The 72,089-nt window shown below is 45.2% G+C and overlaps 1 protein-coding gene across 2 annotated transcripts; it reads left to right on the plus strand.

Moving 5' to 3' along the window:
• The first annotated feature begins 4,987 nt into the window (after nucleotides 1–4,987).
• LOC120948722 (polycomb group protein Psc) lies at nucleotides 4,988–37,774 on the plus strand. 2 transcript variants are annotated; one of them, XM_040365371.2, is made up of 5 exons: nucleotides 4,989–8,016; nucleotides 9,302–9,392; nucleotides 28,585–28,785; nucleotides 31,535–31,748; nucleotides 31,879–37,774. In XM_040365371.2, exons 1-5 carry the CDS (start codon nucleotides 7,662–7,664, stop codon nucleotides 36,124–36,126), a joined length of 5,109 nt encoding a protein of 1,702 aa, XP_040221305.2. In that variant the 5' UTR covers nucleotides 4,989–7,661; the 3' UTR covers nucleotides 36,127–37,774. The 2 variants fall into 2 exon arrangements, with proteins under 2 accessions (XP_040221306.2, XP_040221305.2); XM_040365372.2 differs by lacking the exon at nucleotides 28,585–28,785 and having other exon boundaries at nucleotides 4,988–8,016.
• The last annotated feature ends 34,315 nt before the right edge of the window (nucleotides 37,775–72,089 follow it).

The following is a 72,089-nucleotide window of genomic DNA, read 5'->3' on the forward strand; positions in this document are numbered from 1 at the left end:
ACTCTCACGATAAGCTCTTCAGTCAATTTGCTTTCAAAATAATAGCGCGCGAGTGTGTGTCCTCTGCCGGTGCTTGTGCCCGGCTCTTAGGCGACCTGGGAAGGCAACTGCCCGCTAGTACTCGTGCGTGTCTACTACGTCCTTCCTAGCTAGAGCCTCTCTGCCAAGGGCACACTTTATCAAAAAAGAAGCTCAACTTCAACTCGGAACTCGGAAGCTCTCTGTCGGTACCAAAACCCGGGAAAGGGTTTGAGTTTTGATGCAATCGCTCCCGATCTCGTATTGACGGTTGCCGGCGGCTATAGCTGCGATGGACAGACATACAGCACACACAGAGCAATGCAGACGCTTGATGGTCTTTATCGAGCGCCATCGATGACGACGCACGGAACGGACTCTCTCTGGCTTGGTTCAAGTCTGGCCCGGTGCATTCGGCGGCAGTGACGCTTGGATTGCCATTGTTAAACACCTGCAGTGCAGTTGGCGCAAAATTGACACAAAAGCTAAAGCCCGGCAAGTGCAGCGTAGTGGGAATTGCGTGGCAAGCGAGAAGGAACCTTCCGGGTTTTCCGCGGTCCGTCCCCAAAATAATCGTCCCAAAAGGGGGGTCCAGCCTTTAAGCCCGGGTGCCCCCCATCCTCAAAACCAGGGATCATGAATAGTGTGAGCCCCGGGTACGGGTTGGCCACCGGCAATCGATCCATCCCAGCGCGATGCGCGCGAACGGTCGACCACGGTTGCACCTGTGACGGTGATTGGTGTGTGTGTGTGTGTGTGTGTGTGTGTGTGTGTGTGTACCCCAGTCGGACGGTGCAGTTTTGGCCGGAGCGAAACAATTGCCTGCCATCGTGGTGCCATGTTCCGCGTGCACTGTGACGTAGATGCACTCTGCGATCAAAGGAGGCTGTGTGCGCGCGTGTCTGGGAAACGAGCGAGCTGGGGGGGGGGGGGGCGTACTATGTTTTTGGTGTTTTCTTTTTTTTAGGGTCCTCACGTCTCCCTCTTGTTGTTGTTGTTATTTTGGGGGGACAACCCCCTTGACCCGTTCCCCACATCGCGCGAAACCGCTTCGCAGACGGGCGACTTTTATTCAACCTTTTCGCTCGGACTGGCATTAGTTGTCGCGCGCGCGCTCGTGTGGTGGCGACAAAACCTCCCCCCCCCCCCCTCTCCCTTTTCGGGCGGACATTTGTGGTTTTCGGTGCCATCGGGGCATGTTTGGCCCAGTGTGGCCCTCGTGAATAGATTTAGACATGTTTCCGCACCGTTTAGTTGTGCCAGGGCCAAGCTCCAACCCAAAAAGGACGCAGCCCCCGGTGGAACTGGGGGCACGTGGTGTCAAACGGTTTTTCGATTCCGGCACGTAGAAAGGGACCCTTTTGTTTCGGAGGGGGCCTACACATCCTACCGGTTGAAGGACAGGGCAGCGCAGTGCCTGCCTTCCCAGCCCCATAAAGCATGTCATCGGGTGAGAAACCGCGCGCGAACGCCACCGGGTGTGCGCTACGTTCCAACCGAAGCGCAACGGGCCGCCGACGCGCGTGTTTTCTCGCGCGCGTGGTTTGGCGCGATAGTTTGGGATGGTTTTTTTCTCCCCCCAATGACTTTCACCTTTTGCACGAAGGTCTTCTGGTGAAGAGCGGTGTTCACGCACACTCGCTCGGGTGGGTGGGAAAGGTTTTTTGCACTTGTGGGGGCCGTTATTTATGTTTTGGTTTTATTTTATCTATAAGCTAAATGTATTTTCCGGCACATTTTGCGACGGGCGAGATGCGCAGAGACGCAGCAGCAAAACGATGAAATAAATTAAATTAAAAGAGCAAATCCTAACGTTTCGATCAATTTGAACCCAGAGCGCTTTAGGGCAGGTTTTTTTTTATTTATTTATTTCCTAAGCTTTAGGGCAAACCCTCAATAAAAGCCTTTCTACGGCTGTGTTTTAGTGAGTGTGTGTGTGTGTGCCCACGCGTTTTTATCCTTCCATTTCCATTCGTTCACGTTTTGCGTTTGACAGTTCTAGAGAATTTTTACATCCGGCACTGTACGCCTGCGAAGAGAGAGGGCAGGCAGTATGAATGTGTGTGTGTGTGTGTGTGTGTGTGTGTGTGTGTGTGTGTATGAGGGTGAGGAATTGTGAATATCTACGATGCCTGAAAGAGAGTGATGGTTGTAGGGCGGAGGACAGACTAAGCAGCACTAAGTATTGGAACCCCTCGAGAAATCAGCCTTACTTTGACGATTGAAATTGAACGATCCGAGGGTAAAAAGGAAGGAAAGGCAACGTAATGGTGTAGTGGCGGCGGTACGCAAGAAAATCGGTCACCCATCGGTAAATACATTGCCGCCGCGCTCCTGCAACTTCAACGTAAAATGACAAATCGAGATGGTAAATACCTTCCTCTTCATCTTATTTTGTGTGTTTTGTTTGTTGCTAAAACTTGCGCCCTGCCTCTCCCTGCTGATGCTACATTTCCAAAACCGTCTTGGCGGTGTACGGCACCCGCTTTCGGTCCCAAAAACGTTATATGTTTTGCGGAGCGCTATTTTATTGGTGTGTGAGTGTCTGCTTCTTTTTTTTTTTGGTTTAAATTCTACTCTTGCTTGCTTTCCCTCACTTGCTCGGCTTATTTACTTTCCAAATGTGGGTCCACCAACACACGCACAGAGACGTGCGCGCGCCCGAACTCACCATCGCACCGTTTGAGTGACACTCAACCACGGCACTCACCTTAAATTGTACGCACATTTTGATATAAGCAGCTGGATCTTGGACGAGGGGTTGGTTTTTTTTTGCTTTGGTTTGGTTTGTTAATGTCAGTGTGGAAAGAGGCCAGCGAACGAAGGAAGGGGGAATAATGCCCGATGAAAGGTTGAGTGAGTGGCGAGTGGTTCTGTGAATGTTGGTGAGTGGATTTTAGAGCAGGGTGTGGGACAGGGAAGAGCGAAAGAAGCTGCAGGTTTCTAATTTCTTATTTTAGCTCCTTAAATTAAGTAGAAGTGTTGTTTTTCTTATTCATACACAACATATTACATAAAAGGGGGAAAATGAGAATGATTGTTGCTGTTATAAAATTTCTATAAATTGTCTTACAAAATAAAAATTTCAAACTATTTAACAAAATCTACCAAAATACCTCCAAAACAGATGTTTGATTCAAAATTTCCTCTCCCGCTTATGTAGGTTTCCGATTGCAAACGAACCCGCCGCAAGCCGCTCAGTGGGAGCTCGCCTATTTGTGTCAGTGGTGAATAAGGAGCTGAGTGTCGCTGCGAGTGTCGAGAAATTCACCAAAGCTCCTTTCAACGCGGCCGCGCTCGGTGTTGCTTTGATTGTATTTTTCTCGCTTGCCTTCGCTGTGCCTCAAACGGAGATTTTCTTCTCTCTCTCTTTCGCTCTCTTTTTGCACACTAGTTGTCTTATCTCTTTCCCACTCTTATAAGAGTTCCTCACATCGCACATCGAAGGAATAATTGAAAGAGGAGTAAAAAAAAAGCCAACCGCTCACCAGATATGTTATTATGTACCACCGTTTCTTCTACCGCGCACACACAATCACACGCACCGACGAACACACGGGGGGAAGTGTGTGTGTAATGATGAAGATTTTTTTTTGTTCGCCTGCATAACGGGGATCGCGTAAACAAGGGGGCTTCGATGTTTTTTTGCGCGCGATTCCCATTGCTATTTTTTGCATTTTTGTTTGCTGAGCGGCATTGGTTGGTGAGGCTGAATTTTTGATTTCAGCAGCTGATGACAGGATGGCTCGCCTTGGCGTTGAATGGGGAGACGAGTGGGTACGTGGAGCGAAAACATTTCACGTTAATAGGGCGCCAAAAGTCCCGACTGTCCCGGTGTCCCGTATAAAACCGTTTCAACCAATATTATTGAACACAGAGGGACGGGGAGCGGGGCCACGTAGGGTGGTGGTGGCCAAACTGACGGTTACGGGTGACTTGTTATGTAAAGCGTACCGTACCGTGTGTTTGATTTGTAGCGCGTCAGTGTGTGTGTGTGAGTGTGTGCAACAAAATAAGGAACACAGCAGCAACAACAACAACACGAAAAAAGGAAGATGAAAGCCAAACAACAGACACGGAGCAGCTGTGGCCCGCGTGGCGTTTGCCAGGCCTAGCGACGAATTGGGATTGCGAGTGTGGTTGTAGCGCTGATGATGATGATGTTGTCGAGTGGTGGCAGTGGTGGTGGTGGTGAATACGGAATGAGAGTAAACTGACGTACATGAGCCTCTCAATACTATGTTGATTAATTTATCGAATTCCAGCAACTGTGCCGCCCGCTACGTTCATTGCTAATGAGCGAACGAATCAAATTACATTACAAAGTGCAGTAGGATGGAGTAGCAGGGCAAGGAGTAGCTGAGTAGCGGCGTGTGGGTATTATCTATCGGTACACTCGATTAAACAAATAGCAAACTGTTTACAATACAATGTAGCATGTGCCCTGCCCCCGGGGGAGGTAGCAGCAGCAAGATAACAGCGCTAACGAGTACATAGACTTAAAATAAATGATCCAAATGACAAGCTTATCGATACTGCGCGCACGGGGTGCCGACAAAGAAGAGAGAGAAAAAAAATAAAATAAACACATACAAACACACAAACAAACGAGTCATAAATATGCTTGAAACAGTTCGGCCCCAAAATGCGGAGCGAACCAACACGCAGCAAGTGAAAAAAGAAAATCGTACCCAACATTTAAAGCCGTACCGACCCGGTGGCCCATGTGCCACCGTCACTCAGCTCAGCTCGCCCGTCCGCACGCTCAGTTCCTCGTTTCTCGGCTGCCGTGTGGAAGCAAAAGCGAATTTACAAAAAAAATGCTATTCCAACTGTTTCTAATTTATTATAATGTTGAACCCCTCTTTCTCTCTCTCTCTCTCTCTAACTCACTCCCTCTCACACATACGGATACACATTTGCTATATAGAGACAACCGGCGGGCACTCGCGGGAGCCTTTTGCGTTTGCCACTGGTGGTTGTAGCTACATATTTACACTGAAAACTGCTGAGTGAGATGCTTCCATTTATGTATCCGAAATGCGAGCACAAATGCGAGTACCACGCGTGGCTGTACATAAAGCTGTGCACGGTGAGTGCGTATGTCATATGAGTTCGTTTTTAAGGGAATGAAAACGGGAAGACGAAAGGGAAGATGGAAGGGCCAGCAAGGGGTAAGCATCCCCAAGAGAGCACTTATATTTGCCCGTACCATTATATACTCGGGTGCTGGAGTGCAGCAACACAGCGGCACATGCTAGAGAGTGTGTGTCGGAGAGAGAGCAAGGAAGCTCTCTTTTTCTTTCACTCTCACACGTGGAGCGCGGCTTGAACTCGCACTGCTGATGGAATAATAAATATGAACGTTTTAGAAAACGTGAGCACTGGCGAGTGAGTGCAGGCCGAGCCGGCGTGTGAAAGAAGGGAAGGTGATGACGCGTGCAGTGCACTGACGATAGCTGTATATGTGTGTATTTGCTGGAGTTACGTTCCCGGTGCGATGTACATAGTTTGCTAAAAACGTATCAGTTTTCCTGGTTGCTTCGATCGAGTCGGTCGCACACGGAGCTCTCCAACTGTCTTTGAAGCAGAAGCAAAGGAATAATTAGACCTAAAAGGAGCATAGTTTCGTTGTTGCAAGCATACATAACCAGTGCAAAAGACCGCTCTAAGTAGAGTGAACAAATTTCAGTGACAAAATAGAAAAAGAGTACTTTTAGTAGAAAGCTATCACATCGTAAGCAGGAAAGGTCAGTTCAATGTGATCACTGCCAGTGCGTAAATACATCCCGACACCGTAAAGCAGTTGCAAGCAGTGGGCCCTCTTGTTGCGTCGTTCCAATTCGTGCGCCGTCCGTTCGCGGCTTGTCCGCTGGGTAACCGAAACTCACCGAACATAGAGCGCCCAGCGCGGTAAATAGTGGTGAGTACCGGCCGAGCTGCCAGCGTGAGCGCTGTATGTGCTATATACTTGCGCGCGACACGGTACACCCATACATCGATGGGCCCAAATTCGACGGCTTGGCAGCGAGCAAACGAATAAGAACCGGTCAGAGTTACGGGAACTGCCGTGCTGTTCGGATGTACGTTGTTCGGTGAGCTAAGTGAGAGCTTCTACCCGCAGCTCAACAGTGTATTGGCAAATTCGCGCAAACTTAACTGTATGTGTGTGTGCGTGTGCCAGAGAGAGAAAGAATGTGCGCTTCCTAACACAATATCGGTATAACAGCTAGCGCCCTCTACAGTGTGTGCGGCAAACAGCGGCAGAGCAAAACAACAAGAAGCAGCAACTCCACACGATCAGAAGTGAGCTTGTGTTGGTGCGTGTTGTTTTTTCCTACACAACCCTACCTTGAGCCGGTTGTGTGGTTCCGTGTACGATCTTACACGCTGGTGTAAGTGAGCGGCAGTGTGCGACAAATGCGCGCGCGCAATCGGCGTGTGTTTTAAGTAAAACGTAAGGTAGTGTGTGCAGAATAAAGCGATCAAATAGTGAACGTGAATTTACAAAGAAAAGCAATATAAAAAGCAAGTGTCTTGTAAGCTGATTTCGCACACAGAAAGGAATAAGTGAAATTGTGCTGGTGAGGTGAATATTCCAATTTTAAAGTGTTTTCACTACACACACACACATAGCTACCTTGCCCTGTGCGCCTGTGTGCTTAAGTTTGGGCGTGTGTGTATGTGCGCGCACAGTTCAACCAAAGTCGGCGCTGCACACACATAGCAACGGTGGTTTTTGCGTCCCCGAGAGTCGGTGTGTGCGTGCGTGTGCGTGGCCTTCGCAAACCTCAGTACGTTGTGCGTGTGTGTGAGTGCGTGTTGGCGCGCATGTAGTTAAGTGCAAAAAGGTGATAAATTGCATTCGAGAAAGAAGAAATGTGTGCCTGCATTTTAAGCTTGTGCAGCAGCAGCAGCAGCAGCAGCGAAGGAAACGTGCTGTGGGAAAGTGAAGTGTAAATACACTCACTCGCACACACAAAGATGTATGTGTAAGCAAAGAAAAGAAGCAAAAGTGGAAGGGAAAAAAGAATAACAAAAATGCTGTATTGTTCCCGCTAAGGCTGGGAAAAGAAAAGGCATATTAAGTGTACGGCGCACACGAAGCAAGCTCTGTGGAGTGAGCTGTTTAAAAGCACCATTGGAAATGTGCTAAAGAAGGTGTGTGTGTGTCAGTTTGAGTGTGTGGTGAAAAAAGGAAGAAGATAGCTGTAAACAGCTAATGCAAAAAAAGAAAACAAAAATTGTGAGAAGAAGTGATTGTTTTCTGTCTTCCGCTTCTTCTTGCACTGCAATTTCTGCTGGGCTCCTCAAACGAGGGCAAACAGTGCCCAGCGTGTAAGTGTGTGTGTATGGAAAATCGAGTGAAATCTCACCACCGTTGACGTCGTCGTCATCGCTGTCGTGTTTTGGATTAAAAGTTCAAGAAGCGAGTGAGAGTGTGAGTAGTGTGAAAACGGAGGGAGAAAAACCAACCCCCCTCCATTCAACATGCTGCCAGCGACCATCGACGTTCGTTGTCAATTTCGAAAGGATTAAAAAGCAATATCATACCCCCATCCCCCCCATACACACCATATCACACAATTTCCCGTTAACCTAACTACACACACACACACACATAACTCACCCCACTGTCACCAATGGTACTCCTGCCGCACAACGACGTCCTGTCGGGCGCCAGCACGGAAATGGCCAGCGAGGGAACGCCGGCGAAGGTGTCCTCCGTGCCACCACCACCACCCGCGGTGGCCGATACCACCAACACCACCGATACGACGGCACCACCGCCACCCTCACTGACAATCAGCATCTCCACGGCGACGGCAGCGAACGCCGATGACGTCACAGCGAAGGCAATGTTTGGCAGCGCGGGGCCACTGTCGCCGTACCGGCCGAGCCGGGTCAAGCTCGGTTCGGTCCACCCGTGCATCACCTGCCACCTGTGCAAGGGCTATCTGATCGATGCGACCACGATCGTCGAGTGTTTGCATTCCTGTAAGTATGCTGTGCAGTTCCACTCTTTCCAATTAGATACGCTTGAGCGGGATTTGATTTCCGCGCGCGCTACCGTAATAAACAACCTATCGAGCCACACACACACGCAGCTACACAAGAGCAAAATCAGTTCAAACGTCCCACACCATCACCGCACACCACCAAGGTACACAACCAACAGTCGAGCAGACACAAAGTAAGCGAGCGTTGTGAGCGCGGTCTCTGTCTGTCTGTGTGTGTGTTTGTGTTCCAACCGGCAACTGTCAGCGGAATCGAGTTGACAGCTCGAGCGCGCGTTTGTTTACAATACAGCAGCGGCAGCAGCAGCAGCGGGAAGCGAACTCACGTCATGTCACACAAACCGCTAACACACGCACTGAATAGAAACGTGGAAGGTGTGTGGATGGAGAGAGAGAGAGAGCACGAGAAACGCATTTTGGGCTTAGAAGTTCCGCTCTGCCCATCACCATCGCACTCATACCCATACAGAGTGCAACAAAGAGACATAAAACACACACATACACAAACACACAACCAAAACAAAAGTAATAGAAACCTTTCCTGGAATGGGTCGACGGGCTTTGCACGGGTAACCACACAACTAAAACACTATCAACTACCAACCAACCAACAACATCCGAGTGGAGAGCGAGAGAGAGGGACAGGGGAACGGTCCCGGAATAGACGAAAAATGATGACGGCTCTCCCTACTCCCTTTTTCGACCTTCATCCACCACCATCTGTCATTTTACGGGATGACACATTTTTCGGCATGACAGCTGGGCTAGGTGAATGATGACGATGACGACGACGATGATGATAGGTTTTATGAAGATGGACCTCTCTCTCTCTCTCTCTCTCTCTCTCTCTCCCTCACCATTCACAGCGTAATTGGTAGGCTTCTAATTAGGATGACGTAGAAAACCATCATAAAGGTGGAGCAGCAGGGGAGGGGCATGAAACGGCATCATTGCACTGCCGAATGAATTAATGGAAGGAATGTGTTGCACCGCAGTCTCTGTACGTGTGTGTGTGTGTGTGTTTTGGAGCAAAATAAACTCGGTGCGTTATTAATGTTTACAGTGTTGTGTGGAGCTGCTGCAGTGTGTGTGCTTCGCCATACTTTGGTTCCTTCGATTACTCTTCCCCACGTCCATCTCTCTATTTCTCTCAGTACACTAACGCTAATCAACTCTGTCTGTGTTTTTTTTTTGCTTCTCTTCCCTGCTCCTTGGGGTATGCTACTCCTCGCCTCGCCCTACGTTTGACAACGCTGCTGCCGCAGTTTGCCACAGCTGCATTATGAAGCACTTGCGCACGGAACAGTACTGCCCCCAGTGCGAAATGATGATCAACAAGGCGAAACCCAACATCAAGTGAGTATAAACATATGGCTTCATTTCTTCCGTTTTGTTTTGTTTTAGTCATTCAGCTTTCCACAATAATTTTCTTCCAAATTCACGCCAAAACACCACGGTGTGAGCTGCTTTTAATTATTTAGGATGAAAGCATAATAATACCACACACCCCCCTCCCACCCATTCTCTCCCGTGCACAAGCAGCTGTGCGTGCGTGCGTGCATGCGTGCCGAGCACGTACACGGACGCCTTTCGATGAATTAAATTTGAACATTTCCGTTTTTGGCAACGATTGGCAATAATAACAAAAATAATAATGATGGCGATGTTGATGATGATGATGATGGTGATGATAATGATAGCACGTTGTGAAGCGAAGCTGATTAAACCAGTCGGCGAAGCGCCGGCGAACTGACCCAATCAATTCTTGTTGCACACGAGTGTGTGATTTAATTTAATTTAAATTTATATTAGCTTATTTGAAAGTTTTATGGGGAAGCGAATGCATTAGGGTGGAATTTTGTGTGCTTCTCAATGAAAGCAATTTACGTTGTGTGTGTGTGTGTTTTTTTTTAAATTTCATTTACGCTTTTATTGCATTGTTTATCATCTTCTGTTTTTCATTTCTTCAAATTGTTTAAGTCGTTTCATTATTATTGGTCGTCGTTCTTGTTATAATGTGGTTCGTATTGTGTTGGTGTTGTGTCTTTACATGTGTTAGAATATCGTTTCTATTGCTTATACATTTCCTTATATACTTTATACCAATTATGACAAAGAAACTTTTTAAATAAATTGCTTTATTTCTCCAAGGGAGTCATATTTGAAACTCCTTAACTTAGAATGGCTAAAATATGTTGTGTTATGCTTATTGGTACGCCACATTTCACACTCGCCTTGAAAAAATATACCCCCTAGAAAGCATCCTACACACTGCACCAAACTGCATACCTTAAAACAAAAGTGTAATGGTGGATCTTTCGAGAGGGAGCGCGTTGGTGGAGGTTTCACACCCGGATACGCTTCCGTGACAAACAACACGTAGCGCGATGCTCTCGGAACAAACAAACCTCGGAATGCTGCTGCAGCTCTCTCGTGCTCTCTGTGTCAGTTCCCCCTGCGTTGCCGGGTGTTTCCATTTTTGGGCAGATTTTACAGCTGTCTCGGTCTTCATCAGTTTCCACCGTTTCTTCTCCGCTTGTCGCTTAGAGTGTGCCTTGTCTCCCGGGCTTCCTTTTTTTTCCTTCCACACGAAAACACTCGAAAAAGTGCTGACAGGATCCTTAGGGACAGTTTCAGTGTTCCGTGCTCCGCTTCCTCTGCAGCATTGCGTGTTTTTCCCGATTTTCTTCGGCATTTTCTTCGGCCCCGAGAAGCCGTCGTCGCGGGGGCTGCGACTTCAAAGGGAAAAAGAAACACCCGCCCGCGCGACACCTTCTGCGACCCTTGCGCGTCCAAACAACGCGCCCGCCCGTTGTGTGTGTGTTGCTTTTCGCGCCTCTTTCTCGGTGTGCCGCAAACGGCGCGTGTGTGTGTGTGTTTGTGGGACATTTTTCCGTCTGCTCCGTGTGTTGTGTGACTTCAGCGTTCGTGTGTACCGCCCGGTTTTATGACTTTACGGCGGGGCGGGAGTGTTTTTCTGCTGGCGGCACACCAATTTGGCGAAGGGTGGGCTTTACGATCCGTGGCAAAGGCTGCATTTTATGGCAAGCCAAGAAAAGGAGACCCTTACGGGCTGGCTACATGGGTACACACACACGTGGTGGTGTTGTTCTATTTTTTCGGTACAGTGCGCGGTCTCGCGCGTAGGATTGGGCCTCGCCGGAATGTATGAAGACGTTTGTTAGTTAGGTTGTTTCGGTACTTCCACACACCTCCCTTTCACTGCCTTTCAGCGGGGGAAGTGTGAAATGTTTTTAAGAAAAGAAACACATACATCAACATAGGTTTGGCGTGGAGTGGAGGTGAACCATTACGTCCACCTGGACGGGTTGTGCAATCGCAAATGTTGTAATAATATGGGTTCGAGCTAATAAATTCATAAATCTGGCAAGTGTGTTCTTCAAAGGGAAAACAGGGGGACAACAAACCGTTTGAACGAAACAGGAATTTTGGGTGGAATTTTACACACACACACACACTGCCTCCCCTTTGCGCTGGTTGTGTTTGCTGAAATGGGAATTGAATTAAACAATAATACAATTTCACGATACGATTTAAATTTAAAACCCACACAATTGTGAGCCATAATTGAGCCGACCAGGGCAACAATTTGCCCTCTCCACCCCCTCGGATTCCCTTTTCAGGACTGTTTTTGTATTCATTATACAATCAGGCAAGTGCACTGTGGGAATGTGTAAGGTGGTTTTTTTATGGATTTATTTGAGAGTAACTAATGATTTTAGTATCATTTTTGAAAACTTATTTCAATAAGTAATTACTCTCTAGTTGATGGTCATTTTATGTTATTGTGTTAAGAAATATTGTGTTTTTATAAATCATCCCTTAAAGCCCTTTATTTTGTCCACCTTGTAACCCACCGTGCGTCCATCAAAGCGGGGACTTTTTCGCACACCACACACACACAATGGCCACCGAAATCGGGCCGTGAGTGTGAGAGTTTAAGCACTTAATTAAGAATTAATAATGGAGCAGATGATGTTGAAAACGAGCAACATGGACAAAAATACCGAATCATAATTTCCATACCTCGAGCCAGCCGGGCCGGGCTGATGATGACGAGAGCCACTGGAGCCAAAAGGTAGTGGTGGAAGGGATACACACAACATATCGCCAAACATTTCATCGATCCACCCGTCGCTCCGAGGACCGAGGACACGGGGCCCAACTGTAGGCTCCCGACCGATGGACGACCATACCCGGGGCGCTGTCACTGACGCGAACGTAGACGCCAATCTCGGTGGCGGTGGCATTCTTGGTGGCGTGGGGCCAGTGCAGCGGGAAATGGAATGCATTGGATGCGCGCGAATGTCACCCCGATGATGAGCCCTTTTGCCCTTGAGGGCGCCGACGGCTTCCCTCCTTCCTATCCCGTCTATTGGCGCGCGCGCGCGCTTAATTATGACACCTTTGTCGATATCCGCTTCTGGTGCTGATGCTGCTACTGCTGCTGCTGATGATGCCGCTGTTGCTGGTAGTAATCGATAAGGCTATTTTGTAGAAAGAGTTGGGGGATGGACGGTATTGCAGAATGATAATAACTGTTGCCGAATACTCTCCATTCCATTATTCTCCCAGCAGATCCGCTTTCGTTCACACTTTCATCCTTTATAATGAGATGAGCTAAAGGGCTTTGAAATGTAAAATGCTCTGTATTGGTGAACCAAGGTTCTGCGTTATGAAACGTGGAGAAAGGTGTTCCATTTGGCTGGCCCGTTTTGCAATTTGTACTTGTACGTGTCTGGATGGAAAAACTGATACCCGAAAAGCAGAAAAGCACAAAACTTGTTATGCTTAACTGCACCGAGTGTCGTAAATTCCTAAACTTTTCTTCCGAAAAAAAAAACAACAACTTTTAGCTAGCATTCGGAGCATTCGGAGATGGCTGCCAGAAAGAGACGGTGTCCTCCAGACGACCGCTCTCAAGCTATGCCAAAATATGTGTGTGCGAGTGCGAACCGGTTGAAGCATTGCAGCAATTAATAACACCACTGCACAAGACACTTGCAGCACCACTCCAACCAAACTCTCCAATGTTCGCCTCGTTTCCTTCTGCTGCTGCTGCTGCTGCTGGCACTTGAGTTTTTCCAGTTGCGGAACAATTCATTTTCATTTTCGGTACTGCACCAACTTGTGACCAGGTCGTTCCAGGTTTTTCTGGGCGCTCGGTTTTTTTTTTTGTGGGTGGGATACTATTTGGTCAACGGGAATGGGAATTTGGTTAAGAGAAGAGGGGTGAAGAGAACACAGACACACACACAAATCGAGTGTCTGGGATCGGTGTATGTTGATGCTGCAAATAGTGGTGAGGTTTATCTGTTACATTTGTAATAAATTTGCTTGCTTTTAATTACTTTGTCCGTATGGGGGTGATAAACATATGCATGAAGGATTCAAACAAAAACACTTCTAATATTTACACTCTCCGAGAAGAATTGTTTGTCTGATATGAATTTTCAAATGGATGTTTCGAATAAAGATGTCTCACGGAGAACAATTTCTCTAAACTGTGTATGAGATTTTGTCTCCTAGTAACGGAATTATTCAAGTATAGTACACAGCAAATATTTGATTCTTCGGTTGAAGAAATGTCATTTTGACACTTTTGTTCTTGGTTGGTCCATAGAAGTTTTTCAAATATTCTCTAAGCTGCAGATCCGTACGTGATTTTCCCTAGAGATACTTTATTATTATTAAGTCATTTGTAATAATAAACCATGTAGTTACATAAATATTGTTAAATTCTACTAAAAAGTATCAAAAAGTATTGTCTAAAGCTATTGCACAACTCCAACCGTTTGTACATATTGCAATTTAGCGGAGGTGAGCCAACGTGCTTCCACAGCATCGTGTCAAGCGCTTGGTCTATCAAATGTAAGGTACCGGATCGAAATCCCGCTGGAACCCATAAAACCTCAAACTTTATTTGCCTAAAAATATGCGGCGATCAACACAATTGATATCAGTTTGAGTTGCTGTTTGTGCTTACAAGACGGGCTTTATTACATTTAATGTCATAGGTGTGTGTATGCTTAAAAAGAAGACATAAAAGAAGAATGATGTGTCTGTATTATCAATTATTCCTTTGGGAACACTTTCTAACGATGAAAAGAAATTTTGCTCTCATTTTAACAACCATTTATATGCACAACTTTCAACACAACTTCACCCCAATTGACCTACCGAAATATATAAGTATGACCGCCGAAAAGTTTAAGCCTGCTGCACCAAATATTATATCCACATTCCACCTTCTACCACCACACTCCACACACTCATGCGAGCAAAATCGTACCCTTGGGGATGGTGTCGCATACCTCAGAAGTAGGCTTTTAACCGCCATATTTTTATTAACCTCAGGTTAAAATGCAATTCTGGAACTGTATATTATTCCCCCCCTCCCTGCCAACCCTTAAACCTTTGTCAGGAAAGGAACTAAGCTTAAAATATCCGTACCTTCTAATGGCCTTTTTGCGGTGCGGTTTTCCCGTCGTCTATGGCAATGGCGTAATACTTATCTGCCTCTGGTCCTTCTCGTTCGTTTTACGTTAAAGTTACAAGCAAGAAAACCAAATCAAAAAAACTTACTGCCCAAGGAAGGGTGTGTGTGTGTGTGCGTGGCGTTAAGAGGAGTCAGTGTGTTGCATCCGGTCCGACATTCTGTCAAGGATTAAGGCTTCAGGGGTTTTTTTTCTCGCTTCGCTTCGCAATTCGCCGCAACTGCAAAGGAATTATGAGCGAAAATAATCTACAAAATCACCCTTGTGCGAGAGGCGCGCACTTTCAACATCGTCTCGAGCACACCACACACAGGGGTTTCATTTTTCGTACTTAAATTCTTCTTACCTTACGTTTTGGGCAGTAGAGGCAGAGCGGAGTAGCAACAACAACCCAAAAAAAAGCAACCCCGGGCCAATAAGACAGGGATCTCCGACCGGCCGGAAGAACTGATAATAGGCATACGGATAGGTTCCTGGGGAAACAGGGGGAAGAACAATTTTTCTTACATTTCAATACTTCATCATTCTTCCGTTTTACGAGCCCAATTCCCCCGTGCTTCTTTCGGCCGCCTTTCTGGGCACGGGAAGATATGGTACGTGTGTCATGTTTGTTCGACCAAGAGCTCCGTTTGGAGAGCATTTCAATGCCTTTCTCCCTTTCAATGCCTTTTCTGTAGGTTTTTTTTTTATTGAAATGCAAGTTCCAGCTCGTCGTCTGTTTCGCTCGCTTACCTAATATTCCTTCCAGGCGTACATAAGGCGTGTAACGGGGTGCAACTGGGATGATGTATATATGGGAAGAGAGGATATGCCATATATTCGCCTTTTTTTGCTTGTATTTTCTTGCTTTCGTAACCGCTCCGGCCTGAACCCTGAAGAGAAGTCGGAACAGTTTTCTACTGGACTTATCTAATCCCTACTCACACCGCTGTGGTAGGGGACACATAACGGGGACACAGGAGTCGGTCCAGTAGGAGGAATTTTGGGGGAATCGCACCGAACCCTGGAGTTCGGTGTCTTTTAGCCAGCAGCTTAAGTCTTACGTCGGTCGGGGTTGACTTGTACAGCGTACAGACACGGCGCTGGACTTCTGGAGAGTTAGCCTTCCCAGGAACGGCGGCATGTGAGTCCACAACCGCGGACCGTGCGGTGGTTCTAGCCGAGACTCCTCAAACTTGTTTTTGGTCCTTGGAATCCAAAGAAATAACAAAATCCTGCACCCTTGCCCAAAAAGATCGAGAAGAAAAAACTCTCCATCGCTAGTTCGTCGTGTTTGGGGTAAGGAGGAGTACTCGGCTGGACTGTGTCTTGTCTCGGTGTGTGGCTCTTGTTTTTTTCCCGTCTGTTTGACCAAATACACATAACAAAAAAAATCGAGGGTCCATTTTATGTCCTGTTTTTGCGGCGTTTCCTGTTTTTCTCGCGAACCTTTGGCGTCGTGTCTCCCTAAAACGTGTGTCTGTTGGTGTGTGTGTGTGTCTCGCTAAACAAAAGGATTCTTCACTATCCCACCACCAGAAGAAGTCAAATCAACAGCAGTGTGGGGTTGTTCTATGTTCAATCGGGGGAATGGTTTTTTTTGGAAGTCGAATGCTTGCTTCCTTCCGCATCAAAACATACAAACTCCACCAAAAGGCAGATAGTGGCGTAGTGGTCAGAAAATTGAAATCCACCGCCAAACAACGCCTTAGCCAAACACTAACCTCCGCAGACCGGTTGTGCTTACTAACGACGGCCATATCACCTACTAGGCAAGCCTTTATTTCGTCATATTTTTGTGTGCTCCTGTTCCTCCTGCTTGCTCCCAAAGGTGCAGAGCGCACTCGTTGAATATTATGTTGTAAACACATTCAACAGCATTTGTAGAGCCGTGGAAGGGAAGACAGGGACGCAACACGGGTGGTTACAATTGTGCAAGCCCGCCGGAATCTTTTCTGTGCAACCCCGCCGGAGCAACCTTCTCAGGCAAAAACGCAAAAACTGTCAAAAACAGAATTCCTCATCTGGTTAATACCCCATACCGCCATCATCAACTGTGAAGGGAGAGGGGCTAGAAGGGAAGGAAAGGGTAGTTATGCGAGCACACGGGGGGGGGGGGGGGGGGGGACCAAATCTTCTTCCATCATGAAGTGAAATAAATTGCAAAAATATACCGCCTTTTACTACACATAAACAGGGGGGCGCACTGTAGGATGAACGAGAAAGAGAGAAGGTGACGCTGGTGTGCTGCCTTTCCTCTTCAATCACGTGTCTAGCCGGCTTAAACATCGGGTTGTTTATGCCCTATTCTGGAAAGGTTGTAACGGTGTATGTGTGTGTGTGTGCGTGTGTATTCCATCATTATCATTGCTATTATGCTCCCTACACATAATGGTTTTGCTGCCGCTCTGTGTTCTCTCTCTCTCTCTCTCTCTCTCTCTCTCTGTTGGGAAGGGCAAGAAGCGAAGGGACGTCAAAATCGGGCCAGGACCACGGCATTTGACAGGTCCGGGTGTGGGGTGTGGTAAATAAAAGTGAGCCGGGATCGGGAAAAATACATAAGCGAAAGCTAAAATCGAGAACCACGGGCGCTTTTCCATCAACGGGAACGGAACAAACACACACACACTCACATAAATTCCTCCTGAACAAATATGTATTGTTGAGGGTCGGGCTTTAGTTAACGGAATTGAAATAAATCGGGACGTTGTCTGTGTTTGTGGGGTGTTGAAACGTGATTAAATGTGGCATATGTAAAAAAGAACAGACAAATGCGATCGTTCCTTACCACACCGCTACGTCGTTTGCTTAGAAATAATTAATAACTTTTTGCGTTTCGATTGAGCTGCAGCAGCAAAGGGAGTGGGGAAAATAGTTTTCCTTAATTTTCATCCCATTTCTAGCTCCTGTCTTCCCTCTACCCCCCTTGATATGTGACTTAATTGTGCGCCAAACGATCAAAAGCAGTCGAGATCCCCCTTAGCAGCCGTCTGTATTGTGCTGTATCTGCCCTTTTTGGTTCTTCTTGGCTCGTTATGCTCGCTGTGGCATGTTGTGCCTGTGCTCACAGTAGCTGACTGTTGTGTCAGATGTTTATGTGTGTGTAGCAACAACAGAACAGAACAGAAGCGCATAAGAAGAATGTGTTTTTGTCCTTAAATTCGAGAGAAAAAAAGGGACCGACACGAAGGAAACGACGAACCCCGAACAAAAGAAGACGCGATAAAAATCGCGCTTTTAACGAACCTTTAGCCTGGTAGGTCTTGCTGCTTGCATTAGTGTGCTGCGTTGTGTTGGCTGGGTGAGATGTGTCACACACGTGCACACTCACATTTACACACACAGGCCCCGTACAAGATTTCTGTGCTTCTTCCCTGTTCTCGTGAGGTTTGTTCCACTGATTGTCAGCCGACAGCCCTTGACGATCGCTCTTTCTTGCTCTGTTTCGCTTGCTCTGTACGATCAGTAGATCGAATATTGTTTTTTCTCTCTCTCTCTCTTTCTCTCTTTTGAAGTTTTTTTGTTCCTCTTGAACCGGTGTGTCGAGGGTTGTTGTGTGCACCGCTGCTCCTCTCGCCTCTACTACTCTACTCCCTGGCGGCGGCGGCGAGGAGACCTTTTCCTCGTGCCCTTTTCCAGCTGTGCGCGTCGCCACCGCAGCGGAACGAGCGAACCATTTGCGCCTGTGTGTGTGTGTGTGTGTGTGTAGGACGACAAACATTTGTCAATCGATCGGCCTCTGGACCGATCGAGACCCGCCCGATACGCATGGCCAGAGGTTGGCCGCTACACTCTCCAAGTACGGAAGGTTGTACCAGCTTATGGGAGGAGGGGTTGTTTTTTGTTCTTCTTTTGTTTTGTGGCACAGAAAGGAATTAAAAATTAACAAATGCTTTCTTGGTGGGTTTAATGGACGGAGAAAATTAAAGGAAAAATGAATTGTAATAATTAGAAAATAACATTTCAAAATGTCCCATTTATAGTTATAACTTGAAAATATATTTATTTTTTAAATAGGTTAATACATGAATGAAGATTAACAATTTAAGATTTGAAGAAATATTTCCAAATCCATAATTTATTAACAAAAACTAATTAATTACTTACAAAAACTGCTAATGGAAGTATTTCCTATAAAGATTTTACAATCATTCCCAACGTTATGGACGTGCTAATGTCGCCAAGTCTGTTTTATCCTTTATTGCTCGTTCCATCGTATTTAAATAGCAAATATTTTGTAAATAAAGGCAGATTTGTTTAAACTTCCTCCAAATCGATTACGCGCGCGGATTCTTCATACCTCAACCGCAGCGTGGAATTTAAACCAAATCCTACTCTCTCTATTAATTGGATTACGAAAAAGTGGAATGAATTATGAGCTGACAAATGTTACGGCACCCAAAAACACCATCGCCCGGACGGATTAAAATAATTAACTGGCCTAAAATGAGCTGTGAACGCTCCGCTTTGTGCTATATTTATGAATAAACCATAAAAACACGTTCCTTTTTACTCTCACACACACACATACACACATCCAAGTGTGTAAGAACTCGTAAGTCTCTTCGCCTCGGAATGTAAATGAATCCCAAAATGGGGTTGCTTCGAAAAGAAGCCCTTCCGTCGGGCAAGAAAGATTAAGACCCGCTTGTACCGGAGGACTCTCGATTAGTGAGGTCACCAGAAAGCCAAGGGGTCTTGCTCTACTAGCCCTTCTCAAACCATAAGGCACACACAGACACGGGCAGAGACAAACGGTTTTGACAAAAGCAAATTGAATTCATTAAAAAATGCTTGCGTCCCGTGGGGTCACGGGGTTTGCACTAACACACCAAAAGCGGTGCATTTGGCAAAAAACACATTGCCAGATCCCTTTAAGACCCCTTGGAAAGAGTTTGTGGCTTTGTGTTGTGCTCCGTGCAGCAGCAGTAGGTAGGAAAGGGATGCCAAAGTTGACAACTCATTCAATCATGCATTAATCATGATCCCTTGATCGAATTCCGCCGAAGAGAGGTAGTAAGTAAGTTCCGTTTTTTCCGCCCCAGCTCTTGCGCCGCCGTGGATGGATTTTGGTGTGTCTGTTGTTGTTTTTTGTATGCACCGCGTCTGCATCTTTTTTGATGTGGAAAACTAAAGGAAGGACAAAAACAGCAGCTCACCGATTGATTGAAAGTGGTTCATTTTTGACAGGGCTTTTCCAGTGTTTGAGGGATATGAAAAATCACACTCGACTGGCGCTTTTTTTTGGTGTGTGGAGAAGAGCAGCAGCTTGTGCATTTTCTTTTTTAGTCAAAAAAGCAATTTTTGGCTTCCCAATTTCATCCTAAATGAAGGCACGAAAAAAAAAAAAAATGGCAACAGTGAGTGAGCGAAAAAAGCGCCAACAAACACACATCACCACGTAATCATAATGAAACAGTCGGCGTGTTGTAGTTCGGTACGCAGCCAGCCTGCCTCCATTATTAATATCCTGCTGAAATATTCCCTGTGTGTTATGATGAACATACGTAAATAGTCCCCAATGGGGTTGGAGTGCGGCTTGTTTTGCTTTTGTTTATTTCTTTCCATTTGGCTTTTTCCGCGATCAGCGCCTGTTTGAAAATTGCCTTGTTGCGCTTTCGACATTTTGAGCAAATTCAGGGGGGGTGGCGGGCAGACAGAGACCGCCCGGTTATTTGGGTTATTTTTCTTCATTTTTTTGTGTGTGTCCTCCACAGAGCGAAAGCAAAACTCAAAACACAAGATTATGTTTTAAAACAGGCCAACAGAAAAATAGTAAAAAACTGCGACTACCGATTCGTCCTTAAATTTCATCCCGTGCCTGCCTGCCTGGTGCTGATGTGGAGGTGGAGGACAACATGATGCTTTGGGGTCCCATGCATGGACGGAACGGAGCGGAAGGGCTTGAAGAGCTGATTGGTTGAGCGAGTCCTGCCAATAGACTCCCCAGCGTGTGAGGAGGAGAGTGCCTGCTTTTTTGGTCACCGTGTTTGTCGGGTGGTGGGTTCAACCAGTGTGTGTGTGTGTCGCGCCCCGAAGGCCTCCAGTTTGTCCGGTTTTATCCGGTTTCATTGAAAGGCGCGCGCCCGCGCGCTCCCTCTGTCGCAGCCAGCCAGCCGCGTTCGTCGCTTGTGTTCCACCGTTGCACTTTAATCGCATCGGAAATCGCACATCCATCCGGATCGGATGCGGCCAAACACACACACACACACACACACACATTCACTCTGGTGTGCACTGTGTGGGGAGAAGGGGTCCAGGGCAAAACGGAAAAAATAACATCGAAAATACCGAAACGAAATGCGGATGATGCTCTTTCACCAATCGTCGTCACACGGGCGGACCCAAGGACAGGAGACACGAAGAACCCGGAGGAAGTTTTGCAGTGTGATGCTGCTGCTGCCGTGAGAAGGGGTAATAGCCATCAGTATCGGAGGCACTGTGGCACAGAGTCCAGAGAGCATAATCATGTTTCAATTGCGCCCGCAATACGATTCCGATTCTGTCTCTTCCCCAAAAACCCTTCCGCGCGCGCGCCATAGCAACTCGCCCATCGACATTTTGCGGATTACCTTCATCTCTCTTGTCCGAGAGGTTCGAGTTTCTGCTTCCAACGCCCCTTCAACGTCCTGCCCACGCTGGGCTCTCTCTATTGGATTTCATTCGCAAATCCCCCTAGAAACCGACGCGCGGGGGAAATGAAATCGAAAATCCAAATCTCCTTCTCTTCAACTCTTTGCTCCCACTCTCTCTCTTTTTGGGGATGCGATTGGGGAACAACAATAAAAAAACACACACACAACGGACGGAAACAACAACAACAACAACGAAAAATGCCCCCATCCTTCCCCTGCCCAAAAGAGACGTCCTCATTCCGGGCCGGGCATAAAACACACGGTTTGTACGGTTGCAAAAACGAATCGTCGGAGCCGGAGTCTCCCGCTTCCTGTGTGCACTTGTTTTTTCTCAATGTTTTATTTGTGCAGTTTGCCTATCTACGCCTGCCTCCACTCATACTCTCGTTCTCTCTTACGGTGTGACCTCCCGATTCTCAATCTTTTGCTGCGTCTCCCGTCCCTTTACGCGAATTTCTTCCCAAAACACGGCGACCCGTCCACCAGCGACGAGAACTATTTTGGGAATGTTTTGTTAGTGTGTGACTCTCCCTTCTTCTCTCTCTCTTTCTGTCACTCTCTCTGTGTTTGGGAAGGAGTTAGGGATTGTTAGGAGAGAAAAAAACCTCTTTGGAAAGGTGGAACGATGGTGTGCACAATGCACAATTGCATTTTATGGTTAAACTGGCTGTGCGCGCTGCTGCACCCGAGTACAGGCGCGCTCGCTTTCTCCTGCTTAGTCTAGAGACAGCAGCCAACAACCGTCGTCCGACTGACCGACGAGACCCCCCCGGCGTAGGTTGCAGACAAAAAATCAATAAAACTCAACCCTCTGCCTGCGCCCTTCTGGTGCTGGGCGACGAACGGATTGTGAACGACTGGTTCTTCTCTCTGTTGGTGCCGTTTGCTGGGGGAAAAGGGCAGCTTAAACCCTCTCGTTTTAGTGCGAAACCCATACCTTCTGGTGCCTTTTGGTTAACAAAAAAAGATCATGAAGCTTGATGGTGGCCGCCTGCAAGACACTTGGAGCACTCGAAACGCTTACCACCACCCAACGCAGCGCTCTGTGCTGGTTCCATATGGTTAGGAGTTTGTGTTTGGATTCGATTTCCGCTCTCCTAGACAGCAGCATCGTTCTATATTCTATTTCTGTGACTGTAGGCATACCGCAACCCTCGCAGAAAGGAATACAAAACACGCACACACACACACAAATCCGCTCATCATAACCGATCACTTGATCTCGCAGAGCTGACGGTGGGGAGGGCATTTTGGTATGCGTGTTTATGGGCATGTTTTGGTCATAATAACACATCATGTGGCTTGAGATTCGCTTGTGCTGGCACGCTCAGCAAGGGGTTTGCTGTGCGGTTAAAGCATTATGCGTCGATCGTTGATGATCTTAACCGGTGACTGGTTGTAAATCCAGAGTCGCTCCAACAACGTCGGGTTTTACTGCTATCGCTTTTTTATATTGAATATTTGCATGTTTTGGGAGCATCGGAACTAGCGGTGTGCTCTCTGGAGCGTAGCGACGACTCCAATTAGATTCCGGCTATTGTGACTCAGATTCCGACTCCGGCAACATTGAAATTTCTAGTTCCACAACTCCGGATGACTCTGAATGACTCTGGATGAATCCGAATGACCCCGGGTGACTTTGAATATCTCTATATGACTCTGGATGACTCTGAATGACTCTGGATGACTCCGGATGACTCTGGATGACTCTGGATGACTCTGGATGACTCTGGATGACTCTGGATGACTCTGGATGACTCTGGATGACTCTGGATGACTCTGGATGACTCTGGATGACTCTGGACAACTTCAACTCCGGACGACTTCAACTTCGGACGACTCCAACTCCGGATGACTTCAACTCAGGACGACTCCAACTCAGGCCGACTCGAGATGACTGCAAATGACTGCAACTCTGGATGACTCGGGACGACTGCAGGCGACTCCGGATGACTCCGGACGACTCCGGGCGATTCTGGATGGCTCCAGATAATGCTGGGCGGATCAACCTTCCAGAGTAGGTTCAGAAATTTTCAGAGTCGGATCGGAGTCAACTCCAGATTTTTGCACAACTTTATCCATCACTAATCAGAACACACGAAAAGGAACACATTAAACATACGTCAGATTATTGCTTTATGACTTATGGTGTTTTTGTGTGTGTGTGAAGTATCGTTGTTGTTATTTGACTCTTAATGTCTGACTCGCTAAATAAAAATAATAAAAAAAACCTTCTTGAACAAAAATATCCTCACTTCAGCGTAATATAGGAAATGAGAGTGTCGGTGCAAGAAATCCGTGACCGCTCATCCTTTCCCATACTTGGCGTGTGTGGTCATAAAAATGAAACGGCTTGATCCTGGTCATTTTTAATTGGACTGACCTTCTCATGTAAAGCCTTTTTCAGATGGGTGCGTTGGAGATTGGAATTTATATCCTCTGTTCGGGAGGTTTTATTACTCTTCCCAAAAACTGCAAACGAAAAGGATTTACTTTTTTTAACAAAAAGCCTGGATTTTGAGGTCATGTAAGGCGCTTTACTGGGGCTTGTGTAACCCACGGCGTTGGGATGTGGATTAAAACAAGGATGTCAAGAAGTAAAATGTTTTAAATACATCTCTGAAAAAGAACACACACAAAAAAGCGAAAGATATGATGCTGGCATGTTGTTGCTATTAAACTTAATCCCTCCCGTCTTTTGTTACGCGTCGCATTAAAGTTCATTAGAAAGGAAAATAGAAAATTATATCCCATCCCAGCGTTGGACGGTGGTGCTTTATTATGTGTGTGCTATGCGTCTGCCCACAACACAACCCATTTCTATGCAAATTTTAAGCGAAACGAGCTTAAAAAGCGTTGTCACACAATGACAGCGAGGGGAGGTTTTAAATATTTCGTAAAACAATAACAGTTCCCCATTCTCGTCCCTTTTGGTAAGTGATGAGAAGAGAGGAGAGCATAGACTAACTCCTCACTGTGGTGTAGTGTATCCCCGTTTCTACATCATGCGATTCATCATTCTGCATTTTTTGTTGTAAGTTTTTTTTGTTCTCCTCCGTTCTTCTTTCATTGCTTGCCAAAACCCACTTTTCATCTCCTCAACTCTCAACCACTCCCAGACGCAACGGCTAATTGTCGGGAGACAGATCGCTTTATGTCACGGTAGCCTTCTGTGGCAGTTGGGGACTTGTGGAGTGTGTCCCGTCTGTGTCTACTACTCCCTGCTGTGCGCTGCTACCGTCAGGGAAGTTAGTAGCGGTCTTCCCCAGAATGGTTAGATGGTTAGTTGCAGTGGTGCTTCTGTTTCTACTGCTACTGCTGCTTTAGATTAATATTTTCCACCCGGATGGGACAAATTCGTGATAAAAGAAAGCGCTTCATTCCGTGCGAGACTTACCCAGCGTTACACCAGAGCGCCGCATTGTGGCCTAGAGTTCTCTTTGTTCCTGAAAGTTTCCTTTTTTTTTGTGTGTAATTATCATTTTTAAAGAACCATTTTATGGCAGAGGTTTAGACGTAGAGTTAGTGCAGAGCATAAAAAAGAACTGCTCTCGATGATATCCAGCAACGACGGACAAGGTCTTCTCCTAGTGAAGCTCTCAAAGCTCAGAATTCACTGTGCTGTGGAGTCTTTGGAGCTCAATGGTTCAGTTTTATATCACCAACCATGGACACACACACATACACACGTCCACACAGGGCATCGTAACCTTTTATCCCAACCTCATCTCAACTGTTGTTATCACCGTATATCCTCCCAGCATGTCGCTGTTCCCAAAAAAAAAAAAAAAAAGAAACGAACAGGAACCAACCAACGACGCCAATCGTTTGTGTCGTCGGGTTTTCGCGTGCTCTTCGTGTGTGCGAGCGCCATAAATTCCATCCCAACCTTACCGGACGAGACTCCCCCCGGACAGAAGGTTATGAGTGTGAGACGCCTCTTTACACCTTCTGACACCTCGACCGCGCACCCCGTGGGCGACGGGTTTTTTTTCCGTCGGCTCCAGAGGGCACAGAAAAGGAACAAAAACTATCCCCCCCCCCCGAAGAACCGGTTTTTGGAGCGAGCGGGCAAACCTTGCGATCATAATTGGACGTGTGGATGAGGTGGCCATCGGGAGTTTCGGTGTGTCCAAAACGAATGGAACGGTAGGTGCTTATCGTGAAAATGAAAATTAAAAACAAGGAAAACAAGAGAGCAGCCAAAACATGGTCGTGTGGTGGTCGTTTGGACCTTGGTTGTCCCGGGGGTGAAATTTGTCCTCCTCCAAATGAGTGTGTAGGTGATGCCACTGCCGACGGGCACACTCTGTGTGTGTGTGTGTGTGTGTGTGTGTGAGTGTGTTCCACAAAACCCATCATCATGTGTGTCAGAAGCTCCCGAAACTCATCCATCGCGCCGCGAAATAAATCGCTGATCAGCGAAAGACGACCTCGACGACCATGTCTGGGGGCCAGCGTCGTGTCCTCCCTTGAGTCAGTAAATGAATGGATTGCATACGTGAATCCGCGCGCAGCCAGGTCATCCATCCAGCAGAGCGTCATCATTTGTCGCGAAAGGTCGGTCCTGTGCTGAAGAAAGCTTCTCTTCTCTCTGCCTATTGTGGTGGTGCTGCAACTACTACTACGCGAGATGACACAATCTCATCCGTCCATCCCAGGGAGAGCTTTGAGGCCGATAAATTTCTTCTATTTCGCCGGCTGCACGGCTGTCGTCTGCACTGGTTGGGATGAGTCCCTCTGACAATGACAATGATAGGGAAAATCCGTGCCGAATTTTCCGTACGTTTTCTCCATTCAAAAGCCTCGCGCTGGGTGGGGGGGATTTTAGAAATGAACGCACAAAAGAAGCCGCCAGCGTTCTCTCGATCTCGTCGCTCCCGGGGAACATGGCCAGTATGTTGCTGCTGCTGGTCGCCGTTTATGCTGTATCGCGGGATGGTGTAGTAGGGTGGTGCGATGATGGATGAGTGTTCTAACATTCCCTCCCAGGGCCCGCCGGCGGGCCGACAACGATGATGCGTATGATTGCGTTTTGACGTTACGTGGATAAATTTTTAATTGAACCATCCGACTGTGTGTGTGCGCCCTGGGGATGGGATATAAGCAATAACCAAGCATTTTTTGTGTTCTTTTGGAAAGGGTGTAGTCTTATACAGGGTTTACTGGGTCACTTTACAATGTTAGTTATTTTGATAATTTTGATAGTGTTTTTTTCTTTATTCTACATAACTTTAAGGAATTGTAGCGGTCCTAATATATATTTGCAGTGTATTTTTGACACCTTCCGGGGTCGTTTACGAATTTTGAAGCATTTTATTATCATAAATTTGAAGCAAAAGAAGGATGTTTTACTTCAATTTACCGTTCAACTACTAAATCGACTCATTTATTACATTGTGAATGCTTGAAAGTCTTCTCAAAATTGGCTTATTCACTTTCCGTTTTCGTTTAGTTTAGTAAAACGTTTGTTTACAGTGTGTAGCATAGTTATTAGTGCCTGTAACTGTTTTTAGAAGACAGAAATGTGATATTTTTTTAAATGAATTTACCAAATTTTAACATCTGTAACATAATTATTTTTTCCCATAACTGTTTTTGTGGTCTAAATCTCAACAAAAGCACGTGATCATATAATCATGTTATGCACTGTTGTTTTGCAATCCTCTTGGGACGGTGTCACGGAATCATATTCGATGGGTAAACACATATTTTAGGACAGTACGAGTGCATATCACTAGCAATATTGCACTTCGTGGGCGATAAATATCGCAGCACCATGTATCGCCAAACCCTGCATCAGTCGTTTTACTGTTGCAAAAGGGGTTTACTCATTTTTTTTTCTTTATGTATCATAACACAAAACAGCACAGACAGCACAGTGATTTATTAGTCTGATGGCTTTACGCTGCAATTTGAATGGTAAAATCAAATTTAAAAGCCAATTAAAATGTAAAATCCGGAAACGATACTAACCTGAGATCTGCTCTTACTTACTGCAGATTACAACTGCAAGTATCCTAATTTTATCCTTATCTTATTTTACAGCGATCATTCTAATTTTGCTTGAAAATTAAATAAGTTTCCCACCCGTTCCTGCTTACCGTCTATTTTTCTTTTTTTAACGCAAATGATTCAAACTTTTCGACTTAAAACTCAAACCCCGACACCGGAAAACAATCCTCCCTGCCCGGTGTGTGTCTTTGAAGTCCCTTTCGCCTTGAAGCAAAAAGCGCCCATTGGCGCATCTTTTCTGCAGTCCAAAGAGGAGGGAAGTCCTATTTAATTTGTCCGAAAGTTGTACTCCAGGGACATGAAACCCGCTGTTTATGAGGTCTGTTTTAATGTGGGTTTGCAATTTTCGGCGCTCCTCTGTGCCTGTCTGGGAGTGTGTGTTTGTGGAAGAGAAGATGCTTTATCCTGACGGCGCTTGCTGGCTTGCTTCCTAAATGCAATCACGACGACCTTCCTTGGTGGCAAAGAAAGTAAGAAGATGGAGCGAAAAAAGCCAAATCCTTCCAACCGGAACGCAACACTTTCGCTCTGCACCTCCTCCTAGTTGGCCACCCTTTCTTTCCCCCTGGTGAAGGAGACTGTTGACGTTCGGATGGTTTTTAGTGCTCCCCACTGTCTCATTATTCCACTACTGTAATTAGTTTCTTTGGGTTTTGCAGGAGCGCGCGCTCTCTCTATCTCTTGGTTCTGCCTCAAAACGTTTGGCAGTGTCTGTCCGGATGACTTCTTTTGCTCTTTTTTTTTCCTTCTTCTTTTTGTACCATGTTTGCACTGTGGACGAAAAAGGCTTACACACACCCAAGAACCACGACGTTTACAGAACTGTGGGTTTGGGGCTTTCGCCTTCCATCCCAGGTCATGTCGGTTTCTGGTCAGCTCGGTCCCCTGTTTTCTTGTCCCTCTACTTCTCCTGGGGCTGTGGACAGGAAGCAACGTGGGGTAAAGTGTGTAGTGTTTGGAAATGGGTTGGAAAAACTTCTTAATTTCGTTCCTTCCGTATTTCGCCTTTCCGAAATAAGCTGACGTGGAAGCTATTCCCGAAACCCCGAAAGGTGTGTAGCATCGGTCTCATTTATCTCTCTTTGGTGCGCTGTGTTTTGTGTGTGTGTGTTGGAACCGTTGGGATAAATTCGTTTCCATTTCATTCCAATGCCAAAGCCACGATCGCAGAGCAGAGCTCCTTCTTGCGAGACATTCCACAAGCTTTCAAAGACGACTAAAATCATCATCTTCATCCGTCCGTGTGTCAACCGCATCACGCGTCATCACCCTCGCTGAGATTGAAAATGACCTCCTCCTTCTCTTCCCGCTTCTTAACACCCACCCAACGACAGTTTTCACCAGTCTCATTTAACTGTGTTTTTTCATCTTTCTTTCTTCCCGCTCTCTCTCTATTTCCAGACCGGATGCAACGCTGCAGGCGATCGTGTACAAGCTGGTGCCGCGGCTGTACGAAAATGAGCTGCGCCGGCGGCGTGCCTTCTACCGGCTGCACCCGGAAATGGCCACCGTCGCGACGCCGGAGCAGCGCGGCGAGGACACCGAGTATCTCATCTTCAGCCCGAACGAGAAGATCTCCCTATCGCTCGAGTACGCGGAAAAGTAAGTGCCCTCAGCGCCACCAAACTTGCATGCTTTTGCCTTTGCTCTGAATGCTGTGCTGCAACCGTCGATATTGTGATACACACATACATACAGACAGGCAAGCAAAATCCCCCAAGGGAGGCACGCGGGAAGCGCAAGATCGTCAAAACAGCTTGAGAATCAATTTTCATCTCATTAATTTTTGTGTTTGTGCAACCCGAGGAGAAAGGGAGACGGAGAGAGAGAGCATCATTACCGCGTCTTGTTGTCGCACGCCGTTCCGCTTTCGTGGGTTTTGGCTTCCAATTTCTCCATCCTTGTGCGGAGGAGAGGAGATAATTGCATTCTGGTGGTGGGACTGAGGAATAGGATTTCTACGTCGTACGTGTGTGAGTGTTTTGATTTTTGTACGTGTCCTCCATCTGGCCCGGAGTAGTGAGTTGATGTAGCCAGAAAGGATATATTTATGATTTTAGGATCCATCGCTCGCTCTCTATCTCTCCCTCGTTGCTGTATCAAATTATAATCTACGGATCACTGATCTTTGATACACCCCCGAAGAAGAAGAAAAAGATGGAAAAAGATACGCTTACGGAGGGTTTTTCTGTTGTTGTTGCGGTGGGTGATTTAATTGTTTATTTAATTCGCCCACTGTAGTGTGTAGGGTCGTCTGCTCTTCTTCGCTTGTGTTTGGAGAGACGACACAACACCACCAAAAAAAAAACATTCTCCTGTTTCAGCAAAATGATAAAGATGTCGAATAATTCATGAGGGATTGTCCAATGGAGGCAAAAAAATATTGGAAAAAGCTGGAAAGAAAGAAACGATTCCTCGCGCGTCATCCCCAACAACACGCCGCTCTTGGTGGTGGTCGGATTGTTTGATTATTTTGATTACGTCGCTCGCAATTGAGCCTGCATGATCACCGGCGGATGTAACGTTACCGTTCGTTTTTGAGATGATTTTTGAAGACTTCTGTATCGCTTCCCTTTCTCCCTACTCAAATTCAACACACGGAATTTCGAATCGATATTTTAGAGCACAATTTGAACGGCGTTGAAATAACCACCCTCCACAGTTGGTAAGGAAAGGACTAGTGATGGGAAAAATTATGTTTTTGACGGAATCAATTTCGGTTAGCTCCTCAGTTTTCTGGAATCGATTCCGGATAGTAGGTTCGAAATCAATTTTCGGAATCGGATCCGGAATCGGTTCCGGAATCGGAATCTATTCCGGAATTGGTCCCGGAATCGGCTCTAGAATCGGAATCGGTTCCGGAATCGAAATCGGCTCCAGAATCGGAATCGGCTCCAGATTCGGAATCGGTTCCAGAATCGGAATCGGTTCCAGAATCGAAATCGGCTCCAAAATCGGAATCGGCTTAAGAATCGGAATCGGTTCCAGAATCGGAGTCGGTTCCGGAATCGGAATCGGTCTCGGAATCGAAATCGGCACTCGAATCGGAAAGCGAAATCGATTCCAGAGCCGAGTCGGGATCGGCTCCGGAGTTAACTCTGGAATCGGCTCCGAAGTCAACTCTGGAATTGGCTCCGGAGTCAACTCTGGAATCGGCTCCGGAATCGGCTCTGGAATCGACGCTGGAATCGGCTCTGGAATCGGCTTCGAAATCGACTCCGGAATCGGCTCTGGAATCGGCTCTGGAATCGACTCCAGAATCGGAATCGATTACAGCATCGGAATCGGCTTAGGAATTGACTCTGAACACGGAATCGGAATCGGTTAGGTTCGATTCCGAGCTCCCACCACTAGAAAGGACATCACACACAAACACGGACAATCAAAACCCATTTTCCTTTCCCTTTTCGCTTACGGTGTGGGTGTGGTGTGGTGTGGGTGTCGGTTTCCTTATCAGACCGATGGTTCTAGAAGCTCTGGTTAGCTGCCATTTCCTTGGGGTCGTTTTGCTTGGGAAGAAGAATTCACACGACGACGCTCTCTCTCTGTGGCTCTGTCTCGAGCTGCCTTGGTCGGTTGGTTGTGTTGTTCTTTGTAGTGTGGCAGACCTTCCTCCCCCAAAGACTCCCTCCAGACACACGCTCTGGCGGACGCTAGACGCGCTGGACGTGTCTTCAACACGGTATTTTCCTTAATTTGAGTTTCCTCTTCACGTTCGGTAAATACCAATGAATCACTCCGAGCTCCGGCTGGGAGCTGGGACCACCGACCAGGAGGAGGGCGGACTATACCGACAATAACTATTAGCCACCTTCGCCTCCCCCCTAAGGTTCGGTTGTTGCTTCTCCCGCCCTCAGGAAACCTTCTTCCAACGAAGATAAACCTTTCCCGGCATGAACATTTACCGAAAATTTTCTCACCCGTGTGTGTGTGTGTGTGGAGAGAAAGGGATGTGTTTGGATGGGGACGGAAGAGGAAGGTTAGTACGTGCAAAATTCCCGTCCCGAGGTTTTGCTTGCTTAAAGCGGCTCGCCGATGCTCTCCCCAGACATCTTACCGCATCCCGGCAGATGCACCTCCAAGAGCATATCATCCAAGGAATGTCTGGAAAACGCGAAAATTATTGCCAACGATAATTTATACCGCCAGCTTCCTTCTTAGTAGTTGAGGCAGCTCAGAGGGAAGAAGCCGAGAGAGAGAGAGGAAGGAAATTAGAAATAGCATCTCTGCTTCCCAACTGGTCGGAAAGTTCTGCTCTGGTGGGCGGGAGAAAATTGTCCACAAATTCGCCAACAATTATATTAAGAGAATGTCCTTAACGTATCTCTCTCTTCGTTTTGTTGTTGTGCAGGGAGCTGGCGGAAGACAACGAGGAGTTGCTGAAGGCCAAGTATCTGCTCTGCCCGGCGGTGTTTTCGATCGCGCTGCTGAAGAAGTTTATCATCTACAAGTACGGCATCTCGGAGCGCCAGTTCTGCGTGGAGATTATGTACAAAGTGAAGACGATCATCCTGCCCGACTACTACACGCTGATGGACGTGGCGTACATCTACACCTGGAAGCGGGTAAGTGTTTTCATTGTTTTTTTTTGTTTTCATTTTTGTTTAATATCGTTTTGTCCCTTTTCAATGTGAAAATGTCATCATTTTGCCAACCGTTTTTTCGATTCTTTTGCTCCCTTTTTTGCGCTCATAGGATGCACCGATGAAGTATTACTATCGCATTCGCACGACGGAATCGAACCCGGTGGAGCTGCCCGAGGTAGCGCTGCGCCGTTCGCCCAGTCTGGTCACTGCCCTGCCAGCCCAGCGACCGTCCGTGGACGAGGAGGACGATAAGGAGAATCGGGTGCGGCTCGATCGGATCGTGTCGGAGGCGGCATCGAACGAAAGTGACAGCAGTAGCAGTAGCAACACCATCGCCAACACTCCCCGTGCCGATGCGTCCAAACCGCCGACGGCTGCCCCAGTGACACCCGCGCCGGAATCGCCCGCCACCCCGACGCAACCGCGCAAGAACGAATCAATCAAGCTCAAGATTGGGCTGAACAAGAACACGTACGTGAGCATCCTGCAGAGCCCACAGCCAGACGAACCGAGCACCCATTCGTCGTCGTCGTCGTCCTCTTCCTCCGCCAGCTCGCCGGGAAGCGAGGGCGCCAAGTCGTCGTCCCACAAGTCGGAAAAGTCGAAGCGCAAGCGCAAGGACGCGCTCGCGACGCTGCAGCAGATGGAGGAGAACTCGCGCGAGCTCAAGTTCAAGATCGAGCAGATGAAGGATACCGGGCTGGTCGGCAGCAAGAGCAAGAGCGGCAAGAGCAGCGCCAAGCACCACCAACAGCTAGCCCTCGTCCCGTACAAGGTGGAGCTAAGCGCCGGCCTTAGCCAGCCGTCGGCGGTGCCCGAGCCCGAGCGCTCCGACTCGAAGCGACTGCACAGCGCCAAGAACGGTTCAAACAGCAGCTCGTCGGGTTCGTCGCCTGCCTACTGCAAGCTTAAGATAAAGAAGAGCAGCCCCGAGGACGGCAAGCAGCAGCACCACCACCACCATCATCCGATTGTGCTGAAGATCGATCAGCGCAGCCCTGAGATGGCGACGGCCACGCTGAAGTTTGGCATGCCGCGCAAGTCGGAGAAAAGCATGACGCCTTCCCCGCCTCCACTGCCGCCATCTCCGCCGACACCGCCCTCCCCGAAGCAGAAGTTTGCCGACGAGAAGTCCCAGTTCCTGAACTCGTTCCAGCTGACGCCGATTAAGCCGTCGGAACAGTCGTCGTCTCCTTCGAAAACGTCTGCCGCCGCCACTACCACTGCGACGACGACGACACCTCCGGCTGCGGTGGAAAGTGTTGCGCCGGCTGGGAAGAAGTCTCCCACTTCCACCTCCAGTGTCCCACCGGTGGCTGCTCCTACGAATAGCACGTCACCACCAGCCTCCAACGGCACGGGCACGACGACCAAGCGCAAAGCAAAGGACGCGTCGTCGGGTGGTGGTGTGCCCCGCTCCGGCCCAAAGAAGCCAAAGCTTTCCAACGACGAGATCAAGGCGATCGTGGAGAAGACGGTGGCGGAAAACATTCGCTCCCCGTCGGAACATATCGTGCCGCCGATCTTTCTCAAACCGAAGCCACCAACAACGACAGCAGCAGCGGCAGCGTCAGGCCAACCGTCACCACCGCTGCCCTCTTCTTCTGCGCCGACCAAAGCGAAAGATCCCTCGCCCAAGCGTGACTCGCCGCGGCCATTCGTCTTCAAAACACCTCCACCGCCGCCACCGCCCCCGATCGTGTCGGCCAACAACATCCCGGCGGTGAAACCCTCCCAGCAGGTACTACCAGCGCCTGTCCCGCAGAAACCTGCGCCCGTCCCGATCCGACCGGCGCTCACCACCGCACCGAAACCAGCCGTTCCTCCGGTCCCGCAAACGCACATCCGCAAGCCGACGGCAGCGACCAAACTGCCGACCTCCGCTCCGGCCGGAACTGCCGGTGTAAAGAGTGCCAGCCCGCCCGCCCAACAACCCCTCAGCAATGGTTCCCAACAGCAACAGGCCTCGAACGCGACCACCCACAGTGTGGCGGCCGGTGCCAACAGGCAGCAGAAGGGGCTGGAGCTGAAGCGTGCCCAGAGCAACCCGTCGATCAACATTCCACCACCACAGAGCAGTGCCCCGCCCGTAACAGTGCCGCGGGACACCGAGATCAGCAAGCTGCGGCCGGAGGATCTGAAGAAGAACCAGAAGGTGTACGGACCAGAACAGCAGCAGAAGCCCAACACGACGACGGAAGCGACGGGCGCCAGTTTTGCCGTCCCGGGACCGAAAGCCGCCCCAAAGCCGTCCTCATCCTCAGCCGGGGCGCCCACTGGTAACGCCACCAAATCTTCCGGCTCGGCCCAAGCAGGCCAGGGGACGAAGGCACGCCCGGTGAACTATCTGAACTACGCGCTGCTAAACAGCAAGGCGGCCGCGGCCGGGTCCCGCACGCCCATCCCCTCCTACTCGTCCAGCTCGCCGAGCTACTCGCCCGACTCGCCCCAGTACAGCCCGAACCTCAACTTCTCCTCCAAGCAGTTCAAGTACGCGAACCCGCTCGCCTACAACAGCCACCTGCAGAACATGCTGAACGATCGCAGGACGGGCAGCACCTCACCGCCCGGCTCCTCCACCAACACCATCCCAGCCTCATCGCCTTCACCCCCGCAAGACCGCCCGGCGGCGGCGACGACGACTCCCAACGCGTCCGGCAACAAGCGACCCGCCTCAGCGCTCAGTCCCACCGCGGAAGATAAAAAGCAACAGCCGCCGGAGAAGCAGCCGGCCCTACTGTCGGCCGCGGTCGCCGCCCCCAATCCGGCCGACAAGTTCCCGTCGGGCATACCGGACGGGCTGTCGGTGACGCTCGCGACCGACGACGACGATGCGGCCCGCATCAAGAACGTCAACAAGCAGCTGAAGAACAACTTCATCGAGATACGGGCCCTGCCGGAGGTGCCGATTACGGAGGTGAAGCTGCCGCTGCCGCTGCCGACCAGCAGCACAACTACGACGGCGTCGAAACCCGGCCGCCGGACGCCACCGGGGAAGGTGGCGGCGGCTGCCGCCGGATCGCCGGGCACTATGTCCGCATCGCCAATGGCACGCAAATCGAGCTCACCGAGCGTGGTGGCACCGACCTACAGTGTGGCTGCCAGTGCGCCGCCCAAAACGAGTGTGTCCTCGGCAGCGCCACCGCCCGCCAACCGGCCGGCTGATGCGCTGCAGCGCAAAATTATCGATTTGATCGACAAACCTTCACCTTCTTCGTCGGGGAAAACGTCATCAAAGCCGCCCCCCACCATGCCACCGGTGTCGCGTCCCAGCACACCGAAGGGAGGAGGCTCGGGCAGCTTTCCCCCCGTTAACAGCGGTAACAAGTTTAAGCTGCCGAACGCGACCGTGAACGAGAACGGGACGCTCAAGCTGAACAACTATCGAGAAGTGGATTTAATTCCGAAGGGGGCTGCTGCCAGCGGGCCAAAGTCGGCCCCGTCGCCGCCCTCGGGAGCGTCTTCCCGCACGATGCCACCGCCGACGTCATCCGCCAGCTCCAAGTCGATCATGCCGATCGCACCGAAACCCTCCTCCTCGCAGCTGCAATCGTTCGCGAACGGGCGGATGGCAATGTCCCCACCGATCCAGCGCTCCCCAACCGCCACCAGCGGCTACCAGCAGCCGAAATCGAAAACGCCGCCCTCCCAGCTGCCCTCCATGGCCAGCATGGGCCCGATGTTTGACATCCAGATGAAGTCGGCCATAGCGGCGGCTGCGGCCAGCGGCGGTGGTACCACACCGTCGAAGAAACCGCCCACCTCCTCCACCACACTCACCTCCGCCACCGTGCCGCGGCGCAAGATCGTCCCCACCAGCAACTCGACCTCGCTCGTGCCGCTCAAAACGTCACCCGTGGCGGCGTCGCCCAGCACCACCGCTGGTGCCGGCTCGAAGCTGCTCAGCAGCAACTACTCCGACTACATCACGCTGCATCCGCAGGGGCCGGTTTCCTCCTCAGCGCCACCGTCCCGGCCGCTGTTCGGCACGCCGCACCAGCAGCAGCACGCCGCCCTCACGCAGATACTGAGCGAAAACTTTGCCCGCCAGTGCTTCAACAATTTGCCCTTCCCGTACCTGCTGCAGCAGTTCGCGCACCATCAGCCGGGCGCCACGAGCATGGGCTCGCGCGGTCTCGGCTCGGACTCGGTCACCATTACGGCGTCGCCGATGGGAGCGGCGCGCGGTGCCGTGTCGCAGAACTCGCTCACTGTTACTGCCATCCCGCCCGGCCAGCAGGGTGGCGGTGGGGGAGGGAGTGGGGCCAGAGGTTCAGGAGGAGGTGGTGGACTGAATGGTCCGCGCGGTGGTATTGGGGGCGGTGGTCCAAATCCTGCCTCACGCAACTCCTCCTGAGTGGTGCTGATCGAGCTGTAGAGTGCTTGTGGATGATGCGGGTTTCCGTGCAGTGCAGAGCAGGGGGGAAGCAATGGGGCTGCTTTGCTGACTCATTTTCTTCCTCTTTGCGTGCAATCATCATCAAACAGACAAGCTGCTCTACAGCCATCGGGCTACAGTGCCAGTTTATAGGTGTGTTTGTGTTTATTTCTATAGAAACAGACACAAACAACGATCCTATCAAAGGACGCTTGAACGAGAACGAGAAGAGGCGTGTGCGCGTGTGTTGTATTTCGCACACGTGCGAAAGAGAAACGATCAGAAGGATCAATTCCCAGTGGAATTGTCACCCCAAAAAGATAAAAACAACTGTTAGAAGTAAGCTTTTAAGATGTATAAGAATGCATAGTTGTCGTTGTTAAATGTGTGTTACACTGTGAATGTTGATTACAACCCTTACACTCTAAAGCCTTTCACACCCACCTACCTGCGCGCGATGTGTCTGTAGTCTGTAGTTTGGGCAATATTTTATTTTTTTTTTAATTTTGGAGCTAAAAGAAAAAGGCACTGTAAATAATAGCAATGTTAAGGAGACACATACCTGTTTGTTGCCCTGAAAAAAACAAAAGAAGGACAAAGCTTATTAGCTCTCTCTCTTGTTCCATCTCGACACTAGGTCGATGTATGCGTAAGCCAGTACTTTTCGTTTCAGCACGCGTCCTTCCTTAATATTCCTTTTAAAAAAACCACTCGTGTTACAGTGCTGCGCGAATTTTATCGCTGTGTCCTTCTGTGTGTCTACGTTTGATAAAGAGCTATGTCTTAGTAGAAACTGCAGCAACGAAGCGTGTGCGTGCGCCTTGTGTCATTAAATCATATATCGCGGCGCCTAGCGGTCGCCTTTATCGCGTACGTAAAGGCACAAGAGGAAACGAATAAGTAGCAATAAGAAAAAATAGCAGCAGCAACAGCTACAAAAAACATGTAACATAAGCATTGCGAAGAAAAGTGAAAAAGTGTGAACTATTAAGTGTTTTTTTGTGTTTGTTACTGAAACAAAATGAAGTACGAAAACGCAAAACTTACACAAACGTATAGCAGAGATAATCGAATTGGATTGTAAAAAAAAACAAACACGAAACGAATCAGGAACGCGAGGGAACGCAAAACAATCAATGAAGTAATATGCTTTTTTTGCTTGGCAATAAGCCATAGCCGATAAGAGGTAGGCCGCCCTTCATTGTTACGATTTTAGTTGCATTTTTATCATAATTATTATTATTTTAACAATATTTATTACTCAATGTTAAAAAGTATGTAACGAAATAAGTTTCCAAAACAAAAAGAACCCTGATACTATAGAAGTGAACTGTATCAATAATCGTCCTTGAAGGGGAAGAATGGCATTTAACCTTGCTTTTGCTTCTTCTTCTTCTTCTTCTTCTTCTTCTTCTTATTCCTGCAAGAAGAAGCCTTGTTGTGTTTTACGATTTATTGTTGACCGGGCCATTCCGGGCGCATTTAGAGCAGGTAGCCGGAGGAATTATATTATTATTTATGACGAATGCAAGTCGTCTCTTTCACTCTGTCTCTCTCTATATTGGGCATATTCTTATTCGCAAAAGAAACACACAAAGAAGGTGTGAACGCAGCAGCTTCGGGGTTTAGGTTCCAAAGCTCACTTATGTTTTTCGCAACAAAGAAAAAGAGAAAGAAAGGAAAGTAATGTTAGAAGAAGAGATGCAAAAGGGAAACGGATTCGGAATCCAAAAATTCCACCAAAATCGATTTCATTGTATACTATTAATGCGCATAAGTTTTGTATACCATTAAACAACATATACACGTGTTTTTGTACTGTGTGTGACTGTGTATGTGTGTGTGTATTTTAGCATAATCTCTCACAAGAACAAGTGAATCGCCCATAATCTACACAAGTAGTCGTACGCGCCCCATCCAGTACCCGGCAGGAGATAGGGTTTTTAGCAGCAGAGTGTAAATTAATGTAAATATAGCTCATACACGTAATAATACACCCCTCCTTTCCCGCCCCCCCAAACCCCGTGAAATCTCTTGTGTAAGTACTGGCGCACCCTTTACTGCGCTCAGCAAAGTCAGCAAATAAATGCACATACTTTTATTATTATTATTAAAAATGAAATGTAAAGCGCGTTTTGTTCTATCGCCCGAAGGAAAGAAAGCTTTTGTTTTGTGCTGTAGAATGTAGTCATTTAAATTTTAGCCCAGTTTTGAGGACAGGTAGAGGAGACGAAGAAAGAGCGGGCACAGTAGTGACCAACCGTTAATTGCCCCTAGGAAAGTAAGGGTTTTTGCAGTCTTTGGAGAGAGAGCAAGGTCTCATCAAGATACTCCTACAGCTCTAGCGCTCGTTTTTCCATTCTTTTGAGTGTTCTCTCTCTCCTTCTCTCTCCTTCTTCTCTCTTCCACTAGCTGGTGCTGCTTTAATCATTTGGCTTGTGTTTTCTGTGCCTGTGCGAATGTGCAAAATGTGGTCTGGTGGCCCCGTGGGCGGTTTGGGTTGAAGGACGCGCGTGCGAGTCACATCTCTTCCTTCCATCCATCCCGTTTTGGCCCTTTGCGCGACACAAACCGTCCAAATAACGGGTTTCCATTTCACGTTGCACCCACCTCGCTCTCTCTCCGTCTCTCGCACACACGCCCGAGGGGCTCCTTTGGCTGCGGGTATTTTCGCACCAGCCTTGTTATATGATGCACCAACAGCTCGCTTCTTTTCATCTTTTGCAACATCGGCAGCAGCATTATGCTGAATGCGTTCTCCTCCACTTCTCATTCCCTTTCCCGTTGTGTGTGTGTGTGCTGCTTGCTGTGGGAGAGGGGGGGGGGGTTATCTTCTTCTGCTTCCCCCCTCCGGACTCCCTACTTGCCCATTCTTTTCATTAAATTATGCACGCCGGACGGTGCGCTCGCGCCGGGGGTTTCGCTTTCATCGTGTCACGTTGCGCTGCGGAAGCTTTTGAAGTTTCGCGCTCGAAGCCGTTGAGGAGGAAGAGAAAGAAGGATGCTTTGCCGTCACTCGTTGTGCGTTCTCCGTTGCCCCTTTGCGTCCACCCGGTGTGCACAGGAATAAACGAATGAACTCGAGAAAGATGACGGGCGAAAGACGACGCTGCGCGCTGGTAATATCCTGCGGTGGCAGTATTATGCTCCATTTCGTGCCTTCGTACTCCTGCTGTCCTCCTTGTGTGTTCACCGGTTCATTCACGCGAACTTGAAGCACTTCCGAGCAAGCGTCCGCAAGCTTGAGGATCTTGAGTCTTCGACAGCTCGCTGCTCGCGTCTTCGATTGATTCGTTCGACGACACGCGCTACCGTTGGAAGTTGACCACCGACCTACCGGTAATCAGTGCACCGGTGATTACCTTCGCGCGGGACCGGTGGCCACTTGACACGGAAGCTCTAAGCCTTCCTGCTCTCTCTCTCTCTCTTCCCGTGTGTTCGCCACCCAGCATCGGCTCACCCATTCCGAGCGTGTGCAATAATATTGGAACATTGTTTATGACTGTCTTGACTACCGTGGCTTCTCCCCTCTTTTCCCCCTTTCACAACACTTCCACCCGATCCCGGGAAAGTGGATAGAAACCCCGAGAAAATGTATTGAATAAATGAAAGCAAAACGGCTGTGTTGGCAGAGAGGGTGGAAAAGGCGTGAGAAGCGAGGCGTTCTTTCTTTTGAAACGTTTGAAAAATGAAGTTTATCACGCTTCTAACGGGCGCCGTTCCAAGTCGGTGGGGAGTCCGCAATGTGTTGGTGTGTTGGTGTATTGCTATTCATCCACACTGTCCACAAGGTTGGTACGGTTGCGCCGAGGTAGAGTTCTTTACCGGGATCTGTTTTTCTTTCGATACCGCACCAGCTGGGCGATACTTTTTTAATATTAAAGTTTGCCCTCAACAAATTTTAAAGTTTTGAATTCGCTTAAAGGTGCAATAAGGCAATAAGGTTACGAAGTTTGTGGTGGAAATTTGGGAGAAAATGGTTATAAGGTTAAGGAAAAGGAAGAAATTGCTTCATTCAAGATGTACCACTTGTGCTGAACGGTAATAAGTACATTTGGTGCAGGTTTAAATTCTTAGATTATAGACCGAAAATCATGTACGTAGGGTAAAGAGTGCCTTGTTGTATATTTTGAAGAGTTTCATAACCATTTCCATTTCAATTTTTCATTTAGATATTGATGAGGAGAATGTGACCAACAAGGCTTAAAGTCTCCATACAACAGTTTATACGATGTTTGCTTGTTTTAGTTTAGAAAAGTATTAACGAAATCATTTCCTAACCCGTCTTGACTAAGAATCTCAATGATTTTCCGGAAGATTTCAATGATTTTCCGGAGATAAGTAGTCCTCATTGGAGTTATTGGAATTCAGATGATTATTATTGCATATATCTTACATCTTACAAGCACAATGGCTATGGTCAACGTCAAGTCGGGACTATGAATACTCCCAGGGTCTTTCGTCACTGCCACTTATCTCCTATTAAATTTGGTGTTAGAGAGGACCTTCCGTGAATTTAGGAGGGTTGATAATTCGGGAATACTATCTGCTACATGTCAACCCAGATCCTGGCATACGATGATGATTTAGACATCACTGGTCTACGGCTTTTCTATAAAAACCAACGAAGAGCACCTCTGATAGCAGAAAAAGCTCGAAACCTTACAGGCAAAGACCAAACAGATGGTGACACTAGTAGCAAATCCAAAACGTTGTAGAAGTGTACTTTTGAAGTCACCAAAACAAGATATCACCCAACTCGGGTCAAAGGTCATCAACGATAACAGTGTGGAAGCTGAGCTGGCCTGGCTGCCAACTAGTCGTTCTGAAGCCTATAGAAGCAGTTCACCTCGAAGAACCTCTCGCTACCTGCCCTGTGTATGTGTGGAAGCACAAATGGTGGACAATGAAGCGATATCAATGGAATGGACAGACAAAGGCACCTGACTGTGAGCTGTATCGGATACTCCTGCAGCAGGTCTGCACAGCCTGCAAAGCAACTGTAACTCCGGATAAGCAAGCAAGTAAGTAATCTTACATTACATCAACAATATACTAAATAAAACCAATGACCATCAAAGACGTAGAAGAAGAGGATTGTTCCTTTGGTTCCAAATATGAATTAACAGTTTCATTACACATTGTTACCTCTAAACAAATGATTGCGATTGCACAGAACTCTGATGAGTCTTGCATGATGAAGTATGCTAATCAAATATTAGATCATCCTTCACTTTGCAAAGAATTATCAGATCTATTGGTGCCATAGGGGCAGTCCCGTGGTACAGTCGTCAACTCGGACGACTCAATAACATGCCTGTCATGAGTTCAAAGCCTAGAATGGATTGTCCCCGCGTAGCAAGGATTGATTATTCGGCTGCGTGGTAATTAAGTCTCGAGAGCCTTGTATAGGCCGGCACGTCCGCGTAGGACGTTTACGCCAAAACGAAGAAGAAGAAGAATTGGTGTCTGTAATCAGTTACGAGTAGTAAATATTATTTAAAAACTAAATATCTGAATCTTCCATATTTCAATGAAGAATTCGCCTCATTAGCGACTCAATGATGAGACTATAAGCGATCAAAGGGTAGTGATTTTGCTAAAGAATCGAGTGGAGATCGATGGTTGGAGTATTTGAGCTGAACCATTTATTCCTGGTCTTACGGATACAGTCCGACATGGCCGATAGGTTCAAGTAGTGCCGCCACTGTCAAGAATACTCCATCATTGTTATCAGGGACAGCTTTCGGAACATTCAAATCTTTGTGGAAATCCTTTATCTATAAATCGTTTTTTTTATCATAAAACACCTAAATGCTGTGGCTTGCTATATTTGTTCTATTTTAGATATTGAACTTCAACTGTGCCATTATGTATGCCTTGATTGTAAAGCTTAATTTGTTTTGAGTTAGTTAAATAGTGTTTAACGAGAATATAATCGATACCTCACCGTCTATATTTGAAGCCTGTAGAAATCAAAAGCATGGCCGTATAGTGTGTGTGATGTACATTACTTAATTAAATAATTTCGTTGTCTCACCATCTGGCTGCAAGTTGGTACATCTACGTCTGACTTTTAGCAAGAAGAGTCATTCGTTCAACAGTTACGCTACACAATTCTGGTTCTGGGAGCAAAAGGCCGTAGTGTGCTATCAGGTTTAACCCTTCGGTCAAAAGTGTTAAGTTAAAGTTAAACCGTTTGTCGAACATGAAAAATTCACAACCAGCACTTTCATCACTCTTACCCTCACAAAGTGCTCTCTATAAAAACCATATTTCTTGAAGCCAATCTCGTGTAGAATAGAAAAAAGAGGGGGAACCGAGCGATACTTCCGTGTTTTTTTGCTACCACCAACATCAAGCCAATCTCTCTCTCTCTCTCTCTCTCCATCCAACTCTTCAGTCCGCCGGTGAAAGGGTTTTCCCTGCGGCGGTGAGCACATTCTTGCACGATTTGCAACAACTCCTATAAGCAAACGAAGCATGTTCCCCCCTTTGCCGAAAGTGTCGAGTGGGAAGGAAAAATTCTTCATTATTATTTGACACCTTCCATCCCTGCGCTCCGTTCCCATTCCAGTTCCAGAGACGGTTTGATGTTTCGATAAAAATCGATTTAGAACCAAACCACTGCGCCACCAGTGCTTCCAGTCACATTCCCCCATCGCCCATCCACCTCCCCCCATGTGAAATGGGGCGGCTTTGCCGCCTCTTGTTATGGCGTGTATCAAAATTCTATTTAGCACTTGGCGGAGGGCACAGCGGCAAAGTTGTGCCATTTTCTCCACCGCTACAACCCTGAAACCGACGAAATGATGGTCTTTCCCCTGTTTTCTGGAAGGAAGTTTTGGTCTTTGTGTGTGTGTGTGTGTGTGTGTGTGTGTGTGTGTGTGAGTGTTTGGATGCCCTGTTTTGTTTCTTGTTTGCAAAAAAAACCCTCTCGTTTCTCGCAATAGTAGTTTTGCCATGCTGTCGAAAGATCAATACCTCAAACTTTTACACAGTCCCGTTTCGAGGTCGTAAGCCAAAGCAAGGACAAGAGTGTGTTTCGGTGTAGCGTCAGACACACGCAGTCAGTATTCCCTTTTGCATGTGTCCGAGTTATGTGCCCGGGACTTTGGCCACTATTTTTTTTTGTTGGGGCAACATACAGCATATTCTCGGCGTGCGCGTATAAAACAAATACATAATAATATCACTACCCAATCATTCCCGTTCCCCATTGGTCTGGTGGTCACTGTCACTACTCCGTGCGACAGTTTTCTCCAGCCAACTGGTGTTCCGAGCGACACTGCTATTATCATCAGCAGCCGGCAGTATCATCGCCCACCAACCCCTCCCCGTCATCAGTGGAAATCATCGACACGGTGGGGGCACACACAAAGACCGGGGGTACATCATGACCGGACACGAAGGGGTGCTGAGGGGAGGAAAAAGTTATTTGAATTTTTTGATCATTAAACATTTTTCGCCCGGCACCGGACAGCAGGACAGTGTCGCTTTTTGGGGCCACACACACACACCCTTAAACGGGAAGTGAGCGTGGTTGGAACCGAAATCGATAGCAAAGCCAGCATTTTGCCCTCCACAGCAACCATGCTGGCCGGCCGTGGCGGGTGTGTGTGTGCCTGTGCGCGCGCGGTGGCCAAAAAGTTTTGTGTCAATGTTGCACTTCCGCCCGCGTATGTTTGCCTGTTAAAAGCGTTCATTTGTCCCGGTGTCTCGGTGTGTTGTCTGTCTCTCGCTTCTTGTTTTTCTCGTTTTGTTTTGGTGACGCTCGTCGCTGGTTTTTTGCTTTTTTTTCGGCGATGTTCCAACACGATGAATGTCTTTCACATTTACGGCTGCTTCATTTGAAATCAAAAAGTGTGCGAACAATTTTTGTCGATTTGCGCAAATTAAAACACTTTCGGTGTTTTGAGCGATTTTCTATTTTTTGTTTGAGTTGTGTGGCTTTGTTGTTGTTTGAAATACTTCTTTATTTTGTTGGACGTTGCTTGTTGCATGCTGGTTTGGCTAGTTTTTTTTTGGGGGGAAAATAATAGACTGTAGGAAGATTTCGGGGGAAAAATGTGGTTTTGAGTTTGTTTGTTTTTGTACAGAAATGCATGCGCAAATTGTGGCCTTGCAACCTAAGAAGCACCCAAGGGAAAAATAGTTAGTTAATAACAAAATAGTGTATAATGTAGCAATGTATTATTTTTCCTATCTGTTAAGATGTTATCGCTTGTCTGTGGACATAGGAGAAAGAGTGGCGTCAGGTCATATGTCATTCATCACGATCGATAATGAAGAGATAGTTCGATCATTAGGGAATCTTAGACATTATCGACGTTCGCCACTCTCCCTTTCCTAACCTTCATCTAAGGCGCTTTCTGTCGCCTGTTCTTTCATAGAATGCCTGCCGTAAGATCGAATCGACCGTTGATATTTATTACCAGTATCATTTTATTTCTATCTACTAGTTTCATTAATTGATACTGCTACTACACACTACTAATAGATCACTAACTTTCTGTGTGGTGGTGTTGTGTGTGACGATAAGTGTCGTAGAGATTTTTATCATTTTCACATTATTATCCATTCCACAAGATAGGATCGATCTTGTTTTGATTTTCCTCTGCCGAAATTTGGTTAATACAAGATTTGAACTGAAAGACGATTACATGGAACTCTTTTAATATGTATTAATATGTTACTATATCTTGTTGAGGCTATATGTTAGTTATGGGTTTGTTCTATAAGACTTCCTTAGATTACTTGAAAATAAGTCTCAAAAGTTGTCTTGTTTATTAGAAAATCTCCTAAGTTAAATATGCTTTAAAAATCATATTATCAACACATACAAGGTGAAAATTCCTGTAGCCAATATAACATACATTTAGGAGTAATAAAAATAATAATATTGTGATAGTATCAAAAATCCTTAAAAAAAACTCTGAATTTTAAAACAATTTTTATTGCATCTCAACAATTCTTCAAAAGCGCTTTAAAACAAGATTAATCTAATGATAACAATCGTTGAAACGAACTAGCTATATTTATTTCTTCTTATATCTCATTTCCGTTATCATCTGGATAGTGCTCTAGATCATTTACCCATACCGATTCTGGAACTGATACCAAACCTATTTCACGTGTAAATTAGATGCGATTCTAAATTTGATTCCCATCCCAAACCGGTGCTAGAACTAATTCTGAACCTATACCTGTGACCGATCTTGAGCTCATATTACTCCTGGAACTAACGTTGAATCCAAACAAATGCTATAACTGATTATGGATCTATTCTGAAATTCACCAGGAGTCTTCAATAGTCGTGGAACTGATAAACGATCTCATACTGGGTCAGGAACATATAACTAACTCATACATTTCCGTTCTGGGACTAAATCTATATCGCTTTTGGAACTGATTACAAATCCATTTTGATCCTAAAAATGAACCATAGCACACACTGCTCCTGGATTTGATACTGAATCCAAATGGAGCAGGAATTCCTCCTAAAACCTTCTACAGCTCCGGAACGAATAATGAACCTCTGCCAGTAATGAGACAGTGCCTTTCAGCTCCAGTATCTGATTCTGCAGTACCAATCATTTCGGATATGTGTATATGTGATTTGAGTAGCAAAACAATGGTTCTTTTCTATGAAAATAATAACAAGTATGGAGACATTACTTAGTAACTTTAAACAGGAGAAACAAATAAGTCTCGTTGCCTGTTACATAGGGAAGTCTCGTTAGTTTGTATAAAGCCGGCGTGTTTGTTTAGGACGCAATACCATTGCCATGAAGAAGAAGAAGACGAATGAGAAGACAAACATTGTGTGATATTTGAAAATTTATTACAACTAGGAAACTCTTTGCCAATGCTCTGCATACACTAGGGAGTGCTCTCAGAAAAGCCTTACGATTTTTTTGACTTTATTTATCTAAGGCCACAAACGGCGAACCTGTATTCTTGTTTTACTATCACAATCGTCCTTGTTGATCTCGCAAAAACACGCTTTACTTTGTAAATCTACTCACTTTTACTTTAAACCCACCATTTTAAAGCCATCTCACTCCCACAGGTAAAGTAGCATTCAGAAGAAGAAAAAAAAAGAAAAACTTTCGCCAAAACTGTAAAAAAAAAACGATACAATTCATACCTTCGTCAGAGTACTGAAATAAAAAGTAAACAAAAGAAAAGACAAAAAAAGAAAGCAAAAAACCCCCCTGCTGCTTACAAACTTAAAATCCAAAACCCGTATCAGATTAAAGTACGCTTCGGGCCGCTGCTGCGTCCGCTAACATGGAATTTGAGTGTGGAAAAACTACGCACAGGAAAAAACTTGAACAAGAAAATGCTGCTCTTCTCCGTCCCCTTCCTGCTGCGGGGAAACACTCAACCCCGGGCCTCCCGGAGGACATCACTCGACTGGGGCGAATAATTTTTCATTTTCTGCTCCGAAGGAAAAATCCCAACATCCATTCGCTCTGCTCGTTTGCCTCGTCCAACCTGGGGCGGCTGGCCCGGCTGGACCTAAGTGGTAAAGTGATGCTCGTTATTTTTATGCGTTTCATATGCACACACACACATTCGGCCAACATTTGGTCGCACGCAATACGGGCGCCTCTGCGTATGTGTGTGTGTGGGCTGCGTCTGCGAATGCCCCAAACGGGACTGGACCCATAATTCACGGCGCTTCTTCTTGCACAGGCACAACGGCACCAACACCCGATAGCACACATCATCGTTGCCCACAGCAGCAGCAGCAGCAGCAATGACGACGACGACGAACACCACACATGCCGACCACTGGGTCCGGTGGGAAGAGAGCGCAATCACCCGCACTTTAGGAGTTTCGGGCCATTCCGGGGTACGCCAGAAACACATCCGGCAAATGGGACAGGAAGTGTTGTACGTAAAACAACAAAGCAGTGTTCACAAAAAAGAGGCAAAGAAATTGCGTGCGAGATTGCGAGAGGAAATTTTATTCGCACTTCAACCCGGGTTTTGCCAGATGCATTCCTTGCTGGGGATACCTTTTGGGATGACCTTTCGGCGTTTGCCGGCACAGGATTTGCCACGTGGTAATCTCCCTTACCGTAATGACGTTCGAATCTTGAAGGGAATTGGACAGAGAGAGAGAAAGAGATAGCAAGAGCCTTCGAGAGACACACATGCAAATGACAGGCTGGAAAGCTGGACCTGGAGTGGTGAAAGGTAAAAGGCTAAATGCGACCTTTAACGCGTTTGACCAGCGCCTCTGTGAATGTGTCCGCAGCATCATCCCCCTGGACACACTTTCTCCATTTGTTTAGTTGAAGGTTTTCTCGTTGAGTTGCACGAAATTTTTAGCACACCAATTTTGAACTCCACGTCCACCACCGTTATTTTCTAATCCCTATTGCTAGTGCCACGCGTGAAGGTTCCCAGCCTGGGCAAGCAGTGCTGGGTTTTGCCCGCTTTGAAGTGTCTTTACCGACGGGCCACCGTCGGTCGGTCAAGAGGCGGTATAGCTGTCCATTTCAGGGCTGGAATTGATCTGGGAATCTTCAGCGAGAGCGAACATCCACCCCAGCAACATCCAGAGGGTAGGAAATCACGGTTTTTGGGACAGATATCTTCAGGGCTTTCAGGGAGATTAGATGCAGGCACTCGTTCACTTTTGGGCTCGGTAAGGTGACAAGGAACAAGTGACTCGCATGGGTAATTATGGCTACGGTTAAGTGTTTCGATTTTGTATTGAATATGTTAATTTAGAAACAATTTGGGAGCAAAAAAAAATAACCACAACAACTACAAAATAAAAAAGTAGAAAAAAAAACCAAATCACAAATTACAAATTTTAAACAAAAGTAATGAAAGACGATTGAAAAATAAGTCGAACTACAATAAGTGAACAAACAATCATTTATAAAAATAAAATACTAAAACATTGCACAAAGCAACCGAGCAGAAACTTAAAACATTATTAAACTATTGTTAATTCAATTAAGTTGAATGAATGCATAAACACACAAAAAAAAAAGAAGAAAAAAGATGATTAGCTTTTTCAGATAGTTTCAGAACTACTTTAACGAACTCTTTGATTTCGACTCTTCCTTAAACTCTTTTCAATCCTTTTCTAAATTCTTTTTTTCGTTTCTATAATGTTATTTAAGTCTTTTTTTTGCGTTTGCATTTAATTATTTTTTAAGGTTATTATTTCATGCGTGATTATTGCATTATAATTATTGTAATTTCAATTATTCTTTCTTACATTATTCTTTGTATTATTATTATAATTATTATTATTATTATTATTATTATTATTATTATAATTATTATTATTATTATTATTATTATTATTATAATTATTATTATTATTTTTATTATTATTATTATTATTATTATTATTATTATTATTATTATTATTATTATTATTATTATTATTGTTATTTATTATTATTATTATTATTATTATTATTATTACTTTTGTTATTATTATTACAATTATTATTAAAAGTGAATTGAATTGAGTGAAGTAAATTATTATTATAGTGTAGCCTACATGACAGTTTTATAAATTTAGTAAATGAAATGAAATGAAATGAATAAAGAAGTCATTCATTCGTAAAAGCAAAATTAAGTTGAGAGTTTGTACGTAAAGTAGATTGAAACAAGGCTTTTTATGATCATTTTGGCCATCAAATAGAACATAAAACATAAGTTGTTCCATACAAAGAAGCTAAGTGGGAAATAAAAACTTAAAAACAAGATGAGAGTTCTACTCATTCCATTATTCCTTCCTTATCGAACAACGAATTATGTCTTGGGCAGCTGCTACACTATGAATGGCATTTTTCAATTACTATTTCAAATAATTTAAATCTTATTTTCCCAACGACAAGTTTACATTTTTGTCCACCTTTCACTGTGAACGCTAGGCCAACACATCTGCGCATAGGTACGTGTCAGGCATAGAAGAAACAAAAAACCCTTTCAACCGAACCGAAAGGAAATCATCCTCAACCTCCGTTCCGATCGGTGCAAAGCGTCTGCAAGCGGCCAGATAGCAAACCCGCCGTTCCCATTCCTACCTTGAGCTTGCTGAGCGGAACCTAAGCAACTCAGACCTGCCGGTCTGAAAGTTACCGGCCCCCAGGCAGCGCGATGCGAAATGGTTAGAAGCTGTGTCAAATATTTGACTCCCCGTGCCCGAACCCAACAGAGCGAACCGAACAGAGAGCGCCCCAAACGCACACACACACACGGATGGTACGGCTAACATATAGCGGGCACAAGGGGCACAGCTCGCCCGGACCTTGGCATGGTTTATGACTGCAGTAAAATCTCGCTCGCCTCCAGCCTCGCAAACGCAAACGCAACAAGCCTGAAAAGAAGGCAATTGAGTGTGGCCGTCCAAGTCTGTTCCCTGCCCGTAGGACCGGTGTCCATGACGCGCATCTCCATCGGAAGCCGCTGCAAGGTGCAACCGTGCCTCTGGACAACGCTGGAGCTTGAGAGCTTCGCTTTTCTGGGCAGTTTTTCTCAGTCCGTGTAGCACTGCTCTTGGTAGGGATGCCAAGTGTGTCCCTGCTGCTGCTGCTGCTGCTGCTCGGCGCAAAGACCTGCTGCAGCAAATGGATGAAAATTATTCATGCAAATTTACGCTGGCCACGCTGCTGGCCAACGCAGCAGCCTGGCCGAAAGCTTTGCGCCCGAGAGTAGTGGTTGGGAACCTGTTTTTTATGCCTCGAAACTCCCGGGTTTGTTGTTGCTGAAGGGCAAAAGACTAAAAGTTCTGGGAGATCCCGACACTGGCACGGTTTTTGTGATGCTTTACGGGAGAGTTTGTGGGTGTGTGTGTGTGTGGCAATAAAATATATCTTCAATTTCGGTGTTTATTCAAATGAATTTAAATCGTCTGCCGAGTTTTGGGCTAGCGAGCAAAGGAAGGCGGGTTGGAGATTTCTTGCAAATTATCGTCCCAAAAAGGTTCGTCGTCTTCACCCGTCGTCGGTGACGACTCTTCCAAAAACGTGCACAGGGAATGGATAGGTGAGCGTTACATTTAATTAGTGTGCTATTTTCCCCCCAATGTGTCCCTCGCTGGTAGGTTGGCTGTTGTCATTAAAAGTGGAAAATACATTACCCGAAAGCTTTAATTATAATCACGCTGACAGCATGAGCATTACCACGGCCAGGAGCGTTCTTTGCGCGGGTTAATTGTAAATCCAGCACCAAAACCCAACGCACTACGTAGAAGAAAATCGATACTTTCAACGTGAGGGGAAATATCTGAACTATAAAATCGCTCTATAGAAAAAGCAAGATCCCGATCCAGACGACAGCTCCACATTTGGCTGTCCACACGTCCCCGTGCAGGCGACATTTCAAAGCATTTCGCCTACCAACGGAAGCTTCCGCAGAGATCGTACACGTGTGAGAGAGAGAGAGAACGCATCCACACGTGCTCCAAGCTCTACGCTGTGTGGCTGTGTGGTCGAAATGGAAATTAATGAAATTATGGTCAAAATAATGATTTTCCCTTCCCCTGTGTTCGGTGGGCCGTCCACCAGCGTCGCCCTTTCTGTGGGCGAATTGGAGCCTTTGGGGAGGGACATAATGATAAAAATAAATACCATGCTCGTACGGTTATCGTTATTGGTATCGGCAATTTTCGTCATCCGGGGTTTGTGCAAATGGATGTAGCACTTCCCACATAATGGGGTTCGGTAAATCTTTGCCCATAACACACTGGTTGGTAGTGCTGAATGAGTGTGTTTGCGTGTGCATTAGTTTGTACGCTTTGCCGTGGTGGGCAAAGTGGTGGAAAACTTTAGCAATATTAGCAATATTAGCATACAAGAATGGAGATGATAACTTGTCCCAGGAGGGACTGCGTCTTGTGGTGAAATGGGTTTTACATGAGGCTAAAAAAAAGTTGATACTTTTCCTGATGTTCTTGGGCAACGGAAGCAGCTTGTCTTGGGTTAACATGTTCCGTTTTATTATTTTATTATCATGAGTTTGATATACGATTAAATGATTCATATTTGTTGTATGCTTGTATAAAGACCATATTGTTGTTTTGCATCGAATTTGCTACTATCAGGACGATGTTGAAAGCGCTTAAGTCCTCACAAATGATTCTAGCTTCGTAGTCTGGAACTAAGCTAATCTTATGAGCTTTTCAATGGTCTATTAGCCTACTTAACGGGTCAGTCTTAAAGGACTCACACTGCAACATGTCGTTGATAAGGTTTATATCATTTGAAATATAGAGCAAACATTTGTTGAATGTTAATACGTAAAGTATTCTTTTGCTATTCAGATATTGGGACTTTAGTTTGATTAATAATTAGACTTAGGTTTAGACAGAACAAACGGTGACTGGTAACCGTTTGTTACACAATTCTTTGAGCCAGTTAGTAACGCTGCTTTCAAACTATGTTGTCTTCTTCTTTTGTTTAAGTTATTGTCACTGTATTGTTAAGCCCACACTGAACTTTATTCTTATAACGACGCCAAAGTTTAATAAACGTTTGATACTGAGGTCCATGTACAGCATGGATTCATGGGTGTCAAAAGAGGTCCGTGCCATATCAATAGCCAACATTGACCGAGCACAAAGTGCCCTGGCAGCCAGCAGACTTACAGCTGAACTCTCGAAAGCAGCACAGGACAGTCGAGATTTCGAATAAATTGTCCGGTAAAGAATATCTCCGGGGCTGGTCTTGTGGTAGAGTTGTCAACTCGTACGACTTAAAAACATGCTCGTCATGGGTTCAAGCCTCGATTGGACTGACTTCCTACTATGTGCGAATAAATAAGTCACTGAAAGCCAAACCCCTTTTAGTAGTAGTACAGGCAGGCATTGAGCGACAACGATTGTTGTGTCAAAGAATAATTATGTTTATCTAACTGTGTGTCTACCTAGCGTGTTAAATTATATCTACGAGTTGAGGGAGAGCTAAAAATGTACATCTAGTTTCGTAGTCTAACAACGATCGAAAGCGGTAGGATCGCAACGATATTAGCATCTTAGTCAACAAAGAATTGTAAAATTCGCTCGTCATGCTCATCCAACCAGTCAAAGATGCTCGGAGACAATCTGGCCTTAAGTAAGATGCCTCCTAGGTCCTAGGTGACATAGAACACTCTTTTGAAGTTTCATCTACCACGATGGTTCTAGTACAGTTTGGACTCTCTTTTGTATCACGTAACAGTGCAGATAAGTTCTAACCACAAAAGTATGGTTGGGATAGGGATAGAACTAAGTCTTGCCACAATCGATTACAAAATTTTGATGTCTATTTTCTACACTACATTTTACAAAACCCTTCCGCTTACCAAATATCAGAATAAATCAGTTTTAAATTTCTTTTGTCACTACCTCAGTTCTTAGTTACCCAGGAGATGAGTTGGCATTTCTTCAACCTCAACAACATCTCTAAACTCCATATCAAGGGGAAATCTCACGGTGATAAAAAAGGAGAAGCGCTTCACGTCTTGCCAGGGCCTTTGAAATTGAACTCTTCTCCATGACAGAATGATCTGATATTGAACTCTTTTTGTAATGAAGGGAATGTGATTGCTATGGGGTGAAATTCTACTCCCAAAAATTAGATACAGCCGTCGTGCAATATTTCTTCTTTAGATATGTTTTGTAACATTTAAGACATTTTGAAAGTTTCCAAAAACTGAAAATGTTTACAATTTTTTTGTGATACAGTATATAATTGTAGGATTTCTAAAATTTCCTTCAAATATAGAAAACTTGAGAGCCTAGCTTGTGTGGTCTCTCCCGTCATTGCGCATCTTTTGCTTCTCGGAGTCCTTTTAAGGACTAACATAGGCTACATATACCTTCTACAAAGGAACTCCAGACCAATCTATGACACAGGATATGAAGAACATGTATCGTAGCCCACCAACTCATCGATCTGAAACATATATTTCATTTCAATAACATCGTTTCCTGGAGCTAATACCAACCTTTAGGGTCTGAGTCCCAGGACATGCTGAATAGCTCATTTGGGACATATTTAGATCTTATTGCCATGGACCATGAATTATGGATATTAACGTTCACCAAAACCCACAAAAAGCCCTGCACGACGGCATTCAACTAATTAGTTGCAGACACACTCCGTCACAGATTTAACGCTCCTTTTCGGGTGACTCTCAACATCTCAAAGTGATACACTGTATCGTTAGACAGAACACCGCGCATGCAATAGTTAATCTGATAAACATCCATTCAACACCATGCCCATTGCTCGTGTGCAGCAGCGGCATGTTTTCTCACTCGAAGCAAATCTAATCACCGTTCACCGTCGTTTCCTTTTGCAACTGGCATCCCCCCCTGGGTGTCATTTCGCATTCCGAACGTGCACTTTCCGTTCCAATTCATCCCCCCCGAAAAAGGCAACGCAACGCGATAAATCGCTTCTGCTGCTGCTGCTCAGCGTATGTAATCGCATTCTGAGTACCGATTTTTCAACGATGCACACGTGTTTGCAAAACAAAACCTGCCGCGTTCGTTTGTGTACCTTACCCAGTACCTTAGAAGTGTGTGTGCTACTAGTGTTATCTGTGTTTTCACCTGCGATGCTCTAGCTTCCGATTCGATTCCTTGCGGGATTGGTGTTTTCCGTTTGGTGTTTAAGTTTGCCTTTTTTTGTGTGCACTCCAAAACGTGTGTTTCGATGCGATAACAACAATGGCAATCTTTAAGTAAACGAGCACATGACAGCGCATCACCTGGGTGTGTTTCGCGTAATCCTTTTAGGTTTTTTTTTTGTCTTCTGTTTGCTGGGCACAATCGTTCGCCGTCTGTCGAGCATTTCGCTGGCAGCTCCAGTTTCGGCAGGGCGTTGATGGGAAGATTGCGTGCCTGATTGCACCAGTGATCTCCAGCCTGACTTGACGTTGCACTTGACGACTTGCCAAAACCCAACGGTACCCGGTTACGGGGCGTCACGTACCACGGGACTGCACGTTAAATCATTATAAATCGCGGCAACGGTTAACGCACGGAGGAAAAACACGGCACAATCAATCCACCTTCGCAAGAGAGGGGATCTCGCCGGTGAGCGTGAGATGAATGCAATGAGAGCGCGTACGCCCAACTCACTCACTCGCTCGCTCGCAGGGAGGTTGCTTCTGGAGGGTGCCAGGGGTTGTGGGTTGTTATGTGGCGGGGGTACATGAATGCGTATCAAATTACCTTCTTTTAACGAAGCGTTTCTTGTGCTCGCTTGATGGCAGGGCACGCGCTAGAAGGGAAGACAAAGACCGCCTTGTGAGTGATGCGAATTTATGCGTTTTTGGCGGGGTGAAGGGATTGTGTGTAGATGGTTATGGGTGGTTTGGGTGAAGGAAAATCGGTCGCTGGGTATGTGTGAGTGTGTGTTTGAGCGTTGTTTAGGATTTCTTCCGGTGCGAGTGCACCCTACAGTCGTTGCTAGGCAAAAGGCGTCCAAGAATCGTGCATTCGTACAGTAGTGTGCCAACAATAGTAAGCAGAGAATAAATTTGTGTTTAGGAAGTCTTAAATTAACAGAAATAGGTTTCAAAGGAAGTAGATGTGAAGAAGAATACATTAGATCTGATCAAAGACCATAAATAAATAAATAAATAAATAAATAAATAAATAAAATAATTAAATAAAAAAAATAAAAAATAAATGAATAAATAACTAATTCATCAATTTATACAAAATCAATCGATAAGTAAGTTTGCTGTTTTAAGATTGAATCATTATTTTTTCCATTTTTTATCCTTAAAAAATAATCATTTCATTTTGAATACTTGAAAATTGTTTTTTTTTTTATTTCTTATTCTTATATTTGGATTATTTGTGCATTTTTTTTGGTTGATTGCATGTTTCTACTTTTTTGCTATGTTTTTATTCTATTTTATTATATTGGCTTTAATATTTCACCTTTTTTTACTTGATTTGTGAACATTTTTGTTGTTGTTTGCTATTTTAGTTATGTCTTTTATACTTTTTTCTTCAATCTTTTTTCATGACGAGTTTATCTTCACTTTTCATTTGCTTTACTTTTACAGTATGTCTTTCTTATGTTTAGTATTATTCATTATTTCTCAATATGGTTGTTACATATTTCTTTTATTGCAAATGTTTTATTATCTTCTTTCTTGTTTTTTTTCTTCTTTTTCTTATTCTTAATATCTCCCCATGCTATCGGAAAACTGCTTTTTTCTCGCCCCTAACTGTACCAATCTTTTCACACTGTCAGCATTTTTTTTATTCTCTTCATTCTCCCAGTTGCCCTACACGTGAGGCAGAATCGACACGAAATCCCACCGTCACACCGTCGGCGGCTTTTTTCTTCAACCGTTTCGTTGTTATTTTTTCTACTTTCTTGTGTACGAGACCACGTGTGTGTGTGAGCATGAGTCTGTTGGCGGCCCTGCCCAAGCATGGCACATAACAATGTCAACGGCATACACGGCCTGGCTGGCTGGCTGGCTGATATTCGACCCTACCGCGTTTTTACGTGCACGGTTTGCGTTGCGTTTGCGTTGTCGTCGCGTTGTTGCTAGCGACGCGTCCGAGAGGGAAAATCTTACGGACGGCCAAAGGTACGGCACACACAAGCACATAAGCGCTTCTAATGCCACCGAGTGCCAAGGAAACGGGCTAGGGCAACTGCACTCTGCGCGTTCCGAGAGGGTTTAACCACACAGCAGCAACAGAAACCCGTGTGTGTGTGTGTGTGCGCGCTTGCCAGGGACCGCCAATAGGAACCGCCAGCCCGAAGGTTGATGACTGTGTGTGCCGTTGCCGTTGTTTTTTCTTCTTCGTTCTTTCCGCCTGCCAATGCCGCTTTGTTGCTTTTGTTTCGCTTCGACAGGGTGAGTCTGTGGGTGGTGGTGGCGGTGTTGTTGCTGTTGTTGCTGCTTTCCACCCTCCTTTGTTCCAGCGGGAGGGTGTCTGGGAGGGTGGAGGAGCGGAACACAGTTTTAGTATCCAACAGCGATGAGTGAGACGATCGTTAGAAGCTAAAGTGCTTTTAGATTAATGAAAAATAAATCAAACAGAATGCTTTCGTTGTGTACTGCGCTGTAAAGTGTTTTTGTGGGGGGATTAAATTTGAATTACGCCCAAATGGAGCACGCACTATAGAAAATTATAACGGGCCGAAAATGCGCCTTGGGTCACAGCAGCACGGGATATAAAGAACGATGATGAATAAAATGGAGCAAAACCATAAAAAACAACAAAATACAACAAACGTTGTTGTAGGAATATTATTACTTTTTCAGATGTGACCGCAACAAGCGAGTTCATCGCAAAAAAAGGATCACTAACAGGTTTCGTACCCAAAATAACATTAAATTACAATTCTGTATAACAGTAGGACAGTAGAACAGAGAACAGTACTTGACTAATGTCCTTGTCCAATTACACTTTCTTCTACGTTTTTTCCTACAACTTGATAGGCGTAGCAATGCTCTGGACAACAATATGAACAAGAAACAATATAAAGAACGAAGTTAAGGATCAGCATCTAAACCAGAAAAAAGAATCAACCAGTAGATGAGCTAAAGCCAGGACAAGGTTAAAGACACAAACAGAGATAGCAGCTAGGATTAGAGTTGTAGCAAAACCAAAACCCTCTGTGAGTTAAGACTGATATCTAGAATAAGAATTGATAACAACCAGAAGTATAAATAGACCCGAAACATTACCCAATGTAAGTCGTCTGGTTGTTGCTGAGGAGGCAGAGGACAAGATGTGCTATGGGATGTAGAAAGAAGACAATGGGGATTATCATCAGATCTTAAAGGACTCAACTGTCATCCCGCGAGCTGATGCCTATGGCGACAGAACCCAAATTCATTTATGTTTAGTGGAAGTGTAGTGTTATAGTTTGGTTCTAAGCCTTCTAAAAGATTGTTTGATTTATGTATGAGAATATACAATGTGTAAAATAGTAAAATTTTCAAACAGTAGTTGTGTATGTGTATCTGATAGGTTTCCCAATGTTTTTTTTGGGAACACAAGTTTCCCAATGATTTTTACTTCTTTGAATTCGTGGATGCTTCCTGATATTTTTGTGTGTTCATCTCATAGTTCATTTACAGTTTTCTTAATCTGGTCATTTTGTCCAAAGATTTATTTGCATCCTTCGTTTATTTTTGGAACAAATTATTCGTAAAATATCGAGAAACAGCTGAAGAATTGTGGGACCGATTCAAAGATGCGTAGGAAATACTTAACATATCGTAAGGTGTATTAAACATATCATGAAATATCCAGACTTTCTTGAAAGTCCCTGAAGTGTGTCGTGCTATATGAATATGAAATAGTGTATCGAAGTCTTCCATATACCTAATAACTCAAACAAAGTCATAAAGATCGAAAATATTGAGTGCTCAATTGATTTTCAGTTACTGATTGAAAAAAAAAACTAATTAATTCCAACTCATTTCACCTCTCTTCAACGTATGCCACTTGCCAATGTTTTATATTCCATTTCAAACCTTTTCGACGCCAAAAATTAATTTACCAAACCGGTACACTTTGTCTCACTGAGACAACTGCACCAAACTTTCGATTAGAGTTCAGTTTGACACTCTCACCTTTCACAAAACACCTCCAGAACACTCTGCACCCGGCAAACGAGATAAACGCGAGCACACGCGTACAAAAAAAAAAAAACGCAGGAACCAAAACAAAGTAAATGCCAATTTAAAATAGTTGAAATTAATTTGTTGCTCCGTCGACAAAACTTTGCCGACAACAAATCTATGCATTCAGCCTGTCGCCCTACCCTAATCCCTGTTCGTGCCATGGGTTGTTGGTGTGATGGGTGAGAATATTTCAACACATCAGCGTTAACGAAAAGGATGCCCGGGGAAAATGTCCCCGTATTCGCAGCGCATTTCCACCGTAATGTTCTCTGTGTGTTTGTGTCTGACGGGGAAGAAAGTCGGCAGACACATATTTCGCTGCCGTAGCCCGGTGGCGCGATGATATCCTTTCGCAATAAGACATACTGAATAGGGAAAAAAAACCCTCCCCTTATCTTGCTGTATGTGCTGCGGCTGACTCATCGAGTTTCGTCGGGGATTGGTTTACGATTCTTTTCGCAAATTTGCATCCAAAATCGCGCCACAAACTTCATCGTTCGATCGTTGAAGACGAGTTTCCTTTGCTGCCGCCGCCCAAGACTCAGTGTGTGTGGGGAGCCAGACCCGTGGAGTGAAGGAGAAGATTTCTTATCCGTTTTCTTCTACTCGACCGGCGGTTGAAAAGAATTGATCCCGGAGAGAGCACGATCTTTTACGACTTGCCCCGGTCGGTCTGGTGCCACACACCGTTCGCTTTGCACTTTGTCCGCCAATTTATAGCACACTACGTGCTGGAAGCGTGGAGGAAAGCGTGCAAAGGGGCCCAAGCAAAAAGAGCAGCGTCTGGAGAAGCGTTTTTCCTTCGTTTCGGTGGTGTTTAAAATTTCTCACATGTGGTGTCTGGTGCCCCCTGGATATGCACCGAGCGTATTCGGCGCAGAAGTTGCTCGACACTGCCAGCTCGCAGCGTCATCATCATCATCATCATCGTCGACTGAAGGGCATCGCTTCTAGCATGCGAGCAAGCTGGGCATGGTTCAAATTTCACGCACATAAAATGGCCCTTTTGAAGATGCGATACTTTGCGCCACAGAACGAACCATTGTGCTGGGTGAATCCAACTGCTCTTAACTCGATGATAACTCTCGGAGTTAGGATTTTTATTGCCGCTCGTGGAGTGGTTCTTATGCTGGGGGTTTTCTTTTTTCGAAATGATTCCGCTCAAGGTATCATTCGTTTAACGAGAAATCATTCGTAGAACGAAACTCCTCGCTGCTTTAGGTAGGATCAGTAAGGTGAAAATTATAAACAGACTTAAGACAGAATTAAGCATATCGATGGTGGCTTTTCCGTCAAAGATACGGTTAATAATTCGTCAAAGTAAGATCGCCAATCGCCGCGAGTGTGGGGAGATGATGTAATCTTTGAAAATGTTCACGGCTTTTGATGCGCGGCACACTTGGCTAACCCTCAACGCTATCTTTGCGAGGTGGCGAGAGTGACAAAGGTCAGATTTATGGGCAAGCATGATCGTAAACTTGCCGGTGCAGCGTTCACGGTGGATTTACATGTACGCTCGAGGGTGTAGGTTGGGCAATCTGAGCGTACAGAAATGACTTTAATAGCTGTTATGGTTGTTTTCTTGCATACAGCGAAGGATGGATTTAGTGAAGTAGAAGATATATTGTCATTGAATGTAAAAATCTCTATAAAGAACGTTGAACTTGAAGTAATAAGGTTATTGTCAGTTGTTTTCTACCAAAGATCTAATGGTTATGAGCAGTAGTATCACACAAAATCTTAGCAAAACAAGGAGAATGTTGGAGCATTTGGCCTTAAATCCATGATATGTTTTTGCTATATTTTCTTGCAGGAGACGAGTTTCATTAGCTGTGGTCAAACTTTTTATCTCACATTAAGGTATGTTGAAGTTGAAATGACAATGTTTCAGAAACTGATGTTCTGGTTCAGGTTATGATCCTGTATCCTATTGCATCATTCTTTTTTCTGCAAAAAATAGAATCTAGCATTATATCCTTGTTAATGTTTCACTGGGTTGATCACTGACCAGAACACAATCGAAAAATGCGCCGCTTTTCCTGTCCAATGCATTTGCGAATTTGGGTGTAGGTTGAGATGTAGTTGTTGCTTTCGTTAAATGTAAGATGTATCTTATCACTCTTTCTTCGCTCAAATTCTAGTTGTAGAGATGTAGTTGTTGCTTTCGTTAAATGTAAGATGTATCTTATCACTCTTTCTTCGCTCAAATTCTTTTGTCTTAAATCTGCCCTGTATTCTTTTAGGTCGTCATATTCTTGTCAGGCCATAATGTTTTAAATGATTCCTTACAAAGAAGAATCGGCACGTTTGTTTGTTTGGCCCAGACCTACAGCTCGACAGTAATCTATCGTCCTGGCTTTGTTTCTCCATCCGTAAAACCCGACCAAATGTAGTAAGTCTCGTCCAGAAATGATATTGCCAAATTAAACATTTATTTTTCCACAAGCTGGACCTCTAGCAGAAGGTCTTCATGTGATCGTCAGTAAGATATCGTGTGTCTTCTTTGAGTCCTTTCGTGATCCATCATAAATATCTTTTAGGTAGGCTTCTTCATAATCACTAAGCAGAGCGAATAATTTATAATAGCTTGTTATATACTACACAGAGTTTGAAGCGGTAGACCAGCTGTGATGTTTAGTGGATTAGCATTTAATCAAGATGTATTTTTTATAATTCCCTTGCCTTTTAGATGTTGAACAGAGCAGTTGAATAGATCAATCAATCGATATTGAGTAACATTTTATTGGGAACTGTTGATGACGATAGTGTTGTAGGATCAGGCCACAAGAGTTAGATTCCCATCAGAAGATTGTCTTGCTATCCATCTGTCTATCAGGTGGTGTGTGGTACTGATGAGTATAGGAAACCTTTAATGCCATGAGTCATGGTAATATAGGACATAATGTCGAACGATAAGTATAAGAAGAACGCCAAGGAGAAAACAATAAAAAAACTAGAAAAGTTCAATTTTATTTGGTAGCTTTTATGACAACATAAGTTGGCTTGGCTGCGTTGTAGAAAATGACTCATCTGTAATATTATTTCAGACTCATTATCCTGTCAGTCGAAACTGCTGCTCAAAAAGAAAGAATTTACATTTCAATCCTGTTGTCAGTCCGTCTTGTTTCTTTATTTTTGCAAATTATTCAAACTCTTTTGAGGGATTATGCGCCCTTCCCCCCGCTTGTGAATTTGTGCATCTTTTGAAGAATTATTTTCATTACAAATCGGCCTAATGAGAATCCTCGCTTTGCATGTTCGCTGTGTAATCGAGCAGCCATTTCTTTACCACCACTTTTGGGAAAATTTTAACACAGACAGCTATAAAGCATCCTTTCACAGCCTTGTCGAACACCGTGCGGCAAAACACAGCACTGTACCGGTGGTACCAACCCGTACAAGGGGAAAACACTGAACCCGATCCATTCCATGCCAGTGCTCACTTTCAATTATTGTTATTATTATTTTAATCCTATCCGCCCTCACCGCTGCCCCACTTGACGAATGCGAGATTGGAATAATAATGCCCAGTAATTAAAATTGAAATCCAACGGAATGCACCGATAATACCCGGCGAAAGGAAAGCCCGGGGTGCGGCAAAGAAAGCCGAGCAGCGTTGCAGTTTCGCGTTACGTTGGCGTTTTTGTTTTTTTTTTCGCTTTCTTTCTTTATCGCTTTTCCCACTGTGTGAGTTAATTTCAATTAAATTGACGCCAATGCCAGAACTGTGCTGGGGGTTTTCTTTTTTCTCTGCGTGTTTGAGTGTGCTTCCCTTCCCAACCAGCTGGTAAAGAAAGCACTCGAGTTGATGTCTGGAATTCTTAAAACCGGAAAGAACCGTCGACGCAATTACGCGCCAGTAAGGAGCGGCTGGAGTGAAGCTTGGAGTGGCTACCGGCAGCATAACCAATGCTGGTCAGCGCCGAAATGGAAGTGCGAAAAATGAGAAACAAATTGGATTAGCTTTCTTTATTGCATCAATCACTGTTGGCACCTTCTGGGCGGGTTACGGTCGCTCGCGTGTATGGCCGTCGGGCACTGATTTTCTTGACGCTTGAAATTCGCAGAAGCGAAGCGAAGTGCTGGTTAATGAAATGAGGTCCAAAAATATGCTTCCGTTGGTTGCTTTTTTTGTTGTTGCTCAGTGGCCTTGCAGAGAAGCAGATGCGAATGAAGGTAAAAATGGTATTAATTTATTAATTCAGTGAGGGGTCGTTTTGTAATGCAGTTTTAATTAAAAATATTATTTAAAAAATGCAGTGCCAGATTTAAAGACAAAACAGGACCTTTATGCGTCCGAAAAGCTTTAAAGCTCATTATGATTGTAAAATGTAAGCGGAAATAAACCCAATGTCATTACATATTTGATTAAAACCTTTAGTTCCTTGTGAGATGACAAAAACTACAAAAATGTTTAGGTAATTGACAATTTGATTTAAAATTAATGACAAAAAACAAACATATAAACATAAACGAGCTCGTAGTTATTGCAATTAAAGAAAAGTGAAACAAAAGAGTATAAATTGGAAACAAAGATTATTTTAGATGCAAAAACAAACAATTATTCAAGGTTTAAATGAAAGATAGAAGTACAAAACTGAACCAAAGAACTAAAGATGTAACCATGAAAATGAATACAATGAATCAATCAATAACAGTAATAAAAATGACATTAAAGATACTCTTAATATAGAATACTATTCGAAATAACGCATAAATTTATAAATTTACAAAAAACTCTCAAACAGTAAAATATCATTAAACGTGGCACATCGTACACTAACACTAGCTGAGTACACTGGCAACTGTTTCTTTAGCACCACCGTCGATTACTTTCCCATTAGTTCACCGCTTCAAAGTAGATCGCGAAATGATTATCAACTCGCTGTTCAGCGGATAATCGTGCCTTGATCTCACCCTGTCTCTACCCATCTTTTCCCACGATCCTTTCCCCGTTGCCCACTGGGCACTCCACATCCACACGACGACTGTCCCCTTTACAAACTACAACTGGATGAATACGTAATTACTACCGACGTAAACGTGCTTTGACGATGTGTCTGCTGTCGTCCGTCATTTTCCACCCATTTTAAGTGGGTTGTGTCCTTCAGTGCGGGTTTTTCATTCTTTCTTTTTTTTTCCTTTTGCAAGCATCCTCCATCTTCCTTATCTATATACCACACGTACCACATCGCGCACATCATCTCTGCTATCTCATCATTTATTTTAATTGAATTTTCTCCCATCCTTCTTCATCCCATCGAGCGAGCTACTAACTGTTCGCCCATACCCACGGCACAACAGCAACGAACGGATTCATTTCTAATTCATCAACAAAAGCTTCTAGAGGTTTGATGCGTCCGCAGCTCGAATGACACTTTGCAACTGCTTCCGGTTTTTGCCACTCTCGGCGTGATAACCGGAACCGGGCCCGGACCACGAACCAGCGGCATGCTGATGTACGGCTAACCGCGGGGAAGTGATTTTCGAGTAGTTTTAATTGCAAATCTGCCAGCACGAAAGTTCGTAGCGACTTTACTTTCTGCTGTGTTTTTTTTCTCTTTATTTTAAGAGAAGTGGCAAGCGATGTTGATAGTTGTAGCCAGAACTTTGAAAATGGTATTTTGCGTGCTTTTGCTAGTAGGTGTTAGGAGCGCGCACGGCCGTATCGCATTAAAACTTATCCCATTATGACGCTTATGAAGTTTGCTGCCGTTGTTGGGTGCCATCAAAACGGGGCTCCAAAATGGAACCCAAAACTCAACCCCCGTTCTGGGTCGTTAACTGGTTTCAATAGATTGGTTGGCTCTTACTGCCGAAATAAAGGATCCAATTTCCCAAAAAAACAAAGAACTTCTTTTCAAAACCCAGCCCTAAACTGCTCATTTTCTTTCTCGAATTTAGCTCAAACCACTCAGAGTGTGAGTGTGTAGGGTGGGCCACAACGCCACAAGCAGCGTGTGAGTGTCCAATTCCACCTGTACTTAGCACAGGTGCATGCCAGCTTTCTATGTGCCAAGTTGAAAAGGTTAAATGGGGTTTGGGGCGAAGGGCGAAACAGGATTGGATAACATAATGTTCACCTACTCACTCACCCAGTCTCTGGTACGCAAAACTAGTGGAAAATTCGTGGATTCGAATTGTGCAACGATTCTCACCGTATGTACAGGCAAAAGGCCACACCAAACGATGCTAATTTGCATGTTTCGCTCCGTGTTCTGTTTGTCTGTTTATTTATCCGTTCGTTTTGCTTGCTTGCTTGTTTGTTTGTGCTGTTTGTTTGTGCTGTATGTTTGTTTGCTTATTGCCTTAGTGGTTCGCTGGTTCTAGCTTTCGTTTGCCATTAGCGTTTTGACTCCGGCCAAAGGCGGCGCTGTGCGGCAGGTTTTGTGCGGTGGTGGCTTTGTCGCGGGGGTTTATCTTCATCATCTTGTGAATGCATTTTCCCACTGTCCAGCATTCGTCCCGAGCCCGCGAAAGGGACAACATAAATCGAGCCTCAAACTGCGACACTAAAACACGACACGGGCAAGCAAAATCGCGCCAAACTGTGGCAAAAGAACAATTTGAAAGTTTACCCGCGGAAACACAGGCACATAAACACACACACAGACAGACAAAAAGAGGAAAAACTATTATAATGCATGGAGACGGAATGGGGTGTGGATAGTAGAAAAAACAAGACGCTGGTGGAAAACTGCAGACACAGCCGCAGTGAGCTGAGGATGAAAACGGATTATGCTCAACTTGGTCTTAATGATCCTAACCCTGCGAGCTTTAACGAGTTCATCAGCACCGTGCTAGCGACGGAAGCACACAATTTTTCTGTATGTATGTGTGTGTGGTTTTTTTCAAATATATATTTCACATCCGATGTTGTCTGCTGTCTACTGGCAAACATTTAAAGGTAATTAAGCAATCGCAATCGTACGGAAAATAAAAGGAGCGCGTCGGATTGTTCGCGATTTAGCGTCTTTGCAGTTGAGTGCTTTCGCCCGGGTCGGATTAATGAGATAGCAGGGCATTTGGGTTCTCTGTTTTTATCATTTTATTTCCTTTTGTAGAACAATCAAGTGGAGTTTTGCATTGTGTGCGTTTACTATTGGAACAACTTTATGTTTCTTACTACTTAATAACCTTTATAGAGAGAATTCTTACTTGAAGAATACATTTCAGTAGATTTTAGTATAGAAAATACATCTTCTGCTGAACGAACTAATGAAGTTTATATAATTTTAATAGATTTTTATTTTAACTTCAACATAATTCATAATCTTGCTGTTTCATTACACTCTAATATATCCAAAATTGAGATTGTATGATTTTCGGAATAACTCTTAAGCTCAAACACTCGGCATAAAAGCGGTATTTTATTGGGTTTATATTGAGTTTGTGGGGAACGATCATTCATATTGTCGTAAGTTAGATTTTGGATACGATCGCCATGTAATAACTTTGAACTCTCGCTGGCAATGATGGCCGTCAAACATCGTTAAGGAAGATCATTGTTTTGCAGAAATAGACAGAACTAAGGTGGACACTGTTTCGAAGCGAACTTATGACACTTGATCGTCTAGGCATTCATAGGACCCTATAAGAGGTTTCCCTTACTGGAAACGTTGCAGTTTAGAAGGCTTACTTTGTGTAGGGGGACATAACTAAACTCTTTAAATGGGAAGTCAATAGATTCTTCTACTCCTTCTAGTTTGCGAGAGGAGATGTATCGTCCTATGTTCTTCAAACGTTTGTTTGGTACAGCATTATTACTCTCTCTATAGACTTTGACTGCCTAGAGTCATATGTCTTTAAATCTTTAAAGTCGATAGATGTACGATGGACATATTACTATCCTGACAGTCCGATCGAATCTGACTTGCCATGTTCGGAGTTGGTTTTATTTGTATCTTAAAAAAGTTATGGGTTTCGTATAATTTGGATTCGGGCTGAACGATGAAAAGTTATTGTTTTCACTAAGTTAGTTACGTTTGTCTTTTGTTGACAAGAACGATGGTTCTTGCTACTATGTTCCTGTGGGGTTTAAAGCATATACTGTTCCTGCTTTGGGTTATGACGTATAAACTGTTTCTGTATATGTTGTGCGTTTTGGTTGTGGCCTGAACTCTTCCGCGTGTGTTGCTGTGGTATGATCTGATTTGCTGAATGTGTTATAATCCAACGGCAAAGCCATCATTTGGCTATATTTCACAGTATTTCTCACTTCATCAGACGAAAGGCACATACTTTTCCAAAGCGTAGAAGACATTGCTTACACTTAGATGTCAGGATACTAATTTGGAATAGAAGGGAGCCAATCTTTCATCGTACTTAGGTATCGGTGTGCTACACCGTGATGAACATTTACAGCTGGTGAGAGTTTGATTGTCGTTAATAAGAAAACGAAAGAAAGAGTCAAGAATATGTGGCTTGAAGTGTTTAACATTCCTTTGAATTTTACAACATTGTTCTATTTCTCTCTATGTCGCGTCTAGTGATGAGTAAAGTTGGCAAAAATTCGGAGTCGACTCTGATAGGACTTTGAAAGGTAGGTTCACCCAACATAATTTGGAGCCGTCCGGAATCGTGTCCGGAGTTGGAGTTTCCCGGAATCCTCCGAAGTCATTCGGAGTCGTCCCGATACTTTCGGAGCAGCCCAGAGTCGGTTCTACTCGACTTTAGCTGACTTCGGACGGCTTCAGCCTACTTCGGCCGACTCCGGGTGACTACGACCTCAGTTGGATCAAGTGGTTCCGATATTGCCGGAGCTAATCCAACTCTCCAGAGGGCACAAAACTTGTCTGGTTTAATATATTTAAGAGCTTGGACATCTGTGTCTTCTAGGCGCCTAAGCAAATATGGGATTTCAATCCATTATGGGTATTTTGATAAAACATACGATGGGACCACATGGTTGAGATTGGGATTAAGGGTAGTTTAGACCAATTTTAAGGCGGTAAAGGCGGTACGTTATTGTATTGTTTATTTACAGATAGATAGTAAGCAGTAGTTCATCTAAGCTTTTCTTATAGTTACAGTACGATTGATTCATAGATCAATTTATCTAGTCTAATACTCTCTAGTTGCTCAATATAAGTCCTCCCTAGAAACCCCTCTCCTTTACTGTGCTAATTACATTTTTCTATTCACTTCTAACTATATCCCACAGCTGTGCTTTGCAATAGTAATGCACGTTTTTCACTTACTTTCACCACAGACAAAAAGGCTATCCATTTCACCCGGCAACAGATGGTCAGACCCGGGGTCAGACTTCAAATACGAGTCTACGCTACCAATTATGCTCCATTTTGTTTTCGATCGTCGGATTTTACACAAACAAAGAAACCGTACCCGGAAGGGCCTTTTCCCTCCCTCGTAAGGGCGTGCATGTATGGCTGTGTGCGTGTCCTGGGTAACAGTGAATCAAAACAGTCCCTAAAAGGGAAAGGAAAAAAAAAGATATATTGGGAAAACCATTCCCGATCGCCAGCAACGCTGGGTGGGCTGAATCGATATCAAATCGAGCAGTGGGATCAATCAAATATCAATTCAATCAATTATTTTATTCAATTTTCAAATTCACTCCATTCCGTTGTCCTTTTTTATGTATGTTCCTGGAAAAAGGGCTCAGATCAAACTGTGTGTTTTTTAATCGAGTCCTAGAGTCAGCAGTTAGGATCATGTATTTATACACACACACACACACAAAAGGGAATGGTCCCAACTCCACACGCTTTTGGGTGTATTTTTTCCAAAGCTTCAAATGCCCTGTTCGCTATCCCAGTTAGTCCTGTGTTACAATGAGACTTTCTGGGCCTGGTTTTTAACTACCTCCAAACCCAGTCGCCCCCGGCGCTACGTGTCTTTGGTGGAATACATTTCAGCGAATGATTACCATAATAATAACAAACGAGAAAGAGAGAGAGAGACCGAGTGAGAGGGATAAAGTGCGAGTGAAAGTGGGATGGAAAAGGGACAATTTCCAAATAGATATTCCACACCAGTCAGATAGCAGCGGCTGACGCTCGAGGCCGCCGTAGTGTTTTTCATGCCCAGTTCAGTTGATTCTTGGGGAATTTTAACTCCAAACGGTGCTGTTAGTTATTGAAATCATTGGCAGGTGGGCGCAGCATTACCATTCGACGCACGTTTTCCGGACTTTTTTTTGGGAGGGAAAGCGAAGGGAGTTGCGCCTCCAAAGGCCTCCGCTCGGTCCAAAAAATGGTTCATCAGCGTTTGGCAGGCTCGGGTGACGCTGTCACGTCGAAAGTAACACTTCCTTTCGAATAGAGTGAGCTTATTCCTTGTGGACATTGTCAGTGGAAATTATGTTGTCTTTTCCCATCCAGATCCCGGGGATCCATCCACGCTTGCGTCACACAAAGAAAGGACGAGGAAAATTCGGTGTGCACACCGTCGAATTGAATAATATTAATTCACTTTACAATTTTATGTGTGTGTACGCTTGTCGTCCTTCATTTTTTTCCGGGACTTTTGTTTGCCTGGGTGAAAATGATCCATCTGAACGTCCGTGTTCCAATACATCCTTCCGTGCAATTGTTATAAAGAGAATGCGAAAACACAAAGACTAGCCGAATGGGGGAGCAAAAGCAAAAAAAAGGAAGTATCTCCACACTCGGAAGATAACAAATTCCGACGGAAATGAATCTGCCGGTGCGCTTCCATCGCTGCCAGGCGAGCCATGGGACACATAGAACAGCCACGCGGGAGGAAAAGCTCTAAGCTTCCCATCCATTCTGGTTGCCAGACTTACTGCCACGGACACACAGACACGAGCCATAAAAATGTCGTTATTATTTTACAAACATACCAACCGTGGTGGTCCATGTTCAGTTCGGAGAGTTTGTCGTCGTTAGAGAGAGTGTGTGTGTGTAAGTTGGTTTTTGTCCGAAGCTGTCCCCAGTGCAAAATGCGATTTGAAAATGCATTCTCTGCCTTGGCCCCACTCTCTAATGCTGTCCCATCAGGCCGGAAAGCTGCATGCTGCAACAAAGTGCATTCCTGATTCAATTAAATGGCGAGCAATCGTTTTCGTTGTGTCGTAGCTTCGCTGTCGGCGTGTTGTGTAGATTTAAATTCTAAATCGTCCCCCCATGCCGCAACTTTTGGCTATTGGAAATGGTTTGCCGGGCTGCAGTGCGGGATGGTGCAAGGGGAATATGTAAATTGTGTTCAGTGAGCGTTCCGATCTAATACCGAAACTAGTGCGCCCGACCCGACCCAGCTGAATTCGGGGGGTGCGACTGTTTACGTTCACGGTTAGAAGTATTTCTAGTTTAAGTTCACCTGTTTCTTTTTTTTTTTGTTCTCGGTTGGTATTTAGTTGGTTTCAGGTTTGTAGTGCAAATAAAAAGACTTTTTTTTGTGAGTGTGTGCGTGCATTTGCTACAGTGCGTTGTTTTGCTTCTGGGTTGGGTTGCTTGGGTAACAAACTAAATTTCAGCAGCAGATTCGATTGAATTTGACTCAAACGGTCCCGCTGCGTGTGCAACAATTGCGATTGCGTTGGATGGAAATCGTAATTTTGTCGCACGGTGCAACAGCCGCGGTTGAAGCAAAGTGAAACAAAAACCCTTTTTTCGAAAGAAAATCAATTTAGAAAACATCAATCAGATTTTTGGAGGTTTTGATTTTTCGTGTGTTTGTTTGTCGTTGAAAGCGCTGTCAAGATTGCAGCTTCAAAGAATCGTTAAAGGATTTAGAATTTGGCTATTAAGTGCATTAATTAGAAAAGATTTCTTTAAATTGTAATATTTTTACTTTAATATCAAATCTTATTTTGGATATTAGAGAGAGTAATGATTTTAACTTCGTATGTAATTTTATTTATTTATTTATTTATTTATTTATTTATTTAAATCAAAGTTATCGGGCAGTTCAAAGTTAATGTTGTGCAAGTATCGAATTTGGATTGGGACGATCTAATTGCATGATCTTTTGCGTGTTGGCATGATTTATTTGTCAATTGTAACGGTTTAGTGCTTTTTGAGATCAACATCTACACAATTACAAGCTCGGTAAATGACTCCATATAACCTCAATAATAAAGTATTAAAATATCGATTTCTTGTATTTCATCGAATGTCTCATAGATCTTAAAAGCTCTTTTATAACTTTATAAAAATAGATCACTATTTACTATTTCTTCCAGTTACATACAGCGTCATGGGGTTCGAGTTTCGATGGAATTATATTATGTAATTTTCATTTTCAATCAACAATATTATCTTTAATGAAAGATACTTTCATTGTTTCATGCCATTCATAATTACAAGCTCCATTTGCTTTATAAAAACATTTTTCATTCTACTCTCTACACTAAGCGAACAACATTTCATACAACAAAATAGCCTACAAGGAGCCACATTTTATCGAAATTAATTTTCAACAGCTCCACCTATTGTGTGAAAAATAAAATAAACTTTCCATACTCAACCTTTCCCACATCCTTTCACTAAATTCCATTAAAAAATCGATGCTTGTTGGCAATCCCCAAAATACAAACCCTCTTCACAGCGAGCAGCGAACGGTCCGGAAAAACTTCTAAATCTTTGGTCAATTCAAACGCTGTTTCTCGGTCCGGTGGAAGATGCAAAAGCTAGCCAACAGAAAGCCCCCTTGCATTCCAAGCTGTGTGTGTCTGTGTGACCGAATGCGAAAGCAAGGATTAAATATTATTGGACAAAAACGTTGGCAATAGTTAAGGCTAAACGCAAAAACCCCTAAATACGTTAAACGCTGTACAAGCTGCTGCTATATGCAACGTGATAAGGCGGGTTTTTCCTGGGTACGTGGTACGACGGTGCTGGGTACAGCTCAAGTGGCCCGGATGGTTCTAAAATATTGGTTAGCACATGCAAAACTGCATGCATACACACGGACACCGCAAGAGCAACGCTTTAAACATTTTAAGCCCGTACCCCCCCGGGAAACGGTAGAGCATTGGCCGGTAGTCTTAATCCACGTCTCGACCGCAAATGTATGTTTAACAGATAAAAACTTTACTTCCTTCCGGGCCGAAGTGAGCGAAACGCTTCAATATCCGTTGCACGGGTTTCCCCTTCGCTGTGGAACGAGCCAAGAACCAAGGGGTTCTGCTGTCCGAGGTTAGCTTGGCGTACATCATATGGCTAATGTGGCCACCACTCTGTTGGGACAACAGACGGGAAGCAGTAACAAGAGAGACCACACTAAGGGGCGGGAGTTAGAGGCTAGAAGTTTGGAGAAGACACTGTGAAGGATCTTCGGGGAACTCTGAACAAACGAACTCGTTGCATCTCCGGCGACACGGAAGAGCAGTTGTTTCGAAAGCCTTCAGAAACTTGTGCTGTCCACACGAACGCATTCTTCCCTTGCCACTCTCCCGTGCACACACACACACACACACATGGTGCCGCGCGTGGAATGGTCAAATTTTAGCCGGAAGGATGCACAAGGATAAAGTTCCGCACAACAATAGTGGGAGTGGGAGTTTAGTTTTTGGGAGTTTTGCGAGTTTTCTGGAGCTTTCTTCACAAGTGTTCGCCCGGTACGTCCATAACGATGCTGCCAAGTGACGATTACATCCGGCTTGATCACGGATGACCGGCGCAAAGCAATGGTGTGAGGGAGAGAGGAGGTGGGAGTAAGAGTAATTTATAAATCATGATTTCGACTTTTACGCTAAACTTTTTGACTCGATAAATCATGCATTCAGGGGGGATGAGTGCTGCAGGCACAAGGCAGGCCAGGATGGAATCGGGCTGATAGTGATGGGAATTATTAAATATTCTACGATAAGGGCGTGTTGTTTTGGCTTGTTGTGCTCGTGTCACTGCAGTTTACATTGGGCCAAGTTTTTGGGGCAGAAGTGTGCGTGTGAGGGTTGGGTTTCATCGTCCGATGCCTGGTCTTTTGATGCCAGATTAAGCTCAAATCATTGTAAAACAAGTCTATTCAATGGACGTCACGCATCAGTATGACGTGTTATTCTTACACCCAAAGCCTGGCTTACAATTAATAGATATAGCAGGGTGCATGAATGTTCCTGCTCGCATGGGAAAGATTATGATTTTAATAGGGACATACTAATTTATAAAAGAGATACTATTGCTCCGTAGCACTCCTGCAGAGCAGGTTTCACGTAGTATCGGATTGAGGTGGTTAAAATCTAAGTATACTTGTATATCTGCAAACAGATAGATGTTATTGTTGTAGAATTATAGAGGTTTTGAACCTCGTGGGTCTCTTTCGCCTCTTTGAAGGGGCAAGGAAGGGAAAAGGGTAGGAAGTTGACAGATAGAAACTAT

This window comes from Anopheles coluzzii, chromosome 2 (genome assembly GCF_943734685.1).
Source record: "Anopheles coluzzii chromosome 2, AcolN3, whole genome shotgun sequence".
NCBI lineage: Eukaryota > Metazoa > Arthropoda > Insecta > Diptera > Culicidae > Anopheles > Anopheles coluzzii.

Excerpts from the sequence above, each read along its gene's own strand:
- LOC120948722 (XM_040365371.2), top strand. The coding sequence starts at position 7,662 with ATGGTACTCCTGCCGCACAACGACGTCCTGTCGGGCGCCAGCACGGAA. Across the intron at positions 8,017-9,301 it reads CGTCGAGTGTTTGCATTCCT|TTTGCCACAGCTGCATTATG; the intron begins GTAAGTATGCTG and ends CTGCTGCCGCAG. Across the intron at positions 31,749-31,878 it reads ACATCTACACCTGGAAGCGG|GATGCACCGATGAAGTATTA; the intron begins GTAAGTGTTTTC and ends TTGCGCTCATAG.